At 38.7% G+C, this 70966-nt stretch overlaps 7 protein-coding genes across 9 annotated transcripts; 3 read left to right on the top strand and 4 right to left on the bottom strand.

Moving 5' to 3' along the window:
- Nucleotides 1–16976: 16976 nt before the first annotated feature.
- On the top strand, nucleotides 16977–18054 carry LOC113290407 (G-type lectin S-receptor-like serine/threonine-protein kinase LECRK1). Its single transcript, XM_026540014.1, has 2 exons — nucleotides 16977–17566; nucleotides 17691–18054. Exons 1-2 carry the CDS (start codon nucleotides 16977–16979, stop codon nucleotides 18052–18054), a joined length of 954 nt encoding a protein of 317 aa, XP_026395799.1.
- An 11922-nt stretch (nucleotides 18055–29976) lies between these two features.
- LOC113290406 lies at nucleotides 29977–30750 on the bottom strand. The gene has a single exon (XM_026540012.1). The coding sequence runs from the start codon at nucleotides 30748–30750 to the stop codon at nucleotides 29977–29979; it is 774 nt and encodes a 257-aa protein (XP_026395797.1).
- A 1328-nt stretch (nucleotides 30751–32078) lies between these two features.
- LOC113285380 (uncharacterized hydrolase YugF-like) lies at nucleotides 32079–34564 on the top strand. 2 transcript variants are annotated; one of them, XM_026534282.1, is made up of 5 exons: nucleotides 32079–33033; nucleotides 33163–33255; nucleotides 33388–33455; nucleotides 33543–34049; nucleotides 34348–34564. In XM_026534282.1, the coding sequence occupies exons 1-4, from the start codon at nucleotides 32407–32409 to the stop codon at nucleotides 33730–33732; spliced, it is 978 nt and encodes a 325-aa protein (XP_026390067.1). In that variant the 5' UTR covers nucleotides 32079–32406; the 3' UTR covers nucleotides 33733–34049; nucleotides 34348–34564. The 2 variants fall into 2 exon arrangements, with proteins under 2 accessions (XP_026390067.1, XP_026390068.1); XM_026534283.1 differs by lacking the exon at nucleotides 34348–34564 and having other exon boundaries at nucleotides 33551–33692.
- A 7926-nt stretch (nucleotides 34565–42490) lies between these two features.
- Nucleotides 42491–44560, top strand: LOC113286820. Its single transcript, XM_026535445.1, has 2 exons — nucleotides 42491–43592; nucleotides 43899–44560. The coding sequence occupies exons 1-2, from the start codon at nucleotides 42806–42808 to the stop codon at nucleotides 44279–44281; spliced, it is 1170 nt and encodes a 389-aa protein (XP_026391230.1). The 5' UTR covers nucleotides 42491–42805; the 3' UTR covers nucleotides 44282–44560.
- On the bottom strand, nucleotides 44465–47846 carry LOC113286821 (14-3-3 protein 7-like). Of its 2 annotated transcripts, XR_003329529.1 has the most exons (8): nucleotides 47687–47846; nucleotides 45951–46257; nucleotides 45705–45792; nucleotides 45489–45598; nucleotides 45206–45351; nucleotides 45059–45095; nucleotides 44755–44843; nucleotides 44465–44616 (listed from the first exon to the last, which is right to left on the bottom strand). XR_003329529.1 is itself a non-coding variant. In XM_026535447.1 (7 exons), the coding sequence occupies exons 1-6, from the start codon at nucleotides 47751–47753 to the stop codon at nucleotides 45067–45069; spliced, it is 747 nt and encodes a 248-aa protein (XP_026391232.1). In that variant the 5' UTR covers nucleotides 47754–47846; the 3' UTR covers nucleotides 44528–44843; nucleotides 45059–45066. The 2 variants fall into 2 exon arrangements, 1 of the variants encoding a protein (XP_026391232.1); XM_026535447.1 differs by having other exon boundaries at nucleotides 44528–44843.
- A 1976-nt stretch (nucleotides 47847–49822) lies between these two features.
- On the bottom strand, nucleotides 49823–51038 carry LOC113290405. Its single transcript, XM_026540011.1, has 2 exons — nucleotides 50520–51038; nucleotides 49823–50486 (listed from the first exon to the last, which is right to left on the bottom strand). Exons 1-2 carry the CDS (start codon nucleotides 50787–50789, stop codon nucleotides 49860–49862), a joined length of 897 nt encoding a protein of 298 aa, XP_026395796.1. The 5' UTR covers nucleotides 50790–51038; the 3' UTR covers nucleotides 49823–49859.
- Nucleotides 51039–51145: 107 nt separating this feature from the next.
- On the bottom strand, nucleotides 51146–54565 carry LOC113286819 (5'-adenylylsulfate reductase-like 4). Its single transcript, XM_026535444.1, has 4 exons — nucleotides 54130–54565; nucleotides 52252–52439; nucleotides 52028–52152; nucleotides 51146–51949 (listed from the first exon to the last, which is right to left on the bottom strand). Exons 1-4 carry the CDS (start codon nucleotides 54331–54333, stop codon nucleotides 51495–51497), a joined length of 972 nt encoding a protein of 323 aa, XP_026391229.1. The 5' UTR covers nucleotides 54334–54565; the 3' UTR covers nucleotides 51146–51494.
- Between the last annotated feature and the right edge of the window lie 16401 nt (nucleotides 54566–70966).

Raw genomic sequence — 70966 nt, 5'->3', positions numbered from 1 at the left:
TCTATGTTGTGAACACAAGGGTCAAGACTCACGGCCACATATTTTTCTGATTGTATATTTTTTTTATTATTGTTGTTGTTTTGCCTTCTCATATCTAGCTTTCTAGCTTTGCTCCTACTCGAGCATAAGAGTTAGAGTTAGGTACAACCAAGAAACGTCTTTGCGCAGTTCAGTTCATTCTCCACTTCCCTTCTATTTAATACCAAACTATACATTAACATAACCCCACTTTAATCAAGTGGCAATAAGTTAAAGCGGAAGAGGAAGCTCCGTATAGCAATGTAATGATCGTGAACTCTTTCATCGACGGTAATGTGATTATACATTCACTGTATCTCGAAGAACGAAGATCTCAGTTTACATAAACCGGAACCCAATGAATCATTATATTTTTCCATTGTACAAATAATAACCAGGATTGTTGGTGCACCAAGTGGTCCATTAACCTTAAACTTGGACACTACTGGTAACCTATATCTTGATGACGGACGTTATTATTATTATCTTTACGAAAACAAGAATCAAGGACGAAAGCAAGGAAGTATTGCGAAGGAGGTGGCTTATATATACAGAGCTACACTGAATTGAGGAGGTGGCTTTAATCTGTTCAAGGAAAGAGTTGATGGCAATATTAGTGCTGATAATGATAAGAAATCTTCTTCTAGTGGTGTAGTACGACTATGGCCAAATTACGGGTTGAATAAGTACCAGAAAATCGGATTTATAGTTTTTGGTGTCATTGTGCTTTTGTTTGTTGACGATGCTGAAAAGGAGAGAACCAGAGGTGGTGACTAGTGATTTAAATTTTGGAAACTTAACCGTTTGGTACTAAGCCTAAAAAGTTAGTTATAGTAGGGTCCAACCGTTTTCTTTTTTTATTTAAAGGTCCAAAATGAATTAAAACATGGAAATGACCATAATACGCATTGTTACCAAACGTGTGTGTTTACATGTTCATTATATCGATTACATATCTGCTACACTGATTATAAATTCGAGTACATATCTGCTACACTGCTTATAAATTCGAGTACATATCTGCTACACTACTTACAAATCTGAGCACATATCTGTCGCGCTGCTTACAAATAGAACATATATCCGCTAAACTGCTTACAAATTCAAGTATATATCTGCTGCTTACGAATTCGAGTATGTATCTGGTGCACTGCTTACAGGAAAAATACATGTTTGTTAGAATCAATGATAAATGAATTAGAAAATGTTTTACATCACATATATTGTAGGATCAAACCAATTAATCTCTAATATTTCTTTAATACAGTATTAAATCATAGGAAAAATAAAGGAAAACCTTTATATGCACTGTAAACACAGAAAAAGATATACAAAATTAGCACATATTTCAGTATTTCACATATGTACTCATGGATCAAACAAATAAAAATATGGCAAAACTCTGAATAAAACAGAATCAAAAGAAGTTTCTATCAGTACACTATATACGTACTGCGTATTCACGAACTAAAAATCAACTGCATGTAAATAAGAATTGAAAAATTCATGAATATAACATAATCAAAGAACATATTTCAGTATTACACATACGTACTCATAGATCGAACCCAAAAACAATGGTAAAACTATGAATAAAACAAAATCAGAGGAGGTTTTTGTCAGTACACCATATACGTACTGCGTATTCATGAACTAAAAAAATGAACCGCATGTAAAGAAGAAATGATGAATCCATGAATATAACCGAATTAAAGCACATCTTTCAGTATTACACATACGTACTCATGAATCGAACCCAAAAACAGTGGCAAAACTTTGAATAAAATAAAATCAAAAGAATTTTCTATCAGTACGCCATATACGTACTGCGTATTCATGAACTAAAAAATCAACTGCATGTATAGAAAAAGTGAAGAATCCATGAATATAGCCGAATTAAAGCTCATATTCAGTATTACACATACGTACTAATGGATCAACCCAAAAAAAAAAACATTTTGTAACATTATGCCACATTTGTACTGCTGATTCATGAACTAAAAAACAACTACATGTAAAGAATCTATCAAAATAATATAATTGAGAGAGTCTTATTTCAGTATCGAAGATATGTACTTATGAATCAAACAACAACAACTGATAAAACTAAGAACAAAACAGAATCAAAAGCAATTTGTATCAGTATGCAACATATGTACTATTGGATAACACCCCTGAAACAATAAACAAGCACGATATTGATAAAATGAAGAAATCGAAAGTTCAAATATGATAAAAACATCATAATCTAACCAAAAAATTGAATAATACGATCAAGATTCATAAAAAACAAATTAAAACAAAAATAAACACAAAAAACAAACAAAAAATGAAACAAGAAAGTGAAAACGTAATCAAAACGATCCGATCTTCACAGATTCGGTTGAAAAAAAACAAACAACGGAAGCAGAAAGAGATATTACATAACATACTTGTAAATCTTCAAAGATATCTTCAGAAAAACTCTAGCTTGTAATCCAAAAGCAGACGCAAAATTTGAGCAGAAGCATAAACAGAGAAGGAGAGCGGAACTCAGATCTGTAAAAAATGCTGATTTTTTTAAAGAGATATATATGTATTATCAGGGAATGGGTAGTTTGGGTATTTTTAAAAGTGGATTATGACATCCCGCAAGTGTACCTGATAAGGGGTTGAATTTTGGTCAAATTTTCTCTTTTTCTTTTTATTATGGACCTCTGGTTACTGGGCTTTCTTTTTATTATGGACCTGCCACTAACTAACACTACCATAATAGTATCTATCGGTAGGGGTGTGTAACGGACGGACGGTTGCGGATTAGGGGTCACCCGTAACCGAACCGTCAAAGTTGCGGATTTGCAAAATTGAACCTTGACCGGCCCAATCACCCGCGGATTTAACCTTTGCGGATCCGCGGATTGTACGGGCCGGTTGCGGATTAACCGCGGATTTGACCTAGTTTTGAGTGTACTTGTTGGGCCTAAATTCAGTTAGTGTCTTAACTTAGTTTTGATTGTATTCAGTTAGTTAACTTAGTTTTGATTCTTTTTGTTGGGCCTAAATTCAGTTAGTGTTTTAAGGACTTTACTTCTTTCTCTTTGGGCCTAAATTCATTTAGTTAACTAAGTGATCAAAGAACTTCACTTCTTTCTCTTTTGGCCTAGGTTCATACTCAGGTAAGAAAACTTTGCTTCTTTCTACGGTTGCGGTAATCCGCGGTTTTCAAATGACAACCGCAACCGCATCCGCACCGCTTGCGGATTTGAGAATCCCACCCGTGTCCGGCCCATACGTCTTGTGGTTTGGGTGAAATCCGCAATTTTGCGGACGGATACGGGTTAAATCCGCGGTTCCGATTTTTATGCTCACCCCTATCTATCGGTAATTCCTACAATTTTTTGAAAAAAAATTAGGAAAATTTATGGTTCAATTTTCTCTTTCTCATAGTTTTTAAGCAATTTTTTAATTACTTTACTACGATTTTTTAAGCATAGAGAATCGGTTTCTTGTAAGCTTTTTTAATAAATTTTACCTTTGCGGATGAAAAAAAAAATACACAAACCAAATGTGTCAGTGGAAAGGTATAACTGTAAGACAACTTAAACAACTTAAATAGTGCCAGTCATCATCAAACTTATTAGAGGAAATGTCATCGTTTTCAAACAAGTGTTACCAAGTTTGGCTAAAGACAGCGAAAAGAAACAAACAATGAAAAGAAAAACAAACAACTACAAGGTGACAGGCAGGGCATTAAGAACTCTTACTATCAAAAGAAAAGGATGGAAAATTGTGTGAAAAGTATAGCTGCTCTGAATAGGTATATGCAGGTTGGCAGGTAGACTTTCTCTCCTTCCTAGTAGTTTCCAACTTCTACTACTACTTTCTAGCTTTTGAGCATGTATAATGAAGTGATCACTTCCCCATAGAACCAAAACAATCTACTCCTCTAGATTGTACTTGCCGTCCCAAAATTCCAAGCCTCTCAACACCCATACTAATATGTCCTTGCATGCAACAACAAAATTACACAGTAGCTCATAGAAGTTAGTCAGCTTTACATTTGTTAAACCCCGCTTTCCTTTTGCTAGTAATAAATACTGCTGCTTTTTGCTCGTTGCTGGTAAATACTACGTTCCTTCCATTAACATGTTTCCATAAGGTCAAATCTCTCATTTTTACATAGACCAAATGCGTAAGTGGAAGGGTATACATGTAATTCAACTAGATAGTGGTAGTCACAGACATTAAATGTATCAAAAGAAAAGTCACCGTTTTCAAACAAATTTTACCATGTTTGGCTACAAACAGTGACAAGGAACAACCATTCTTCAATGAGAAGCAAACAGCAAGGCTAATTAAGAACTCTTACTATGAAAAAGAAAAAAAAAATTAAGTTGCCCGGAATAGGCAGATGCAGCTGGTGGCAGGTATACGTATAGCTCCTTCGTCGTAGTTTCCTATTTCTTTTACTTTTTAACTTTTGAGCCTGTACAAAGAACTGAAAGAAGTGATACTGCCCTTATAAAACCACAACAATCTATACTCCTACATTGTACTTACCACAAAATTCTAAGCCTCTTGTTTTTGTTTCATCCAAACATGAAATTTCTACATGTAATTCTCTCAATGTCCTTCTTACTTGTTCTTCCATTACTAGTTGTTTCGTCATCTTTGAATTATACCTCCATCAGCAACATATCAACAGATTCATTTATTTCTCCTGCTTTCAACGGTATTCCACTCAGCAACATAACAAGAGATTCATCCTTTTCTTCTGTTCTGAATGGTACTCTCTTCAACAATATCACACAAGGTTCATCAATTTCTACTTCATTGAATACTTTTTCTCCCTATTGGATTTCTCCATCAGGTAACATTGCTTTTGGGTTCTACAAATTAGCATGTACACGTCCTTCATCACACTGTCCAGATCGATATGTCGTTGGTATATGGTTTGTCAAATCTCCATTCAAAACTCTAGTTTGGACAGCTAATGGTGACGATCTTCGTAATCCATCTTCAATTCACTTTACAAACGAAGGAAATTTGGTCCTCCGGGTAATGCCAGACAACAAAGAGAAACGTTTAATTCCCGACATAAAAGAACCATTATCATATGGAGTAATGCAAGATGATGGTAACCTCGTGTTTTATAATTCAACATCCGAAATCATTTGGCAAAGTTTTGATCACCCTACCGATACCGTGCTCGGGGGCCAAAATTTGAGATCCGGAGTTGATCTTATCTCTGTTGGAAAAAGGTTACATTTTTTCAAAGGAGGAAACAGATTATATGTTCAAGATTGCAATGGTTTAGTGACAACTACTGCAAAGAGGAGTTTGGAATTTGGACAATTAGGCAAGATAAGTTCAAAGAGTGTATTTATATTATCAGATGAGCTTCAGGGTCCACTGAGTAATCCGGTAATCCTAAGTTTAGACACGACCGGTAATATATATCTGGTTGATTCTGATGGTGTAAGAGTTAAATATGTTTACCTAAACAAGAATATGCAACAAGAAGAAGGAGGTAATTTGGAGGAGTATGCTTATATATACAGAGGAACATTGGATTCAAGAGGCTATTTTAATCTGTTCAAGGAAAGAATTGACGGAAATGCAAGTGATCATGAATCTTCTATCCTGTTACAATCATGGACAATTAATGATAAGATGGATATTTTTGTTATATGCCTACTCACATTATTCGTGTTTGCTTGTCTTGTTCTACTTTGCTTATTATTGCTGATAATATGCTTCGAGGTTGTCAAGGTTGCACGGAGACGCCTCAACAAGTCTACTGTCGCGCCATTTCCGTCCCGTAACCATGCCTGACACTTGGATGTTCAGATAACTACTAAGTTGTGTCTTCTTAAGTTAATTTGGGTGGTTTGATCATATAATTTTAATTAAGATTTAGATCGTGTTGTACGATTTCAATTCATCCATTTATGTGGTTTTAGGAACTTGAGAGGTTTTCACTATTTTGGAGTGTTCTTCTTCCTCAAATCGCTGATATGTAGAACTTATAATTGCTGTATAAGCATTTGTTTAAAGTTCAGAAAATGCACTATAGTTATTTGTATTTATATTTAGTATTAAATGTTCTGGTTTTCTTTTTCTTTAAGCAAACAAGAATGTATCAACTGAAATTTCATACAAAAGTTGATGACTAGAGAATCCATCAACCATACTAATATTTTGGAAATTAATATTTTGTTCTTCTCTTTAATTTAGTTCTTTAATGTCACTTTGATTAATAAATATAAGAACCGTCCCAAAATTATTAACCTCAATGGAGATAATTAGAATTACCATAGTATATCCAAAAGTGCACATTGATGAGTTAGAATGTTGAGGTAGAAATTGTTTTTGGTTATGCGGGGCTGTGCTTTTTGTTCTTATTATATTTATATTTGTAATACATGCCAATAAGGAACTACAAATTCTAAACCAACTAGGATTATGAAAACGATATCAAATTTGAATTAGGATACATATCAATATTGTTCGGATATATGGGTTCAGAATAAATCGACTCTGACATTTTGTTTTGGCATCAGTTGGTAAATATCCATTGTACTGTGATTAGATGATAAGATATTTACATCCTGATGATCATCCATACTTGCGTTTCAATTATCATCTTGTTAGTTGTTAGCTTTTGAGCATGTATAAGGAAGTGATTACTGTTAGTCTATATTCTGTTGATGACCTGTATCTGTTAATGAGCTGTCTTTTACAGCTGTACTTCACACGTGTCCTCCATTGTATGGCTATTGATTATGTGGTTCTCAGGTTCTGTAATAGGTCAGATAAATATCTCTGATTCGTATCCTGTGTCTGTAAGGTCTTTGTTTTGAGAAACAATAACAATCAATCATGGTATCAGACATGAGAAAAAAATTTTCTCAAGGGAATTCGATCCAAATTTCTTCGCCATTAATGGCTACCTTGTGAGCTCAATTTTTTTTTTTAACGAGTGAAATCTTTCTTTGTGTTCTTTGATCTTTCTATCAATCACTCGTTCTGTGAATTTCTCAATTTCTTCAAACTTTATTTCAGATCTATTTCTTTCTTTTCTTGATTATCAATGGATACTACCAAATCGATCTCAAAAGTTCCTCTTCATCAACTTGCAAACATCGTTAGTCTTAAACTCAAAGAAGACATTTTTGTCACATGAAAATCTCTTTTTCTTGCTCTCCTCAAAAAATATAGAGCAACTGGTTATGTTACTGGTGCTGCTATCTGTCCAACAATGCGAAATGATAATCCTTCTTACATACTCTGGAAGGATGAAGATTCTACCATTATGCTTCTACTATACTCAACAATGGCTGAATCAGTCATTCCTTACTTTGCTGGAGAGAATTATGCAATTGAGTTATGGAATACTATTCAAAGTCGGTTCTCTCAAGTTTCTGCAACTCACACAATCCAACTCCGCACCAAATTACAATCAATTAAGCTTGACAATGGTTCAATTACGACTTATCTTGCAGAAATCAAAAAGAAAATTGATGCTTTAGCTGCTGCTGGTTCGATTGTTAGTTATAGTGAAATTGTTGTCACTACTCTCTCAGGTTTGAGCTCCCCCTTTGACGCTTTCGCTACATCTATTAGACTTCGTTATCCACCAGTAACCAGTGTTGAGCTGCACAATCTTCTTCTCAGTGAAGAAGTTGTTTTATCATCCAGATCTAAGTCTATTCAAGCAGATTCTGAGAATAAGGCTTTTCTGGCACATAATCATTATCGAAATTACAACAATAATTCCTCATCGTCTTCATACAATTTTCGTCCTCCTCATCCTAATATGAGAGGTGGTCACAGTCCTAACTATAGAGGAAAACGACCTATTCATCCATCTTTCAGAGGATTTCCTTCATCACCACATTTCAGAACTGCATCACCTACTTTTGGTTCATCTCCACCAACATTTGCTTCAGTTCCTCCTCCTTCATCAATTACTTCAGCAACCAAAATTCCTTGTCAAATATGTGGCGATCGTGACCATTTAACTCCAGAATGCTCTAACAGGTTAAATTTTGCTTATCAAGGTAAAGCACCACCTCAGAAGAATATTACTGCAATGTTAGCAGCTGCTAACATATTTGGAGAAAATCCTTGGTATGTTGATAGTGGAGCAAACAATCATATTGTCAATGATACTTCTCTCTTGGATGATTATACTGCATATGATGGCTATGAATACATACAAACTGCTAATGGTGAAGGTATGTCCATTGATTCAGTAGGTTCGGTTATTTTTTCTACTCCTAGTAAACATTTTAGTCTTCAAAATGTATTACATGTTCCTATTGCCTCTAGTAATCTTCTCTCGGTTCATAAATTCACCACTGATAATGCATTCTCCATCACCTTTTCTCCATTTGATTACACTTTACAGGATCTTCAAACTGGGAAGATTCGGTTGCAGGGTCCTCATGTCAGTGGCCTTTATCCAATCAATTTTCATCTACCACCTCAGGCCCTGCACATCAGTAAAGCTACTCCTGCTATCTGGCATCACATATTAGCACATCCATCCTTTCAAACACTTCAAAAAGTGTGTCAAAACTTTGATTGCAATGTAATAAAAACACCACTCTTCTGTGAGTGTTGTCAGCTAGGGAAATCTCATAAAATTCCTTTTAGCATTTCTACATCTAGCACTTCCAAACCTTTGGAACTATTACATATGGATCTCTGGGGTCCTTCTCCTGTAATCTCCAACAATGGTTATCTTTATTATGTCAATGTCGTAGATGATTTTTCCAAGTTTTGTTTGTTATTTTCTTTACAAGCTAAATCAGACTTTAAAACCATCTTTTTCAATTTCAAAAAACAAATATAAAAACAACTATCTACAAAAGTAATCACCATTAGAACTGATGGTGGTGGTGAATTCATAAACAAAGAAGTCTCTGCATTTACTCAATTACATGGCATCATACATGAATTTACTTGTCCACACACTTCTGAGAAAAATGGAGTGGCAGAAGCTAAACATAGACACATTCTTGATGTTGGTAGAACATTCCTTATTCAAGCTAAACTTCCTGACTCCTTTTGGGTAGATTCTTTTCTCACTGCAAATTACACAGTAAATCGACTCCCAACTAAGAGTATTCAGTTTCTATCTCCTTTTAAAAAATTGTTTGGCAAATCCCCTGACTATTCCTTCTTAAGAAGCTTTGGGTGTATTTGCTATCCCTGGTTGAGACCTTATGCTTCACATAAATTGGCTCCCAGAAGTGTACCTTGTATTTTCATTGGCTATGGTTCTCACCAGAAAGGTTACATATGTTTAGATCCCATTTCTGGTGGAGTTTACATCTCCAGACATGTGGTTTTCAATGAGACAATTTTTCCTTATGCTTCTATCATGTCTACTTCTCCAACATCTTCAAACTTGTGCTATGCAAATTTTACAAGGGACATTCCAGCTCCTACATTGCCAGTCTCCACTACTTCAGCTATTTCATCACAAATTGACTTTGCTACTTCAGCTGTTTCATCACCAACTATGATTGATACTTCTCCAATAGCTCATGACTCAGCTTCATCATCTATTGTGTCTGTTATTTCTTCTCCAGTCCAAAATACTCATCCTATGCAAACAAGGGGCAAATCTGGTATTACAAGACCAAAAATTTACTATGCTACTAAACATACTCTACCAACTGCTTTACTAAGTTCTGCAGTTCCAATAACTCCTACTTGTTTCACTCAAGCAAACAAGATTCCAAAGTGGAGATTCTCAATGGTAGATGAACATACTGCTCTCCAAAATGCTGGTACCTGGTCTCTTGTTCAACCTGAAATTGGTCAAAATGTTGTTGGGTGCAAGTGGGTTTACAGAATCAAATACAATTCTGATGGTTCAATCAATAAATTCAAGTCCAGGCTTGTATCTAAGGGATTTCGTCAACATGCTGGCTTGGATTACAATGAAACCTTTAGTCCTGTTGCTAAACCTACTACAATCAGGTTAGTCCTCTCCTTAGCTGTGAAGTATGACTGGCCCATTCAACAACTTGATGTAAGCAATGCATTTCTGCATGGTGATCTGCAAGAAGAGGTTTTTATGGAGCAACCTCCAGGCTTTGTGGACCCTGAGAAGCCACATTTTGTTTGCAAGTTGCATAAATCAATCTATGGTCTTAAACAAGACCTAAAGGCATGGTATGATAAACTTTATCATGTTCTTCTTTCCATGGATTTTAAGCCTTCTGCAGCTGACCCATCACTTTTTGTTCAGAGAGTTGGTTCAAGAATTACCATTCTTCTTGTCTATGTAGATGATATTCTCTTGACAGGTAATTCATCTTCTTATTGCACTGAACTCATAGCTGCTCTGGGTGCTCATTTTCCTGTTAAAAATTTGGGTGTTCTTCATTATTTTCTGGGCTTAGAAGTTCAAAGGAATAAGTCTGGTCTCTTTCTTATTCAAGCCAAGTATGCCCTTGATCTCTTGGAAAAAACTCAAATGGTTGGGGCTAAACCTAGTTCTACTCCAGCATCTTCTTCGGGCAAACTTAGTGTCCATGAAGGAGACAAACTTGACAATCCTACAGAATTCAGATCTTTAGTGGGTGCTTTATAGTATTTGACTTGGACAAGACCTGAAATCAGTTTTGCAGTCAATCAGGTTTGCCAATTCATGCATCAAACTACTACAGTGCATCTCAGTGATGCAAAAAGGATATTAAGATATGTCAAAGGCACTATAAATCATGGTCTCTTTTTCTATAAGGGACTTCACACTTTACAGGGATATAGTGATGCTGATTGGGCAGGCTCACCTAATGACAGAAGATCTACCACTGGTTTCTGGATCTTTTTTGTTCATAATCCAGTTTCTTGGAGTGCAAAGAAACAATCCACTGTGGAAAGATCCGACACAGAGGCAGAGTATAGAGCTCTTGCACACACTGCAGCTGAGGTTGTTTGGCTATGCCAGCTGCTTCAGGACTTATATATTTTTCTCCCTGTTCCACCTATGTTGCACTGTGACAACAAAAGCAGTCTCTCACTTGCTCCAAATCCTGTTTTTCATAGCAATATGGCTTTGGATTTTCATTTTGTCAGAGAATTGGTGCAGGCAAAGTTTTTACAGGTCTCCTATATTTCTAAAATTGATCAGTTAGCTGACATCTTCACTAAGGGTCTTCTTGGTCCCATGTTTCTGATGTTAAAAGACAAACTTCATGTCTACAACTTTTCACAACTGCATCACAGTTCAGTTTGAAGGGGGGTGTTAGTCTATATTCTTTTGATGACCTGTATCTATTAATGAGCTGTCTTTTACAGCTGTACTTCACACGTGTCCTCCATTGTATGGCTAGTGATTATGTGGTTCTCAGATTCTGTAATAGATCAGATAAATATCTCTGATTCGTGTCTGTAAGGTCTTTGTTTTGAGAAACAATAACAATCAATCATGGTATCAGACCTGAGAAAGAAATATTCTCAGGGGGGAATTCGATTCAAATTTCTTCGCCATTAATGTCTACCTTGCAAGAAACAATAACAATCATTCAATTACATCCCTGGATTGTACTTGCCCCCAAAATTCTAAGCTTCTCAACACCCATAGTAATATGTCCCTGTATGCAACAACAGAATTACACATTAGTTCGTCGAAGTTAGTCTGCTTTACATTTGTTAAATCCCCTTTCCTTTTGCTAGTAATAAATACTTGCTGCTTTTTTCTCTTCGCTGGTAAATACTTGTTTTTTTTTTCTTCTTAATTTGTCATCACACCATACCATATTACTTCAACCATCGTCAATAGAGTCAACAAACCTTTATCTATATCATTATAAGCAATATCCTTCACTTAAGTCAGCTTATCTCCCAAATTTTCTATGGTTTACGTAACAAAAATGCTTCTTTAGATTGTGAATATGAAAATTCTTGTGTTAATTAAATGTTTGTAATTGAACTAATTTCGACTCACGTAATCGTAGTTATCATTTGATTCACTTCAGACTGACTCAGTTTGATCAGGGGCTGACTTTTAAGGATTTGAGCGTTTGGAGAATGAAGCATGAAACGCTTTCGCACATCCATGCCAAATCGTTGAACATAAAATTGGTCAATTAACCCAATAATGATAATTTCCGGGTGAAAAGGATATGTAAAATTTGATACTGTTTAAATTGACGAAAATGTAAAAATAGCCAGGATATAAACAGTTTCAGTCTGCCCATTTTCAAATACTTTTTCTTATTTTTAATTTACATCAGGATGCATCCAGTTTCATCCTCGCTCTTTTTTAAGTTTAAGCCGGGATGAATCCAGTTTCATTCTTGCTATTTTTTTCGTGTCCATTTCACCCATGTTAATTTTTACTCGTCCATTAGAACCATATTTTAAAAATATTTGGACAAATGACCCATTTTCCGTTCATTAAACACAATACAACTTGGGCCTTTCTCCTTCCTCGAGGGACCTTTATAAAATTTGAAACCTTCTCATTCTCAAACTCGCTTGCACTAAACATTTAGCTGAAAGCCAGCATTTTTCCATTTCTTCAGCACGAAGCAAATGGAAACATCCAACAAGTTTGCATATGTGAATCCTATTTACCATCTTCACAAAAGAATCAATTTCTCATAGACCATTTCTTCACAAACCTAAATGTAGTAACACTAATTCAGTATCATTCAATTATGAGCACTAGTGCACTACAGCTGTCCATTTTACCCATCTTTACATAAATGTAATTCAACTAGACAGTGGTGGTCACCAACATCAAATGTATCAAAAGAAAAGTCACCGTTTTCAAACAAATTTTACCATGTTTGGCTACAAACAAACATTCTTCAATGAAAAGCAAACAACCACACGATAAAAGGCTGGGCATTATGAACTCTTACTATGAAAAAAGAAAGAAGAAAAAAAGTATAGTTGCCCGGAATAGGCAGATGCAGCTGGTGGCAGGTAGACTTAGCTCTCCTTCCTCGTAGTTTCCGACTTCTATTACTTTCTAACTTTTGAGCCTGGATAAACAAGTGATTACTTCTCTAGAACCACAACAATCTACTTCTACATTCTACTTACCACAAAATTCTAAGCCTCTTGTTTTTCTTTCATCACAACATGAAATTTCTACAGGTAACTCTCTCCAGATCCTTCTTACTTTTTCTTCCATTAGTAGTTCAATCTTCATACTCTTTAAATGATACTTCCGTTCGCAACAAAACAATACATTCATCTATTGTTCCTGCTTTCAACGATACTCCAGTCATCACCATAGCAAAAGGTTCATGGATTTCTACCTCATTGACTCCCTATTGGCTTTCTCAGTCCGGTAATGTTGCTTTTGGCTTCTACCAGTTACCATGTACTCGTTCTTCACCCAATTGTTCTGATGGATTTTTAGTTGGTATATGGTTTGTCAGTTCTCCATTCAAAACTCTAGTTTGGAAAGCAAATGGTGATCATCTTCGTAAGCCATCTTCAATTCACTTTACAAACGATGGAAACTTGATGCTGCGGGTAACGCCAGACAACAAAGTGAAACCCTTAATCCCCGACATAGAAGAAACAGTGTCATATGCAATTTTGCATGATGGTGGTAACTTGGTGTTTTATGGTTCTAGATCTGAAATCGTTTGGCAAAGTTTTGATCACCCTACCGATACCATTCTCGGCGGCCAAAATTTGAGATCTGGAGTTGGTCTTATGTCTGTTGGAAAAAGATTACATATTTTCAAAGGAGAAAACAGATTATCAGTTCAGGATAGCAATGGTTTAGTGACAATCAGTGCAAAGAGGAGTTTGGAATTTGGAAAATTAGGCGTGATAAGTTCAGAGAGTGCATTTGTATTATCAGATCCGCTTCAAGGTCCACTGAGTAAGCCAGTAAACCTAATTTTAGACACGACCGGAGATCTGTATCTTGTCGACTCCGACGGTCTGAGACTTAAATACCTAAACAAGAATACGCAACAAGAAGGAGGTATTTCGGATGAGTATGTTCATATATACAGAGGAACATTGGATTCAAGAGGCTATTTTCGTCTGTTCAAGGAAAGAATTAACGGAAATGCAAGTGATGATGAATCTTCCATTCTGCTAGTATCATGGAAAATTAACGATCAGATGAGTATTTTAGTTATATGCCTACTCACATTAATCATATTTGCTTGTCTTGTTCTGCTTTGCGTATTCTTGCTGAAAATATGGTTTGAGGTTTTCAAGGTTGCACGGAGACGACTGCACAAGTCTAATGTCGTGCCATTTCCGGTCCATAACCATGCCTGACACTTGGATGCTCAGATAACTACTAAATTGTGTCTTCTTAAGCTATAATTTTAATTAAGATTTGGATCGTATATGGTAGGATTTCTTTTCATATTTTTATGTTGTTTGAGAAACTTGGGAGGTTTTCCTCAAGTCTATGATATTTACATTTGCTGTTTAACATTTGTTTTATGCTAAGAAAATGCACTATAGTAATTTGCATTCTTATATTAAATGTCCTGTTTTTTTCTTATTAGATCGTGTGTGGTTTCTGTTCTTATTAAGCAAAAAAGAATCAATCTACTAAATTTTTTTATACAAAATCAGCACCATCAAAGCCGCTATGCATGCCCAAGGATAAAAATCATATATATGCGGCTATGGGATTTTGTGAATTGTAGACCTTGGTTGCTTCACATTTGGTAGACCCCTTTGCTTGCTACATGTTGTTCTTGCTAGCTTCTAGTAAATACTTGCTGCTTCTTGCTCGACTAGTACTCCTATGTTGCTTGATGATGAACTCTGTAGCTAGCTTTTTTACAGTTGTTTTGGTAGGTTTGGCTTGATGAGAAGGAAACTTAGTTTGTAACTAGTCGACTACTTGAGAATGCGATTCATTCTGTTGTCTTGGTTTTTGTTGGAAATTAACATTTGTTTTTCTCTGTAATTTAGTTATTTAATGTTACTTTGATAATACTACCCCAAAGTTATGAACCTCGATGGAGATAATTAGAGCTACCACAGAATAGCAGCATCAATACACATCCAAAAGTGCAAATTGATGCGCAACAATCTCAATTTAAACCAATAAAGGCCTAAATATGCCAACACCACCCAGAAAGCAAACAGGGATTGAAACCGCACCAACTTTTCGGCCAGCAGATCTAGACAAGTGGGGTTTAAATATGGGAATATTCCAACACCACCGAGAAAGCAAACAAGGATTGAAATCGCACCAAGTTTTCGAAAGGGCACCTGATCTGGGCAGGTGGGGTTTATTACGATTACTTGATCAGGGCCAGCCTTATCTGAGATGGTGCTAATTTTGTACATTAGCTTCTGGTGAATCTGGTGGGGAAGCTTAGCAAACTGTAACAGAAAATGAATCAATTTGACCAGTCAACCTAGACTAACGGTCAAGATCAAAATCTTATCTCTAAGCTAGACAAATCACAGTTCGAGGGGAACTCTTTTTTCTTACTTGGTCACCAAGTCTTGGTGTGGTAGTGCAATAGAAGGTAGTGTGCTACTGGCTAAAAGCTCTTGAAAGGAATCTAAACCGCACCAAGTGCTAACAACTCCCCTGAATGCATGGAGAAGGTACCAAATTTTATTCTTTGGAAAGAAATTCACTGGGTGCTGAACAACAACTAAGTTATAGGCTGCTTTAATCGAGAAATGACCAGACTTGTCACCTTTCCACAATAACTCGTGTTCCTCATGCGGCTCGAAGTTAATGGAGTCCAATTAGCAAGCTATTAGAGTAGCGAATTCAGCGACTTGAACCTCGTGCAAACGTCTTAATCCAATTTAATATCAGATGGGCTTGAGGGTTCCCTAAGTATCCCTGTCAAGGTTGCACGGACACGCCTGAACATGTCTAGTGTCATGCCGTTTCCGGCCCGTAACCATATCTGACACTTGGATGCTCAAGTACCACGAAATCATGTCTTCCTAAGCTAATTAGGATTAGCACGTATAATTTAATGAAGATTTCTATCGTATGAAAGGATTTCAATTCAGCAATTTATGTTGTTCACCCAATGGCCACAGAACCAGCACCATCAATCATACTAGCCGCCATGTCTAAGGATAAAATTCGTATGCCGGAATTATGTAAACTATAGAGCTTGGTGGCTTCACATTTGGCGTAGACCTCTTTGCTTATTGTTATTGCTCGTTGCTAGTAAATACTTGTTTCTTGATGAACTCCGTAACTAGCTCTTTTTGTTATGTTTGAACTTTGAAGCATCCATAGTGGTTTGTATTTTGAAATCTTCCACACCATTGTTGGTGCCGCTCATTTAAATCTGACGCTTCATACTTTGAAGCATCTGTAGTGGCTAAGCCGACATAAACCGAAAAAGACCTTAAGGTCTGCTTAATATGCCTATTAATATTACCATTTTGAAAAGCTAACAAGCTTTTAGAAAGGCTTGTACCTTTGGAGGGTGTTGTCTTAGCACTTTCTTCTTTAAAAAGAAATCTTTAGAAAGGCCACCGGATCAAGGTGCGGGTTTACCTGCAAGACCAGGCGGCATCTAAAAAGCAGTCTTATATGAGATGGTGGCAATTTGGTATATTAGTTTGCTCAGCTGGAACAAATCAAATTGTTTGGCCAAACTAATGGTCAAGAATCCTGTCTCAAAGGTTACAGTTCGCACGAGAGCAACTCTTATTTCTCACTTGGTGTGGTAATGCAGTAGAAGGCAGTGCTTCTGTCTTAAAACCTCTTAACTGTTAGGTATTTTCTCATAGACGAAAATCCGATTTGATTTGTTTTCATAATCCTAGTTAGTATAGATTTTATCAGTTCCTTGTTAGTTGCAAACTTGTATTACTCACTCCGTTTCTGAAAAATAGGCAGGTTTCCTTTTTTGGGTATGTCAAAAAAAAAAATAGGCTTCTTTTCATACGTGGAAAGTCAAAGAAGTGCCCACATAACTATAACTACAAACAATCTAACTCTCTTCTTATTACTTTTTCTGTCATAAAAAATCATGAAGTTTCTACGACAGGTAATTCTCTCGTTGTCCTTATTATTACTTGTTGTTCCATTGCTAGCTGTTGAATCCTCTTCTTCGGATAACAATTTGATCAACAACATAACTAGGGGTTCATCTCTTTCTTCGAACGATACTAGCCCTTATTGGCTTTCTCCTTCGTGTAACCTTGCTTTTGGTTTCTATCTGTTACCGGATTTTAATGATCGATATGTAGTTGGTATATGGTTTGTTAAATCTCCATTACAAACCCTAGTATGGACAGCTAATCCTAACGGTCATCCATTACATAAATCATCTTCAATTCACTTCACCAACGAAGGAAAGTTTATGCTGCGGATGATGCCAGAAAACAACGACAAACTCTTGCTGCCCGATGTACCAGAAGCAGCGTCGTACGCAAAGATGCATGATGATGGTAACTTTGTTTTATATGGTTCAGAATCTCAAATTATTTGGGAAAGTTTCGATTATCCTACTGATACCCTTCTTGGAGGTCAAAAGTTGAAAGCTGGAATCGATCTGTTTTCCAGTAATCACAGGTTATCAGTTAGACAGGATGATGGTTTAGTTGCTATTCATCCGGGGTATCGAACTGAAAATATATTGAAAGTAGTGTCAGATGGTATTGGGGTTCACTAAATACTCCACTAACATTGAACTTGGACAGAACTACTGGTAACTTATACCTTGTTGGTGCTGATGATGTAGCACTAAAATATCTTTACCGAAACAAGAATCAACAACAAGAAAAAGGATGTGGATGTATTTTGAAGAAGGATGCTCAGAATCATATATATATAGAGCAACATTGGATTCAGAAGGGATCTTTAATCTGTACAAGGAAAGAATTGATGGATCTACTGATCATAATGGAGAATCTGCTTCCATTCTAGTACTACTATGGAAAAATAATCAGGTGGATCATGCTGCAGTGAGACGATTACGAGTAATTGTTATTATCGTAGGTATCATTGAGCTACTTATTTTCTTCCCATTAATAATAAAATGGAGAAACAAGGCTGAAAAGGAGAAAAGCAAAGGTGGTGATTTAGAATCAGGAAAAACATATTGAGGAGCAGTGTAATATTTTAATTTTTATTTATCTAAAAGTATTTTCAATTTTATCTATTAATTAATTCATTCATTATAACTTTTTATCATCATTATGCGTAAACAGTAAAAGTAAATTTTTCTATGTGATGGGAGTATAATTTTAGAGCTTGTTTTGAACGAAAGGCTAGAGATCCAGCACCCGCACTTCCATATGCAACTACGGAAGGCAATTACGTAGTTTATAGCGCTTGGTTCGCTTTCATCATATCCGATGATCTTCCAAGTTGACAGATATATGGAGCAACGTGGCCCATAATACTACGAACTTGTGTCGTCCCGTTAGTCCTTCTAACGTTCACTAACTTTGCCTAATTGAAGTCCCAAGAACAGCCTTTTACATCACAATGTTAATCTTAGGGTTGCAATGCTCATGAAGGTACTCAAGCTACAGAGCTGTCCCTGCAGCACTCGTTGTCTTAGGCCAGTCTAACCCTGGTTCCCCGGGTTTCACCTCTGCAGTAAAGTTGAAGAACAAACTTAGATCCAATTAACTAATCAGAGACACACAAGACTGAGCTTTAAGAGAGAACGAAAACTACTGCAATACAAAGCCCAATCAACTGTAAGAGATTTCTGTGACTTGTTATGCTTATCATCTAGACACAAGACCATCTTTTTTTACATTGCAGAGTTGCTTTTAGAGTTTGGTCACTGCTTTTACCCAGCTCGTGTTGCACATGGGTCACTCCTAGGAATGTAATGTCGCTGGCTATCCCTCCGCCATGGACGTTGGTCCCTGTTAAGCATTGTCACATCACAGTAACACATGGTACATGGTTTTGTTTGTTTGTAAGCGGTTCGGATGAATGTTATAGCCCTCTGATTAGTAGGTTAGCTAAGTTGAATACTGGTAATACATGTTTTTTTGTTGTTATGCGAGTATTTGTGATGGCATCATTTTCCCTTGGTTGGTCGCACAGATCACTGGGTTTTTTGTTGGTGGCCATAGGATAGATCGCGTTTTGACCCAAATGTTAGAAAAATAAATATATCCAAGCACCCATACCAGAAAGAAGTAAGGATAAAATTCATATGCAACTACGGAAGCCAATTACGGAAGTTGCAGAATTGGCAAATCCAGTCCTTTAATTATGTAGTAATATAGATACGTACTGGTTCCTGTGCGTTGCTATCAAGTATATGTCACCTTTAGTTGCAGGAAATCCCATAACTAACACCCCTTTAACAATTTCTGGATCTAAACTTATTTAACATGAAAATGAAGATAAAAATGATGGAAATGTAAAATAAGACACAAGATTTACGTGGTTCGATCAATGTGATCTATATCCACGGGGTTAGGGTTCACTATGATTGTTGAAATTACATTTGGATTACATTGGGACTCCATTAATGAGTAATTGGAGTTCTAAGTAGTTGAAGGAAGAAGAAAGAGATAATAATAATACAAATTATATTTTCTCTCTCTACAAATGTGTCCTCTAACCTCTATCCCTTGATCATACTTTCTCTCTCCTGTCTTTCTCTTTATATAGGTGTTTACATAGTGGATGACAGCTATCATGTAGTGGGGTACAACTAATATTTCCTCTATTTTCGAATTTGGTATGCGATGTTCTCGCAAACTAAGGAAATGGATGAATCTCGCGCACGGACAAAATGTGTTATGCGATATTTTGTCCCTACATTTTGCCTCTTTTTTCTTGAATATTACTTGAAGAGCGATCTTCAAGAAAAAATCCACCTTGTTGTAGTTGTTGGAGCGGGATGCATGATGTTGGAGTAGTCTTTGATCTTTATTGATAAAGGAACTACGCGAAAAAATATTTTTCTTGAAAAATACGTTCTTGCCTCTATTCTTTTGTGAAGTTCTGAAGCATGTGAAGTATCATTTCTTGAAGTATGTGAAGTATAAAGTATCCTTGAAGAAGTATAAGAAGTACTAATCCTCGAAATATAAGAAGTATCATTCTTTGCATGCGAATAAGAAGTATTGCGAACTAATCATGCGAAATTACTATTCCTTGAAGAAGTATAAGAAGTATGTGAACAAATCAAATGAAATTATTGTTGTTGTTGATCATAATTTCTTCATGGAACGATTCATTGCTTTCGATTTTTCCTCTGCATACTCGGTGTTGGAGTAGTTGAGATGATGCTGAACTTGAGTGTGTTTGTTTCTATAACATGTCTTACTCCATTGTTGGTGAGGATTCTTGTTATTCATGAATGAGCGTCTTCTTTGGAAATGATTCTAATCCGAGAAGATAAAGAACAAAAAATATTTTCTTGGTAATCCGTAGTTGCCTCTGTTCTTTATCTATGAGCAGAGAATCCTTGAGAAAATGTTGGATGAGATGTGTATGCGATGCTTATGCCATGATATGTGTATGCGATGCACATGCCATGTAATGCTTATGCGATGCTTAGATGATCAGGATGTGATGCTTATATGATGAGAATGCTTATCTATTGTTGATTAAATGTAATGTATAGATAATGTTTATATTACTTAGCTTATTTTGCCGCTCTAATGTTGATGTTGCTTCAAGTTACTTCCATTCTTCATTTCTTTGGCTCTGTCTTTAGTATAAGCGTTCATCTTCGCGCACTTATTGTTTCTTCTCTTCCTTATTTCTTTGTCTTTGCCTCAATCACATTTATTATGCGATCTTCTTCGTAGTCTATCAACTCTTTATCAATTCCTCTTATTATATGTCTTGTAAGAAACAAATTCGCAGTCTATCAACTCTTTATCAATTCCTCTTATTATATGTCTTGTAAGAAACAAATGCATGAATGTAGTTTCTCTATTTATTTTCTGAATATCCTGCAAAATAAATGTTTAGTTAAACAAGCATATTTTTCTTTTCTCTGGAGGTCTTATTGCGCCTTCCTGAGTAACGGTCTTATTTTGCCTGTCTGTGATTTTCTGTGCGACGAAATCGTAGGACGTCTTTACACCGTAGTGCATCGACCCATTGATCTCGCCTTATCTTATTTTTGTATTATTGTCTCTTCAGGATATCTAGATGTGACAATGCAACAAGCCTAAGTAATCCCATGAGTAGAAGCCCCATGACATTGTCGTTTTTTGACACAATTCAACTCCCTAATGGAGGGTGTCGTCCTTATCTTCCCCTGGTTTCCCCTTCAAAGAGACTTACCTCTACCGGGTTAAGGTTGGCTCCTCCCATCCGGTAATACAACAACCATCCATAGAAAATTATAGGTCAAAACATCCTGGAACTTGCGCAAATAAAAGAATTGACAAGACATTATAATCTATAGATCATCCAAACTGCCAAAAGGGAAGGACCTATAAAGACAAAAAAACCCACCAAACTATCAATTTGCATTATCAATAAAAGGAGCTAAGTATTACCGTTATACCACCCAAGCTAATTATTTGTCAACAACCTGCAACAAACAACTTTAGTACTTTACAAGTAAAAATGATTCACCGGAGACCTTAAAGTTCACCAAAAGAGACCTGCAATTCACAAGAAAAAATATGACTTCAAAACTGGTATTTTGATGTAGCTATTTATATAGAAACTTTAAGGAATCTTTTTGTAGAAAAATAACTTACAGAACAACCCTGCAGACCCACGAGTTATGTGCTCCGTTGTGAGATCGAGCTTCAGCCGCACCACCTCTAGACAGAACAACCCTGCAGTCCCACAAGTTTGAGACAGTAAGTTATAAAACCATCTAGTGTAACAGTTAAAAGTGGGATAAAACGAAACCAAGGACAACCGAGAGACTTATTAATGTGGTATTTTATAAGATCACAAACCCAGTGAAAATAGAAGTATGTGTAGACATCATTGAAATCGAATATTTATTGGAGGGTATTGACTTCTACCTCCACCTTCCGGATCTGGGGACATTTTAGAAGAAAATGATGGAGGTTGATTGAGAGCACATAATGAAAGGTAAGAGGGAGAGGAATTCAATGAGAAGACTCGATCTACAATCTCCATTAAACTTTGCAGAGAAAAAACCAAGAGAGATAGACGTGAGGAATTCGACCGTGAAAGAGGTGAGAGAGCGAAGAAAAATAATCGAATGACATAGAGGCACCATCAGCGGTGTCCGATATAGTGAAGACGGTGGTGGATACAGCTTGTGCCTTTTCGGTGGAGATTTTGGGTGTTTGGTTGAGAGGAAAGAGCTGTAATATAGGAGACTCGGATGGATATTGGTAGCATTTTCCGAGGTAGGGGAGCGGCCAAGTATATATTTGGAAGTGGTGATGGGTCCGATATTGGTATTGAAGTGTATTTTTCGATACAGGGTAGGAGATGATACTGGTATTTTTCGTTATATGATAGGAGCCTATTGGTATTGAAGATCAGTCCCAGTGAAGTCGCCAAATGTAAACAGCCTTAAATTATTATAGGATAATGTGGAGACTAATCCCAACACACAATACAATTGTTCAGAGAATTCTTTCTCTTTCTTCTCAAATATTCTATGAGCTCTACCCTCTCTCCTCTTGGGCAACCTCCTTTTACAGGAAAAATTGGCTTACATGTACACCTCGAGTGGACAACCTCCTTACAATGAGTTTTACTATACAACAACATCTCCTTGCTAGGGGCACACCCATGCTGTCAAATTCATGTGTTTACGGATACTAATTCCTTCGGAAATATAACAAGAGATTCATCTGTTTCTCCTACTTCGAATACTACTTTCATCGGCAACATAACAAGAGGTTCATCTATTTCTATTTCTTTCAATGAGTCTTCTAGTTATTGCTTTCTCCGTCGGGTAACATCGCTTTTGGTTTCTACCGATTACCATGTCCACGTTATTCACCCTATTGTCCTGATCGATATGTAGTTGGTATATGGATTGTCAAATCTCCAATTAAAACCCTAATATGGACAGCTAATGGTGACGATCTTCATAAACCATCTTCAATTCTTTTCACAAACGATGGAAAGTTGGTGCTGCGCACAATGCCAGATAATGAAGAGATACCTTTAATACCCGACATACAACAAGAGCCAGTGTCATATGCAATGATGCATGATAATGGCAACTTTGTATCATACGGTTCAAAATCTCAAATTGTTTTTGAAAGCTTCAATTACCATACCGATAAGTAAGGTGGAGGACAACGGACTCGTTGGTGTCTTTCAAGTAGTACAGGAGTGGGCTCCGGCATCGCAGACGAAGGAGGTGGCAAACGAGCAGCATCAGGTGTAGTAACGTCAGCAGTGGCATCCACGGTAACGTCTACAGCAACGTCGTCTGCAGTAACATCTACAGCAGCATCCACAGCAGCGTCTACAGCCGCATCAGGAGCGTCGTGGACAAAAACATCAGCAGTAGTGTCGACAGCGTCATTGGCAGAAGCATTAGCAGCATCATCAACAGGAGCGTGTAGATTGCTGCCCAGTGAAATCTTGGAGTCGAAAACAGCAGGAGGTGTTTTGATGGTGGGTTGGTTTATTATTACAACTGGATCGTGTTGGATCATGTCATCTTTAGGATCGGAACTTGAATCGACCAAAGTAGAGAATGGAAAAATAGATTCATGAAAGACAACGTCCCTAGAAACATAAATTGTTTTGGCGTCGATATCGTATATGCGGTATCCTTTTTGACCGTAGGGATAACCAATAAAAATTCCAGGGCGTGCTCTAGCATCAAATTTATGCTTGATTTTAGTGTTTTTGGCGTAACATAAACAACCAAAAACACGAAGTGAGGTATAGTTTGGAGGACATCCAAATAAAACTTCATGAGGTGATTTGTAACCAAGAATTGGAGTTGGGAGTTTATTTATTAAAAAGGTGGCAGTAAGCACACATGCACCCCAAAATTTCAGAGGTAGATGGGAATGAAATCTTAGAGAGCGAGCAACCTCAAGAAGATGACGATGCTTGCGTTCGACCACTCCATTTTGTTGGGGTGTGGCAACGCAACTTCGTTGGTGCACTATGCCAAGTTGGAAGAACAACTCTTGCATGGATTTTGAGAGAAATTCAGTTCTATTATCAGAACGTATCTTTTGAATTTGAGGTAAGAAAACATCTCCCGATCCATAGGAGACGGTATGAATAGAATGATTATATTGAGTACGAACATAAGAGATGAAATATTGTAAGTATTTAAAAGTTTCAGATTTAACCTTCATTAAAAATATCCAAGTGCAACGGGAAAAATCGTCAACAATAGACAAAAAATAACGATCCCCAGTGATGCTTGGTTCGCTAAAGGGTCCCCAAATATCACAGTGGATTAATTCAAAAATCCTAGAACTAGAACTACAACGAGAAGGAAACTTTAAACGAGATTGTTTTGCCTGTGGACAAATCCCACAGATGCCTTTGTCCGAACTAATAAAGGGAAATTTCTTCGATAAGTAATCTAATCTAGGGGAGGACGGATGTCCCAATCTCCAATGCCAAAGATGAAAATTTTGCGGAAGCGAAACAGAAAAGGCAGTAACAGCACGAAGATAATATAGACCATTGTAGTAATCACCCTGACCAATTAGCTTCTTCGTTTGTAGGTCCTGAAAGTAGCAGTGATTAGATTCAAACTTTACAGAGTAGCGTTTAGAGCGAACCAATTGTCCTACGGATAATAAATTGAATTTGCAAGTAGGTACATGAAGCACGTTAGTAAATTTTAAGGTGGGAGAAAAGTGAACCGTTCCCACATGAAGTGCGGATAGAGAACTTCCATTGGGAAGTTGAACAGAGATGGGTGAAGGTGTTTTAATGTAAGATGAGAAAAGCTTCAAGGAACAACAAATATGATTAGATGCTCCTGTATCTATAATCCAAAGAGAATGTTTTGTAAAAAAGACATACCTGCAAGATTTGCAATTGTTGTCGTAGTACCAGTTTGGAGCAATGTTAAAAGTTGATTGTATTGATCATGGGTCAACTGTGGAGCAGCAGCCATGTAGCTACTTGGAGCGACAGAGTTTCCCGTGTATCCTGTGCTGGAATTTCCCGTGTAGCCCGTGCTGGTGTCATCTCTTGGCTTCTTCGGGTAACCAACCAGTTGATAACAACGGTCCTTTGTGTGACCAATCTTTCGGCAATGATCACAAGATGGTCGCGGCTTCTTGCTGCTCGATCCATTGGTGTTGCTCCAAGGGGAAGGTCGAGGTGCAAATCTGGTAGACAAGGCTGCGCTGTCAATCTGGGGTGTAGCAGCAATGTTGATAAATTGTTGTTGTTCTTCCTGACGAACAAGGGAGTAAATCTTCGCAAGCGTCGGAAAAGGAGACATAAGAAGGATGTTGCTTCTTACGGCCGAAAATCTGTCATGAAGTCCCTGTAAGAACTCCATTGCTTTGTCTCTGTTGAGCTGTTCAAGCACTTTCTTTCCATTACCGCAGGTGCAAGGTTCAACCGGTGTAAGAGCGCCCACTTCATCCCATAGACTTTTAAGCTTGGTGTAATAAGAAGATATACTAGAATCTTCTTGTTTGAGAGTTGATATATGACGTTTTAAATCAAAGATTCGAGGCATATTCGTTTCAGAAAATCGATCCTCAAGATCAATCCAAATATCCCTAACGTTTTCTATCCAACTGATGCTTCGTTTTATCTCAGCTTCACAGAAATTGGCAATCCAAATACAAACCAGATTGTTTGCACGAATCCAAGCTGGAAGTTTGTCATCAGAAGCTAACGGTTTGGCTATTGTACCATCAACAAAGCCGTATTTGTTCTTGGCTCTTAAAGCCCGAGCAATACCCCTTGACCATGTGGGATAATTATCACCTGTTAACACATGGGAATAAAGCACAGTCGACGGATTGTCCGACGCTGGTACATCATAAGGGTCTAAGCTTGAGCTAGAGTCATCAAACTTAGGTCCACGTACATTAGATGGAGATGGTGGTGGTGATGCAACCATAGTGAGAGGGAAAGAGAATCAAGAAGGAAGGAGAAGAGAAAAAAAAGGAAAAAACGTGTGAGAAAAAAAAATTGTTTTTGAAGAAACGTACCTGCTCAAGATACCATGTCAGATTTCATGAAAACAGATATATTTTCTCTTTCCCGTTATGTTGAGAAGAGCAAGAATCATCTTATATTTATAGTGTTTTGGTTACAATCTTTTACAAGGAATAAAAGCTAATTACAGAAACCATTCCAAATACAGAGATTGTCCTAAACATAGAAGTTACTTGGTGTATGCACCAAGTAATGATCATGCATGTGAACTTCATGCATACTTTGGCTTCTAACACTCCCCCTCAAGTTGGAGCCGTATGAGATATATCGTATACGCCCAACTTGCTGACAATGCGTTGATGATGTTCTCCTCCTAATGCCTTTGTGAAGATGTCTGCTAATTGATCTTTGGATTTGACATAGGTTGGTAATATTAATCCTGACACAATTCTTTCACGAACAAAGTGACAATCTATTTCAATGTGTTTTGTTCGTTCATGAAAAATTGGATTATTTGCAATATGAATTGCAGCTTGGTTATCACAGTGTATTTTCACTGGTCTAGGAATTTTAATTTTAAATTCTTGCATGAGATAAGTGAGCCATTGAACTTCACTTGAAAGATTAGCTAAAGCTCGATATTCAGCTTCTGCAGATGATCGAGCCACAGTAAGTTGTTTTTTACTTTTCCAAGATATAGGATTATTACCCATCATGGTAACATATCCTGTGGTAGATCGACGAGTTGTTGGACATCCTGCCGAATCTGAATCTGTATATCCTGATAAGATTAAATCACTATTTGATGACAAGAGAATTCCTTTACCAATGGAACCTTTTAAATATCGCAGTATACGATTGGCAGCATCCATGTGCGTATTTGTAGGCTTTTGCAAAAATTGACTGAGATAATTTACTGCATATACTATGTCAGGCCTAATGACTGTTAAATAAAGAAGTCGTCCAATCAAACGACGATAAGATGAAGGATCATCTAGGAGTTTTCCATCTGTAGGTGTTAGTTTGATATTTTGCTCCATAGGAAATGATGATGGGCGTGATCCTGTTAGCCCTGCATCTTGGAGAATATCCAGAGTATATTTTCTTTGACATAAGAAAATGCCTTTCGGCGATCGAGAAACTTCAATTCCTAAGAAGTACTGTAACTTGCCTAAGTCTTTGATTGAGAATTTCTTTTCAAGAACCTTTTTGAAGTGTTGAATCAGTATAGGATCATTTCCTGTTATAATAATATCATCTACATATACTAAAATATATATAGAGCTAGCATTTTTATGATAATAAAATAGAGAATAATCTGCTACAGATTGTTTAAAACCTTCTGCAATGAGAGTGGTTGAAAATTTTGCAAACCACTGACGAGAAGCTTGTTTAAGGCCATAAATAGATTTTTTTAAACGACAAACTAGATTCTCCCCCTGTCGTTGAAAATCGGGAGGTAATTCCATAAAAATTTCTTCATTTAAATCACCTTGAAGGAAGGCATTATTGACGTCAAGTTGGTGAAGAGACCATCCTTTGATGGAGGCTATGGATAATAACATACGAACAGTGACAAGTTTTGCAACTGGTGCAAAAGTGTCATGGTAATCGACTCCTTCAAGTTGAGTATAACCTTTGGCAACCAGACGAGCTTTATAACGCTCAATTGTTCCATCGGATTTATATTTGATACGATACACCCATTTACATCCAATAACAGATCTATTATGGGGACGAGGAACTTCAGACCATGTGTCGTTCTCTTTCAAGGCAGTAACTTCTGTAACCATGGACTTTTGCCATATTGGGGATTTAATGGCTTCTTGAAAGGTGCGAGGTTCATTTTGAGTGATAATTGTTGAGAGGAAATGCTTATGAGCATTAGAAAATTGCTCAAATTTCAAATAATGAGACAAAGGGTATAAAGGCTCGGTAGATGATGGAGTAAAAGCCGTATTACAGGCATAGTCTTTTAAGTAAGGTGGAGGACAACGGACCCGTTGGTGTCTTTCAAATAGTACAGGAGTGGGCTCCGGCATCGCAGACGAAGGAGGTGGCAAACGAGCAGCATCAGGTGTAGTAACGTCAGCAGTGGCATCCACGGCAACGTCTACAGCAACGTCGTCTGCAGTAACATCTACAGCAGCATCCACAGCAGCGTCTACAGCCGCATCAGGAGCGTCGTGGACAAAAACATCAGCAGTAGTGTCGACAGCGTCATTGGCAGAAGCATTAGCAGCATCATCAACAGGAGCGTGTAGATTGCTGCCCAGTGAAATCTTGGAGTCGAAAACAGCAGGAGGTGTTTTGATGGTGGGTTGGTTTATTATTACAACTGGATCGTGTTGGATCATGTCATCTTTAGGATCGGAACTTGAATCGACCAAAGTAGAGAATGGAAAAATAGATTCATGAAAGACAACGTCCCTAGAAACATAAATTGTTTTGGCGTCGATATCGTATATGCGATATCCTTTTTGACCGTAGGGATAACCAATAAAAATTCCAGGGCGTGCTCTAGCATCAAATTTATGTTTGATTTTAGTGTTTTTGGCGTAACATAAACAACCAAAAACACGAAGTGAGGTATAGTTTGGAGGACATCCAAATAAAACTTCATGAGGTGATTTGTAACCAAGAATTGGAGTTGGGAGTTTATTTATTAAAAAGGTGGCAGTAAGCACACATGCACCCCAAAATTTCAGAGGTAGATGGGAATGAAATCTTAGAGAGCGAGCAACCTCAAGAAGATGACGATGCTTGCGTTCGACCACTCCATTTTGTTGGGGTGTGGCAACGCAACTTCGTTGGTGCACTATGCCAAGTTGGAAGAACAACTCTTGCATGGATTTTGAGAGAAATTCAGTTCTATTATCAGAACGTATCTTTTTAATTTGAGGTAAAAAAACATCTCCCGATCCATAGGAGACGGTATGAATAGAATGATTATATTGAGTACGAACATAAGAGATGAAATATTGTAAGTATTTAAAAGTTTCAGATTTAACCTTCATTAAAAATATCCAAGTGCAACGGGAAAAATCGTCAACAATAGACAAAAAATAACGATCCCCAGTGATGCTTGGTTCGCTAAAGGGTCCCCAAATATCACAGTGGATTAATTCAAAAATCCTAGAACTAGAACTACAACGAGAAGGAAACTTTAAACGAGATTGTTTTGCCTGTGGACAAATCCCACAGATGCCTTTGTCCGAACTAATAAAGGGAAATTTCTTCGATAAGTAATCTAATCTAGGGGAGGACGGATGTCCCAATCTCCAATGCCAAAGATGAAAATTTTGCGGAAGCGAAACAGAAAAGGCAGTAACAGCACGAAGATAATATAGACCATTGTAGTAATCACCCTGACCAATTAGCTTCTTCGTTTGTAGGTCCTGAAAGTAGCAGTGATTAGATTCAAACTTTACAAAGTAGCGTTTAGAGCGAACCAATTGTCCTACGGATAATAAATTGAATTTGCAAGTAGGTACATGAAGCACGTTAGTAAATTTTAAGGTGGGAGAAAAGTGAACCGTTCCCACATGAAGTGCGGATAGAGAACTTCCATTGGGAAGTTGAACAGAGATGGGTGAAGGTGTTTTAATGTAAGATGAGAAAAGCTTCAAGGAACAACAAATATGATTAGATGCTCCTGTATCTATAATCCAAAGAGAATGTTTTGTAAAAAAAGACATACCTGCAAGATTTGCAATTGTTGTCGTAGTACCAGTTTGGAGCAATGTTAAAAGTTGATTGTATTGATCATGGGTCAACTGTGGAGCAGCAGCCATGTAGCTACTTGGAGCGACAGAGTTTCCCGTGTAGCCTGTGCTGGAATTTCCCGTGTAGCCCGTGCTGGTGTCATCTCTTGGCTTCTTCGGGTAACCAACCAGTTGATAACAACGGTCCTTTGTGTGACCAATCTTTCGGCAATGATCACAAGATGGTCGCGGCTTCTTGCTGCTCGATCCATTGGTGTTGCTCTATGGGGAAGGTCGAGGTGCAAATCTGGTAGACAAGGCTGCGCTGTCAATCTGGGGTGTAGCAGCAATGTTGATAAATTGTTGTTGTTCTTCCTGACGAACAAGGGAGTAAATCTTCGCAAGCGTCGGAAAAGGAGACATAAGAAGGATGTTGCTTCTTACGGCCGAAAATCTGTCATGAAGTCCCTGTAAGAACTCCATTGCTTTGTCTCTGTTGAGCTGTTCAAGCACTTGCTTTCCATTACCGCAGGTGCAAGGTTCAACCGGTGTAAGAGCGCCCACTTCATCCCATAGACTTTTAAGCTTGGTGTAATAAGAAGATATACTAGAATCTTCTTGTTTGAGAGTTGATATATGACGTTTTAAATCAAAGATTCGAGGCATATTCGTTTCAGAAAATCGATCCTCAAGATCAATCCAAATATCCCTAGCGTTTTCTATCCAACTGATGCTTCGTTTTATCTCAGCTTCACAGGAATTGGCAATCCAAATACAAACCAGATTGTTTGCACGAATCCAAGCTGGAAGTTTGTCATCAGAAGCTAACGGTTTGGCTATTGTACCATCAACAAAGCCGTATTTGTTCTTGGCTCTTAAAGCACGAGCAATACCCCTTGACCATGTGGGATAATTATCACCTGTTAACACAGGGGAATAAAGCACAGTCGACGGATTGTCCGACGCTGGTACATCATAAGGGTCTAAGCTTGAGCTAGAGTCATCAAACTTAGGTCCACGTACATTAGATGGAGATGGTGGTGGTGATGCAACCATAGTGAGAGGGAAAGAGAATCAAGAAGGAAGGAGAAGAGAAAAAAAAGGAAAAAACGTGTGAGAAAAAAAAATTTGTTTTTGAAGAAACGTACCTGCTCAAGATACCATGTCAGATTTCATGAAAACAGATATATTTTCTCTTTCCCGTTATGTTGAGAAGAGCAAGAATCATCTTATATTTATAGTGTTTTGGTTACAATCTTTTATAAGGAATAAAAGCTAATTACAGAAACCATTCCAAATACAGAAATTGTCCTAAACATAGAAGTTAAGATCATGCATGTGAACTTCATGCATACGTTGGCTTCTAACAGAAACACTGGATTCGGGAGGACATTTTAATTTGTCCAAGGAAAGAATTGATGGCTATATTAATGATCCCCAAAAGTCTTCTATCCTACTACTACGATCATGGCCAACGGCTAGGGAACCACCCAACACCCTTACTACAAAGTACTTTTTAAATATAAGTTTTCATATACAACTACCGTAAGTTTTAGAACTTATTTGGTAAATATATATATATCTTTTTTTATTCTTGCTGCTTCTTGCTCGGAGTCGCTAGTAAATATTTGCTGCTGCTGCTTCTTCTTCTTTTTTGTTGCTTGATAAACCCTTTTGCTAGCTGCTTTTTGCTCCCATCACGATGTTTTTGTTGCCCCCAACAGAACTTCACAAAACGATGCGCATTGAATTTAGAATTTGAAATTATAACGGTGTTAATGTTAACAGTTTGCCTAGTTATTTAACGGTGGTGCCTGTGACACAACTCTCGAGGACCTTACTACAAGTGTCCCGTGATAACTAGCTAGGAGAGGAGGACTGAGCAGGTGCTTTTGCTGTCTCCTGAAGCCACGTGCACATTTTAGGAATTTTGGTACCACTGAAAACTTTAATGGAGTGAAGACAAAAATCATTAAAGTGAAACTCAGAAAATTCGGTCAATCACGGTTGAAGGAGATTATTATTTATTTGTTTTTTTATCGGTAAAAGTCAAGATATATAAACCCGAAATGATATTCAGCTCTTTCCCTCATAGCTCTATTCACCACTCAATGCTAGGTGTTATAAGAGTCATGGATATTCAGTCAAGACCCACCATTAAATAAAAGGGTTCATCATTTGAAAGATGTAGGGTTTAGATGTTGTTGAACTGTAAGTAGAATGGTGTTTTAGAGCTGTGAATAGCACCACCGATACATAAAATTGTAACCGGAGCTATTCTAGTTTTGGCCAGAAAACAAACTCTGAAGCAGGCCTGCAAAAGCACAAAATAAACGTCACGTGTGATCGAAGTCGACAAGAATGAGCCAAACACAACACAGGAATCCAGTTTTCAAGTGTTTCCTGCTGGCACATAACAGAACTAGTTACTACCAAATCAAATCTAGTTATTACCATTTTTAGTGGTCTCCAATTTCCAACATCTTTGCTTTAGTTTTTATCTCTTTTACCTTTATTCCATTCTAATCTCCATTAAACTTCATCGTTTCTGATTTTTTTTCACTTGCACCCAAAAATCAATTCAATCCCAAATTCCTTTTTAAATCATAAGATCCATTCCATAAGAAACAAAACCCATGATTTGATTTGTTGAATAAACCCTTCAAAACATTGTAATTGTCTCTGCGTTTTCCTCTGTTTGATTCCGGGAAGATGACAAAATGTTTCAGTTTCACAGCATCAAGAGATTGGTGGTACAGATACACATTCTCATACGCAGGTTTGAAATCGGTGACAACAAATCTAGGAGAGGGAACAACAATGCATTGTTGGATACCAAAAATCATTAAACCAGCAAAACCAAATATATTGATCCATGGATTCGGTGCTAATGCAATGTGGCAATGGGGTAATTATCTTAGACCCTTAATTCCCCGCTTCAACGTATACGTTCCCGACTTGTTATTCTTCGGTGAATCATATACGACTCATTCAGAAAGAACTGAGCATTTCCAAGCTCAATGTTTGAAGAAATTGATGGAGAGTTTTGAGGTTCAGAAAATGAGCTTAGTTGGTGTGAGTTATGGTGGTTTTGTTGGGTATAGTTTAGCGTCGCAGTATCCGGATACGATCGAGAAAGTCGTATTGTGTTGTTCTGGTGTTTGTTTAGAGGAGAAAGATATGAAAGATGGTTTGTTTAAGGTTTCAGATTTAGATGAAGCTGCTAGTATTTTGTTGCCTCAAACACCTGACAAGTTGAGAACTCTTGTTAAAATGTCATTTGTTAAGCCTGCTGCTGCTAAGTCCGTTCCGTCTTACTTTATTCGCGATTTCATTCAGGTCAGTGCGTTTTGATTCCTTGACATTCGTGACCTAGAACCATATTTCATTTGACGTTTTTGTTATTGATGTTGAATCCGGAGTTCAAATGGTTCATGGGAGTAATTTTGTTGGTGTGGGTGGTTCCAGGTGATGTGTACACACTACATAGAAGAGAAGAGAGATTTGATTCAAAATATACTTAAAGATCGACAATGTTCAAATCTTCCTAAGATGAATCAGGTGAAACTCTAATTGATTTCATTATTATTGCAGTGGTAATGCCTCAGTGAATCCATGAAGTCGATAGTAGCAATATGGTTTTGTATGTGTAGTTCGCTTTCTTATTGTGGCATTTCAAAAAATTTGATGTAGCCGACATTGATAGTATGGGGAGAGGAAGACCAGGTATTCCCTCTGGAATTGGGGTACAGATTACAAAGGTATGACAACTAGTGTCTGATTTTTGGTAGGTATATTTTGTGCTCACTCGAATCAAGAATCCTGTGATAATTCGGGAACATTTGTAGGCATTTAGGAGATAATGCAGAACCAGTAGTGATCAAGAATGCGGGGCATGCTGTAAATTTGGAGAAAACCAAAGAATTTTTGAAGCACTTGAAAGCTTTCCTCACAGACAAAGGTCCAGCAGTACATGATCAAAATTCTCACAATTCCGTAAAAGACCACATAAATGGCAAGAATGATGGAGATTGTTGAACTAGTTAAAGATCGTGGATATAGCATGAAGAACCTGGAAACAGTTTTCGGCAACTTACTCAAGTGTTGAATTTGAGCATGCTGCAACTTATCTCTAAAATTAGTTGAAAGACCAAAGTTACAACAGTTGGAATTTTCTAGGTTAAGAAACTGTTTCTCGTAATCCGGTGGACACATTTGCAGGATATTATATACTGAGGCAGTCTCCTGTTGGTTTTCAAACTGTAACCACAAACAATCTGCTATCAAATTTTACTAGCGGTCGCAGTATTCTAACTCTGTTGTTCATCTTTCATCAGAACATGAAGTTTCTACAGGTAATTTTCTCCTTGTCATTCTTAGTTCTCGTTCCATTACTAGTTGTTAAATCCTCATCTTTGAATGATCCTTCCCTCGGCAATATAACAAGAGGTTCATCTACGTTTCCTTCTTTCAATGGGTCTTCTAGTTACTGGCTTTCTCCCTCGGGTAACATCGCTTTTGATTTCTACAAGTTAGCATGTACAAGTTTTTCACCATATTGTCCTGATCGATATGTAGTAGGTATATGGTTTGTTAAATCTCCATTCAAAACCCTAGTTGGGACGACAGCTAATCATTACGATCTTGGTACAGAATCTGCAATTCTCTTCACAAACGAAGGAAAGTTGGTTCTAAGTAAAACGCCAGATACTAAAGAGCTACCCTTAATACCCGACATACAAGAGCCAGTATCATATGCAATGATGCATGATAATGGCAACTTTGTATTCTGTGGTTCAAAATCTCAAATTGTTTATGAAAGTTTCAATCATCCTACCGATACCATTCTCGGCGGTCAAATGCTAAGAGACAGAAGGGATAAATGGTGAATATCTTCCACACCAATCTAGTGCAGATTGAGCTGTTATTTATAGTAATATGTGAGTACATTGTGAAACAGAAAATTGTTATGATCCTAGTAAATAGCAAAGACTTGACTGGATTACTAGGACTTAGTAACAACTGCAGTAGCTGGCAAAGTATCTTGCGGAAGACCTGGGCTAACACCCTCCCTCAAGTTGAACCGGAGTTGACGAATGTTCAACTTGTCACTGATTAGTTGGAACCTTGGTGAAGCCAGTCCTTTGGTGAAGATATCTGCCAGCTGATCCTTGCTGCTGATAAAACGCACATGTAGCTCTTTGCGAGATACTCTTTCCCTCACAAAGTGGTAGTCTATTTTAATGTGCTTTGTGCGCGCATGGAATATAGGATTAGCTGCGAGATATGTTGTCCCTAGATTGTCACACCACAAAGTAGGTGGTGGACACCTAACCCCCAACTCTAGCAACAATGACTCAATCCATATAAGTTCGGAAGTAGCAATAGCTACACCACGATACTCTGCCTCTGTACTCGATTTTGAAACGGTTTTTTGTTTCCTCGCACTCCAAGAAATGAGATTGCCTCCAAAGAAGATACAATAACCACTTGTGGATCGCCGATCATCAAGACTGCCTTCCCAGTCTGCATCGGAATAAGCATGCAGTGTATAATCCTGACCAGGTTTAATGAACACACCATAGTCTATTGTATGCTTCAAATACCGTAGGATTCTCTTAACTAGCTCCCAGTGTTCCACATATGGCTCATGCATATACTGACAGGCTTTGTTTACAGCCACAGATATATCTAGCCGTGTGATATGAAAATACTGCAGCGCTCCAACAACACTTCTATACAGAGTGGAATCCTCAAACCTTGTAGAACCCACTTTGTGCAGCTTTGCATTAGCAGCCATAGGAGTGCAAACTGGCTTGATGCCATCCAACTTTGTGCGGTGTAGTAAGTCTGAGATATACTTTCTTTGGGAAAGCACCAGAGACCGTCCTTGCTGCAAAACTTCAACACCCAAGAAGTAAGACAATACCCCCATATCTTTGATAGCAAACTCATGACCTAAATCAGTAATTAAATTAGCAACCAGGTGTAAGTCAGAACCAGTTACAATGATGTCGTCCACATAAACCAGTACATACATTACTGAGTTATCTTTGATTTGAACAAATAACGAAGAGTCTGCAATGGAGGCTGTGAATCCTAGCTTTAAGAGATGATTACTGAGACGAGAGAACCAAGCACGTGGAGCCTGTTTAAGGCTATAAAGCGATTTGTGTAACTTGCAAACATGTGTAGGATAGTTAGGGTCTATATATCCAGCAGGCTGCTTCATGTAGACCTCTTCCTCTAAGATACCATGTAGAAATGCGTTTTCTACATCGAGCTGTCGTAGAGTCCATCCACTCATTACTGCTAGGGAAAGGACTAGCCTGATTGTACACGGCTTAATGACAGGATAAAATGTTTCCTCGTAATCTATACCTTGTTGCTGGTTAAAACCCTTTCTACTAACCGCGCTTTGTAACACTGTATTGTGCCATCGGGATTTCTTTTAATTCGAAAAACCCACTTGGATCCAACGATATTCATCCCTTCTTTATATTCAACCAAGGTGTAAGTGCCATTTTGAATTAGATCATTTATCTGCACATCCATAACATCACGCCATTCTGGAATTTGACAAGCTTTAGAGTAACAAGTAGGTTCCATGAAGTCATGATCAAGAAGTGGATGCTTAGTGGCAGTCAGACAGAGTTTCTGTATTAGTTTTGAAATCCCAGCTTTGGCTCTAGTGATCATTGTATGTACTGGAGCATCTATACCATGAGCCGTCTCGTTGCCACCCTAGTCTAAATAAAGAGGCACTAAGAATCTAAATCATTTACTTAAAAAATCAAATAAGAAATCTACTACATAACTTAACCCAAACTAGCCCCGCTCAGAAATATTTACATACAGTAACTTCTCACAAATGATACATATACAATAGTCATTTGGTTTACAAATAAAATATACAACATAATAAACATATCAGAAGTGATGTTTCAGGTGATGGTAACACTGGTGATGAAGCCAGAGACTGCTGAGGGGTGACACCATGTAGTATCGTCGGTAAGTGTTGTTGTGCATCAGTAGGCAGTACATTTTGGCGAGGCTGCTCTAACACTGTTTGATCTTGTGTGAAAATGGAAGACCCAAAAATATGAGTACTAGTTTCTTGAATTTCAGAACTTACCTCGGGAGCACGCTGTTGGGAAGGAGAGAATGGGAATATGTGCTCTTCAAAACGAACATGCCGTGATATATATTGACGATTTTTTGGTAGATGAAGGCAAATGTAACCCTTATGAGCCGAACTATATCCTAGAAAAATGCAGGGAAGAGACCTAGGTTCTAGTTTGTTGGCATTATATGGTCTAAGACATGGATATGCCAAGCAACCAAAAACACGCAGAAATAAATAGTCTGGTTATTTGCCAAAGAGTAACTCAAGTGGTGTTTTGTGACTAGATGACAGATTTGGTGTCCTGTTAATGAGATAACAGGCCGTGGTAAAAGCTTCTGACCAAAAAACTTCTGGAAGATGTGCTTGAAATAATAAAGCTAGACCACTTTCTGTGATGTGTTTGATCCTTCTTTCTGCTAGACCATTTTGAGCTGATGTATGAGGACAGGAGAAACGATGCACTATGCCTGAGTTGTTTAGATAAGAAGACAGTTTCTTGTATTCTAATGCATTATCAGACTGGAATACTTTTATTTTATGACCCGTGAGATTTTCTACTTGTTTATGAAACTGACAGAAGATATTAAAAACAGCAGATCGTTGCACTAAAGGATAAATCCATGTATAATGAGAGTAAGCATCCATGAATATCATAAAATAACGAAATCCATTACGAGAAGTTTTTGGGGATACCCAAATATCAGAAACAATAAGACTCAAAGGAGTATCATAAATGGTAGTACTAGGAGTAAATGGAAGACGCCTACTCTTGCTTATATGACAAGAGTGACAGAAGCCAAAACTCTTATTTTGAACTGGAAGGGAAAACTTTTTGAAAATTCTAGAAACCGTGCTCAACATTGGATGTCCAAGCCGCTGGTGCCAAACTGGAATACTTGCAGAGAGAAAAGTTGAGGGAGATAGGGATGGGTGCATGCCACCTGAACTATCCAGCACATATAGTCCATTCTCATTCCTTCCTGATAGCAGCGTTGCTCCTGTGATTTTGTCCTTCACAACAAACAGATTAGTGTGAAACTCAAAATATACATTATTATCCCTGCAAAACTGATGAACAGATAGCATATTCTTTTTGATTTGTGGCACATGATAGACATTATTCAATGCAAACTTTCGATTACTAGAATTGAACTCAGTGTTACCAATGTGTGTTATTTGTATAGCATTACCATTACCGACCTTCACTTGGTCAGGTCCATCATATTCATGTGGAATACACAAATTCTGAGCATCAGCAGTCATATGATTTGTCGCACCCGTATCTGTGACCCACTGAGCATTAATGGCATCAGGAAAAGCAACATAAGCTTCTGCAGGCCTTTGCCGATTGTCAGTGCTTCTATCATAGCGGAACCAGCAACGATCCGCTGTGTGATTCCTCTTCTTGCAAATTTGACAGTAAACATCTCCTTGAGAAGGACCACCTTGCTGGTAAGGAGAACGACGATTGTTATTGTTTGGTGGTGGTTGTCGTCTAGGTTGATTGTTGTGCATCCTAGGTGGATCTTTGATGGATGATGCCGAATTAGCAGTTACAAGATTTGCAATGGGTTGTGATTCCTGTGATAGTTGATTTTCTTGACGCATCTCATAAGTAATAAGATGAGACTTAAAGGTCTGGATATCCATATTATCAGCAGTACCCAACACAGTAACTATTGGATCATAAGACTGGTTTAACCCATTACAAATGGATTGTTTCATCTCATTAGTAGGAACTGTGTAACCAGTTGCTGCAAGTTCATCAAACAATCGTTTAGCTTCATTTGAATAAGCTTTCAAAGACTTATTACCTTTGGATAAGTTATGCAGTTTCTTTTTGAGATTCATCTGGTGAGCAAACGTCTTAGGTGCAAACTCAGTTTCCAGTGCATCCCATATTGCTTTCGAAGTATCTAGCTTTGCAACAACGCTGAGAACTTCTGGTGTAAGGGTTGAGTTAAGCCAACCAATGATTAATGCATCTTGTGCTTCATAGGCAGTGAAGGCAGGATTGATCTCATCACTGTCTGGTAGAGTGCGATCTGGCACTTCTCTGGATCCATCAATAAATCCAGTTAGCCCATGCCCCTTTAAGATAGGTTTGAATTGAGATTTCCATAATATGTGATTAGTTTCAGTGTGTTTCAGAGTTACTAAATGATGTATTTGAACTTGTCGAAGATTGTTTGTTGTATCTGCCATATCTGATTCTGTGAGTAGGGTGTTGGTTCTTCACTTTTTTTTTTTTGTATTTGATATTTGCGGAAGGTGAACTTGGATCGAGAGCCTGATACCAAGACAGAAGGGATAAATGGTGAATATCTTCCACACCAATCTAGTGCAGATTGAGCTGTTATTTATAGTAATATGTGAGTACATTATGAAACGGAAAATTGTTATGATCCTAGTAAATAGCAAAGACTTGACTGGATTACTAGGACTTAGTAACAACTGCAGTAGCTGGCAAAGTATCTTGCGGAAGACCTGGGCTAACACTAACACCCGGAGTTGATCTTATCTCTGTTGGTAACAGATTATCAGTTCAACAGACTAATGGTTTACTGGCAATATATAACCAATCAGGGAGTGTATCTGTAATATCACATGCACCTAAAGGTTCACCAAGTATGGCAGTAACCTTAAATTTACACTAGTGGTAAGTTATACCTTGTTCGTTCTGATGGTATAGTGCTTAACTATCTTTATAAAAACAAGAATCGACAAGCAAGAAAAAAAGGAGAAAGGAAGGATGTTCGTATGTACAGAGCAACACTGGATTCAGGAGGGAAATTTAATCTGTACAAAGAAAGGATTGATGGAAATATTAGCGATCATGAAAGATCTTCTATTCTACTATGATCATGGCCAATTTATCATATGATGAGTACCGGAGACATATGGTTATTAGCATGTCTTTTCTTCTTTCTTCTGGTTTTGTGGCACCCATTTTTTGTGCATCCAATGCACCCACTCTTAGATGGCATCCACCTAAGCAGCTAAACTGGTTTATCACCATCTTTTCCTCCGTCTTTTTAGTTTTATTCTCAAGCAGATCTAAAATTTCAGAGAGAAAAATCGATTAACGGGCGAAGATTGGGATGAACGAAATTTAACGAAACAAATAAAAAAATAAATTTCAATTTTTCTCCCCAGAAGATTCTCCATTTCGTTTACTGTCTTTAGTGGCAGAACATCTAAACAAAATAAAATAATATATTCCTTATGTTTGAAGCCTACCTTATCACTATCAAATAATCATTCTCTTAGTTATTTTAAGTTATGATCAAAATAGAACACATTTTCTCGCTCTGGTTGTAATCGAAATCACTCATAATTACAAAGCCCACCATGACAAAACCCAAATTTTTGCATTTTAGTTTTAATTTGATCCAAAAATTGAAGGTCTTGATCATATTATTCTTATCTCAATTTTGAATACTTCATCCTTACCCTTATATAAGCTAAACCTATCTCTTGGGTTTGTTTTCATTGAAAATGATAGTTTTCAAAATCATATTGTGATTGAATTGTGTGATGATTTTCCATAAACTTCCATTAGAGAACTTTACAGAAGTGATGGAGAAGAAAACATGAAGGAAAAAAAAATGGGTGCCATGAATCATTGTCGTAATTAATGTAATTTTCGTTTTCTTTTGTTTTTAGAAAAAATAATATTTTCAGTTCTTTGTTAATTTTTCTATTCTTATTTCCGACTTCTATTTATGATATTCAAATATAATATTTCAGCCGAAATCACCAGAATTTTATTAAAAGGTGATATAAAATCTCTGAAGAAGATACCAATCAAAAAAGCAGTCCGTCGTTATATGGAATGGTATCCTCTTATAAATCATTTCCGTCCTTTGCACATAACTCCTTTTTGCTGTTCCGATTGATTCTGACTTTGAGTGACCAAAAGTCAAATCACACAGGCAGGCAAAAAAATATTCAATTACTTTAATGCAGTCGTAGGCTCTTAGCTTGCATTTTGCATATGGTTTTTTTTCTTTTTGTTTTTTTTGAACATTCATTTTGCATTTGGTGGTGAATAAATAAATGGATGCATGACCAATTCACACTGAAATATGATGAAAATAACTCTTTCTTTAGGACGTTTCCTTCCATACAATAGACATTTACAAATCCTATACTTTTAATTTTTATATGGGAAGAGAAATTTTATCAAAAGTCAAGAATGTACATAGAAAACTAGTCAGATTGGGGTATAGAAATTGAGTGGTTCTCTATGATCCGAGAAAAAAAACATAACAAAACGCCACTCAAAGTTTTTCTTTTAATTTGTGGTTCTCAGTAGACCCAATCTCTCGAAAGACGTGCAGGGAAAGACATTGTATGTGGCGGCTTTTTAGTATGGTTTTTCTCTCGGTCTATACAGATTTTTTGATGGAAATTTTATTTTCCAAAAAAAAAAGAAGAAATTTTTAGTTTATAATTTTTGGAAAGAAATTAGTGCATATTTTAACAAGAAATAATAATATCTTAAGTTTCTTATCTACACAATATTAAGATTTTATAAAAATAAGAAAATCTAATTTGCTGTTACAATATACCCAAATTAACAAACAACTAATTAGAGTCACAAATTAATTTATAATTATATAAATTGATCTAATTATGTGATAACTTGTATACCACATTTGATTAAATCATAATCTTCCATCATGCCTTACCTACATCAGATTACACAGACTGATATTAATCAGAGAAAAATCAAGTTGAATGATTTTAATTCAGTCGTAAGTGTCATCTTGCGCAACTTGCGTGTGGTTGCCAAGATTAAAATGGAAATCTAGTTTAGTATGGAGACGACAAGCCGTACCGAATGGTTTTGGTACGTCCCAAGGACTCGGATGTTTTTTATCTAGAAGGAACGGATTTAATCAGTCTGTTAAGGCTACGGGTTGGTGATTGGATTCAGATCGGTTACCCTTGCACTGGAAACACGTTTAACCTCACAGTCAACAGAAACTAATAATGAACCGATATCAAAATCATATAAAGCTCAGGGAGGAACGTATGCGCCCTGGATTTTAAGTTGAAGTTTTAGTACTTAGTAGTAATGTCTTTTCTTAATATATTTTGTTAGACTCATAAGTGATCTATTGAAATCACATCTAGTTATCGTTTAGTTGATTTGCTGTACATTCTAATGTCACACCTTGTTTGTTTGGGTTTGAGTCCGACTCCACGACATCTGATTCGGTTCCAGATAGATGTCAGATTGTTTGTTTTTTGATTTTTTGGATGTTTGGTATACCTGACTCCAGTAAATCAAATCAGGTCCAGATCTTGATTTATTGGAGTTCGGTATGATTTTATACCTGACTCTTTGGACATATATATATATACTCCCTCCGTTCCATTTTAGATGATGTTTTTGAAGTTTTCCCACAGATTAAGAAATGGAGAGAGATGTGAACATTTTCTATTTATACTCTTGAGAAAAGTCTTCAAACATTAATTGTTATTAGTGGATTTAAAAATAAACTTATAGTTTCAAGACAAAATGTAAGGGTGTTATTAGTAATTTTGTGGAAAAATATGAAAATTTTCAAGTATTGTAAAACAAAAAAATAACCCTAAAACATCGTCTAAAATGGAATGGAAGAGTAGATTCTATCAGTATGATTTTTTTTTAAGTACTACTATCTAGTGAGCCACAGCCAGTTGAGTCGCCCGCCGGAATCACATAAGTGCTCAAATGGATGCTAGCTATCTCGACTAAAAGTAGAGATCCACATTGCTGGCAAACCTTATTCTATTTCCCTTCCCTTATCATTGAAAAGCACGGCACTCTTTGTTTTCAGCCTCATCTTCACAACCTGTTGTGATCATGTGTTGTCAATGACTCTTTCTAACAATAACCAGACACTAACTTCACATAAAAGTAATCCCTAAATAACTTCCATATTAAGAACAAACCACAGACTGCAATTAATAAAAAAAAAAAATCAAACTTCAATGAAAACCCAAACACAAACCACCATGACTTCTTCTTTCCTTGTCTCTAAAATCATCTCTTCATCTTCAAAACTTTTTTCAACTCATACCAACAAATACAAACTTCTTCAAATCCTCCATCAAATTCTTTGCATAGCTCTGTATTGGATTGTTTTCTTCCTTAGGCTTCTTCCTTCGCTGTACCCGAACCCAAAAACACCATCCAAACCGTTTGATGCTTTCTCTGGTAAAAGAGATAAAAATATCATTCAAGAAACAACTGTTAATGGAGATTCTACTAGTGTTTGTAGAGCACTTACACAAATTCTTTCAATTATTAACGAAATTCCAGTTAGTTCTCGGAAATACGAACTTGTTCGTTCACTAGCAGAGAAATTGATCGAGGATAATCTCAAAGTAGGGTCGGATGTTCTTAGAGATATCAATTGTACAGTCCTTTCTTCTGCTTTTGCAAAGACTCTCCAGCAGCTTGAATCTGCAGTCATGGAGGAGGTCAAGGAGACTACTTTGATAGGATCGTCTGAACATCGATTGGACCGGATTCTGCACAAAATTTGGTCATATAGCGAACGAGCATGGGCATGGCTTGGTGAAAATGCTGGTGTTCCTAAACCGGATGCTTGGGCCGCTGAGAAGCTCGCAGCTGAGCTTCTCTGGTTTGCCATGAAGATGTCAACTTGTGGAGCTGTAGATGTTGCGATATCAAGCTGGGGGTCAGCTTCTAGATTGGCTTGGCTCTCGATTTCAGCTGAGCCACGAGTTCAAGGTTCTCTCGTCAAAATTTCAGGTAAGACTAGCAACACACTCAATTATATGTTTTCCATGCCTTCTCTAGCAGACTGGGGCTGAAGCCACCAAAGTTGATTCTTTGATGCTCCACCAGAGATGCCCCAACTGGTGAAATATGAGCTACTATGATAAGGGAATCATTCTACACTAACTTTGAATATGCCAACAGAACCTACTACATAAAGAATGTATTAGATTGCAACACAGGACAGGGAGATGGTTTTTTTCGCAGCACTATAAGATTCTACCTGGTGGGGTTAGTAATGTGATTGCATAATAGTATCTTATGACACTTTATCTGCAGTGTTCTTGTTGAAGGAGGCGAGAAAAATGGGACAAACAGATGAAATGGAAAAAGATCAAAACTATGATGATGAAAACGTAATGAAGATGATAGGGAAACATGATGAGCAAAGCGAGAAGAAGATGAAGTTGTTGATGTCATGGTTGCCATTCCTGTGCAGGGCAAGCAAAGGAACGGATGCACCAGTCTTAAGCACCGGCGATAGAGTGGAAGTAGAGAGAGCAATTGAAGACTTGATAAGTACTTTTAAGAAAGACCAACAAGAGAGAGTTTTAGCACTTTGGCTTCATCACTTTACTTCTTGTCCACTCTCAGACTGGCCAAATCTTCAGTCCTGCTATAATAGTTGGCTGGATGCATCACGAAAGCAATTGGCTATTTGATGAACTACTGGCTGGTCATATCCCACAACAAGTATCTTGCAGAATACATGTATTTATGAAGTACGATGCATATGTGTCAGTGATTCATGTACACATTTCGGCGAAATGCTTGTCATGCGCTTAAGAAACCTAGGCCTTACTCTAAATTGCCACTACCATCATCACAATTTGAATTTCAAATAGTGAACTGCCAGTAATACCAAATATGTATATAAGAGAGCACTGTGTATATAAGAGAGCATTAAGTCCAGCTAAATAAATGAAAATCTATTCTAGATACGAGGAAGGATCTTACGATTCTTTCTACAATTATGAAATTAAAAGCAAGCAGTCACCATCTCTGCGTTTACACAGCAAATTCTGTGTATATAAGAGAGCATTAAGTCCAGCTAAATAAATGAAAATCTATTCTAGATACGAGGAAGGATCTTACGATTCTTTCTACAATTATGAAATTAAAAGCAAGCAGTCACCATCTCTGCGTTTACACAGCAAATTCTGCCATTCAGCCTTCAGTGAGAACCCTCATCCCATGGATTTATAATTTCATGCCAGGCCATTCCTGCAAAACCCATTTATACAAAAGCATTAAGAAACATCAAACTGATCCAAAGACCTTGCACAAGATAAATGAACAATACGAATGCCGACTATTGGAAGTTTTTTAGTTCCTTAACAGCGTAAATTGGTCTAGAAGCAACCACAACTCAATTGACAAGAAAGGATAAAGAACTGAGGTTTAAATCAAACTCAGAGGCTAAATGGTAACTTGCTTACCCTATGCTTCAGGAGTCATTAACTTTGGAATGCTCCCCTGTGCAATAACACAAGAAAGAAGTTCGTCAGAAGTCAAGAATAAGAAAAAAGAATTGAAAAAGACCGGCAACGAGAAAGATGTAGGCAGTATTCAAAGTTAACTATCACCTTCTTCTGCAATATCTGAGGTCCATAAAGTGAGATTGTCTCTGAGAAGCTGCATGATAAGTGTACTGTCCTTGTAAGAGTCTTCACTAAGCGTATCAAGTTCTGATATAGCTTCATCAAATGCTTGTTTGGCGAGGTGGCATGCCCTGCATGCCAACAAGTACATAACTTATAAAGGTGACAATAAACGGACAACATAATCATAAACAAAGCCAAACGAGAAAGATAAAATGAGAAAGAGAAGTGGTAAAATAAAACCAAAAATCAAAGAGGGGTTGCATACCTCTCAGGTGAGTTCAATATCTCATAGTAAAAAACGGAGAAGTTCAGGGCCAAGCCAAGTCTGATTGGATGAGTAGGTGGGAGATCTGTTGAGGCAACACTACTGGCAGCCTGTTTCATTACAAGTAGCTCCATTATGACTCAACTTATGATATTGGCCAATTGGGAAAGTACAACAAATGCAAAGAAACAGAGAAGCAATCTAAATGTAACAGACCTCATAGGCTTTGAGAGACAGATCTGCTACTTCTTTACGTTCATTCCCCAACTTAATTTCAGCCAGATACCGATAATAATCCCCCTTCCTACACAAGAAGAGAGGTCACATTCAGATGTAGAATACCAATATATTTAAGGTAGTAAGAAAAAAGCACCAAAATACTGAGCATACTGTAAAACCGGAACAACACAGGCAAAGAAAAATAAACCAAACAGATCGTTATCAAATAATAGTAGAACTCACATCTTATGGTAAAAAACTGTTGATTCTCCTGTGGAAGAGGTCAATAGGAGGTTTTCATCAATGACAACCAAGATGTCACTGCAAATCTTGGAAAGCTCGTCCTCAACCTTCTGTCTGTATTCTTTTATCTTCTGCGTATTCTGCCCATTTCCCTTTCCTTCTTCCTTCTGTTCAATGGAAGACAAAATCCTCCATGATGCCCTTCTTGCACCAATTACATTCTTGTACCCAACCGACACCAGATTTCTCTCTTCTACAGTCAGTTCCACATCCAATCTAGCAAGTTTCTTCATAGCCTCAACCATTTCTGCAATAACCATCGTATCCATTTTAGAACGCAACAAAATTACCAGATGGAATATAATGAATCCTTCCATGAAAACCAAAGTAAAGAGTGGTAGTGTGATACGGTGATACTGTAACACTGTTCATCTTGAATTGTCTTTCCACGCAAAAAATAAGAAATCAATAACACCAATGACTTATAAACATACAAGGTCATCAACAGATATATGGATTTGCGTCAGACAACCATAGGAATGTAAAACTATCCAATATCATACAGTTTATGAATCACAAACTAGTAGACAAAATCCATAAATTGGCAACCATAGTGTTCGATTGACAGGATTCCAACTAACCAAACAACAGTCAAGAGATCTGCAAACTGGCCCGCAGGAATTTCTGATATCTTGCAGTAACTAGCATCTAGGATGCCAAAAGGTACATGTAGCTGTCATATCAGCAAACTGGACACGAGGGAATACAAAGACGATCCCCGAAAAAATAGAAGACACGGAATATCTGATGGCCCTAAAATTCTAAAGAATATCCTGGTCAGATAAAGATGTACAGTAGTAATGACAGATCCTTTCATGTTAATCTCCGTCATGACTTCAAGCATTCAAATCAACATCTTATTTTTTTCAAAATAAGATTCATGCATCAAAAACATGTGATTCCACCAAGTTAACTCACATAAATCAATCCACTACTTTCCACAGGATACGTAAAATTGGCATGCATACTTAACTGCTTAAGTTGGAAAAGGCACTAACATTTACTGATCCCAGTGAAATAAGTTGCTCTATCGACTCATAGTTAGTAATCTTCAATCCAAAAAGCATTAGACATGTACATGATATAATAATTTAAGGCCATTACTATGTTCAAACACCTTACATCCAACAAGGGCACAACACACGCACAATAATTAACAGTAACACCCAGTGAAGTATCCTCAAGTGACAGACCCAGGTATTCCGAATTCGACAAGGCAAAATCCACATATTGAGTGATCTGATAGCACAACCAAAAACCCACAATTCTACACTGATTGATAACAACTTAATAAATTTAACACCGATCTGACTTCCCAACCACCCTTCAAAAACACTAAGCAATTTATGTTATATACTAAGACCAGATCAACAACCAATTTAATAAGTATGGTGAACCCACAATACTTAATGATAATAATTAACAAAATCCCCAGAAATCCTACCATAAATACCCACAAAATTGACTACTCAATGTACACAGATCAAGAAAAAAAACCATTAATTAAACCACAAAAGAAAAATCTCAATTAATGTAAGTAAAAAATTAAATCATACCCACATACCAAGAAACAAACCCATAAAAAAAAAATTAAACCCATACATAAACAAGTGTCAATCTTTGATTCTATCAAAACCCTAATTAAAATCAAAGTATAAAATGAATCAAAGACTTACCATCATATCTCTCTGCCTGTTCTGCAAGTCTAGCCAAGTAAACCAGCTTTTCTCTCTCAGTATTCATCTTTCCTTCTTCTTCTGCTTCTTTCTCACTCACTCTGTTGATGAATCCTATGAATATCCTTCCTCTCCTCTGTTTTTTTTTTCTTCAAAAAGATTGCTTTTTCATTTTTATTTATTCTTCTTCTGATTCCTTTTTTTATTGTAAAACTGGGCTTTTCGTAGATACAGTGTAATTGATTAGTGACCGTCGAATTTGTGGTTTTTGATTTGTGTTAGTATAATCAACGGATGAGAAGTGATTTAAGATATGGGTGGTCTGAGCCGTTGGATTAAGTGATTAGGATGGTTGGATTGGTGGATAGGTAACTATGGAATTAAGTCCAATCATTGTTGCGGTGGGTCACAGCTGACGAGGATCTGAAAAGGAGATTGGATAAATTTCAATTTAATAATCACCGGATTTTTGAATCGGAAACATTACACGACAATAGGACTAGAAGCCACACGATTAGGGCTGCACGTACTCAGGTACGACCCGATTTTTTTATGGAACCGGTGTCTGTACCTGGTGTTGACCGGTACCTCCTTTTGAGGATAGGTACCTGTACCAGGTGTTGTACCGGTCCGGTACCGGGTTTTTACCTGCAAAATCATCATCACTGTAGGATGAGCAAAGCTCAACTGTACCACAATTACATCATGTACCCAACCTAGCATGCATCTAGCTCTGTTTATTCAATATTCATTGTAAATATCATCTCAACTCATACAATACAACACCTAGCAATGCACTACCATTGTTAATCTGTAACAATTCATACAATAGAATAAGAATTTACATCATAATCCATCTACACCACCAGCATCAGAACTTCAAGCAGAACCCATTCACCATCAATCGATTTCAATCTAAGCATCAGATATATTCATTCTCAGATCATAAAACCCCACAAATCGCCCAAAACCAAATTGAGTTGTAGCCAAACCTATTCTCATACTCTAATTACAAAACCCATCTATTATTTCATTACAAAGATTTAATTACAAAATCTTGTTGTTTGATTTCAACAGAAAACCCAATTCGTAAAATCTTAAATCACACGTGCAATTAGTTTCTTAAAAAAACAAAAGAAGAAGAAAAAGAAGTGAAAAAGAAGGTTTATCCACTTTAATCTCCAACCACCACCAGATCTCCTTTCTTAATTACATACCCCCTTATCTTGAAATCCGACTCCAACCCAAGGTTCCAAATCTTGTAAAACACCAAATCAAATCTTCATACTCAATTTCTCCACCAAATCGAAAAAACCCTAAATCAATCTACAATCAAACCCTAACTCAAACTAACAAACCCTAAATCGAAATGATGGTGAAGAAGAAGAACAAACCAGAGATGGTGAAGAAAAAGAAGAACAAATCGAACTGATTCTTATCGTCTACTTTAGAATTACCTGATAGAGATGATGAATCGATGATACACTGGATAACACAGAAGAGAAGAGGGTTGTCGCTGCTTTTTCAGAGAGAAAAAAAAGAAGAAGAAAAATGAGAGTAAACTGATTCTTCTCTCGATAGTCGGTAGTCTATACCTAGTATGGACGACTACGATTAAAAACCTAGCTTGATCTTAACGGCTAATAATCACCGGTACATATGGTCTGGTTAAGTCCGGTCCTCCCCAAGAACCGGTGTCTGTACCGGTCTAGACCGGTTCTCAACTTCCAGTACCGGTGTCTGTACCGGCTAGACCGGTTCCGGTCCGGTTCCACTCCGGTCCAAGTCCTCTCAACCGGTTCTTGTGCAGCCCTACACACGATGGCACCGAACCACTGCCGGCTGGCATAGTGATGGTGAATACATGTCATTCTTGAAATCGCAGATGGTAGTGGTGGTGGTCTAATTATTTTACCACGGTTTACCGCGATTTAAAATTTACTTAAATAGAGCAAAAGTAATACCTCCTAGCCCAAAATAATTATGCAAAACTAATATTACCTCTGTTGTTTCGGTAAAAATGTTACCTATCACCTTTTCATAATAACACTTTTACAGAAAGGGATATCTTCTAAGATGATAATCAAATATATTGTGGAGATCAATAATTGAAAGATTAAGATAAGAAGAAAAACATGCCAAATCTTTATTATATTCCAACTTTATAAGAATATTAAAGTTTTAATAATTCACTTAAAAACAGGAAAAGCAAAAGAAAAGCAGACAAACGATAAGAAGATCCGCCGGAGGTCCAGTAAAAGCTACTCACCTGATTATTCACATTATAACAATCCGAGCTACTATTCCCATTCTTACAAACACAAACGAAGTTATTCTTCGGTGGAGAATACCCACAAACACCATCACTTTTCTCACAAGCATTACAAATCATCTCAATATGATCCAATCCAACTTGATCATATTTCAAAGCCAACCCGTATTCGCACCGATTCGGATCCGTCGGAATATCGCCGAGCGAAACAACCGAAACATAACTTGCACATCTCAGTGCATTAATATCCAAATCGCCTTTCGCGTTCAGGTTCGCCGGGGAGTAACCGCAACAAGTATCGGTCGAAGAGTAGATGGGTAGGCCTAGTGAGAGTATAGAAGGACAGGAGTGCAGAGATGCACATAGATGGTTGTATGAAGCATCACAAATGGGGTTTCCTTTGGAGTAGAGTGCAGATGTAGGAGGGTGACAACCTATGAGGATGAATAGAGATGGACCAAGCTGGAATGTCGAAGTTGGGAGAAGAGTGCATGGATAAGCATGTAAACATCTGTGTTGGGTTGATGGTTAAGGTGGAAGTTGCATATGATATTGAAGTTATTGGGTATGTGCCGGCATGGGTTGTGAGGATGAGTTGCTCATCTTCTTGTTCATGGTCTTGAGGGATGGTGATGATGTTGCTGTCTGATGACTTAGATGATGAGCAAGTGATAGATGGGTAGAAACGCGGCAACCAAAACCGGAGCCCAAGGGATATTTGATTGGAATTGATCCACACTTGTTTTGACAAGAAGTTGGTGGTGATTCTATGGTTGCCAGGATAGTGACTGAATTCAGAGAAAAAACTAAAAAGAAGAAGATGGAGTTCATTATTGCTTTCTGGATGAAGGAGGAGAAATAATTCACGCTGAAATTTAATCAGACTCTGGTTGCTGAAATTAGAGTAGTGGTTAGCAAATAAAGAAGAAGAAGAAGAATATGAATAAATGGAGATTGATTGAGGAGCTGATGAGAGAACTGAATATATGCTGAATGTCACTAAGGTATATATGCTGCACTTTGCATTTCGTCAGTGCCATCCTCCTAAAAAGCTAGTATGGTTCCTATATCTTTACAAAGAGTATAGTCCACAGCTTTGCAAAGCAAACTTTCAAGCTTTGGGCTTTGGAAATTGACTTGACTAACTGCCCCAAAAAGCACAGTAAAGAACAATTTAACACAATTACTTGAACTGTAAGAATATCTTTGGACTCTACATTCATAACTCATTTTTGTAAAAATTTAAACAGCAAAAATTCATGTCTGACAATATATGAGATACACTTGAGTTAACAATATCAGCAAAATATGAGTTCACTATTTCTTTTAATATATGAACAACACTATCAGAAGAAAGGACACGGTATTGTGAACACTGCTTACAGTTAGGGCAACTTTATTCGCTCTTCGTTTTTTGTTTTCATGAAAGCAGCTTTTGTATGGGGAAGGCTTTCTATCCTCGTCGCCAGTTCTTTCTTTCACGGGGTAACACAGATCAGTCTTGTTGCTGCGGATGTGGAAGAGACCAGGAACGTACTATCGGATTTCACTCACACGACTCGAGCTTGCAGCAGCATCACTGATGGAAACAGAAGCAAAGGATTTACGTGCCCAAGTTCTGGCATGTATTGCCCTCTCCTGCAAATTGCTTCTCCTCTTGCAAGGCTCTTTCAAAGTTCTGAAAATCTGCATTGCTTGACTGAACAACGTAGAAGGATATTCCCACAAGCTAACTATTCTCGTGTTCAGGATAAGCCTTCTCCAGGCGGTAGACACACATGCGAGTAGTGATGGTAGAAAAAAGTAAACCAATCTAAGAATGACAAAAGCAGTAGCCAGTGCCAGATATTTCTCCTCATTAAGTAATTTCTCTGGGGACTTTATCAATGAGAATCTGTAACTTTCTTCTTTGGTGTCCTCCAATTTCACAAGAACTGAAGGGTCATCAAGTTTCTCCCAAGACGTTTCATCTAGCAACACAGACTTCATTCCTACAACATGAAGCACATCAACGGTTAGCAGGGAGATCAACAAGAATTACCAGAATAATGCCAAAGAACCATGCTTACCAGTGACATGAGAATAGAGATCAACAAGAAAACTGAGAGTTCGTGGACCATGATACCGCATCCGCATGGTCGAATTAAACAGAAAAAGAGTAGGGAATCCATGAACTCCATAAATGGAGAGTACGCTGTTACAAGTCCATTAACTTTGGTTAGGATATGAGAAGAAATTAAGTTGGGGAAATGGAAACCAGAAAGACAACAATACCAACGAACAATTCTCAAACCTTGGCATGACATCAGATTCTTCAATTGCAAGATGCTGGATGGAGGGATACAAGGAAGACAAGGCAGAAAATGTTGTCCTAATATTTCTAGAGAAAGGACACCAAGATGCGTAAAAGAGTACAGCTACATAGCCATCACCATTCTTCTGAACAACATTAAGTGCCCTCTTCAGTGAAACATCATTCCCCTGCACATAATCATAACGTCCATCAGCATCAAAATTCTACACAAACATATGCATCTAACTATCTAAGAACGTTTCCAGAATGATGGCCCTTGCAAAGCTCACTTGGTCGTACTAATGAATATACAATTGGTTCATCTATGCAGCTATTCAAGTAAATAATTATATTTAAACACTTAAGCACCAACAAAAGTAACAATTGGTTAACGGCCTTCAAACCAATAAAAATAAAAACAACGACGAGCGAACGTTTTTTAACCTTGCTATGCAAGATGCTACACTTTCCTGTCTGAGCCAATATTCATCCTCAAAACGCTACGTAACCTGGTTTTCTAAGGGACTACTTTTTAAAGCAATCAGCTACAAGGACACAAAAAATTTACATTTGTCCTCTATCAAGTCAAGGAATGAGCCTTACAATCGCCAATAAACTTTTTATAATCCGCTCAATGTTGTGGGGAGCAAGGTCACCTACAGTAACCCATTAGAGTTGATCTGTACTATTCTACATAAAAAATTTGTTGCTATTACCCAGACACTTGCTGGCCCAACCACGACTAGATAACTTACAGATCCATTGAGTGAAAAAGGTTAGAAATTCAGACAGATATATTTAGGATGATGATGGGGAAGTAAAAAATAAGACACGCCTTGCACCTGAAGTCAAACCCAATTCTTCCTAAACACTATTTCTGGTGCAAAGCTTATGCTCCTGCATCAATTTCTCTGTCAACAATATAAACTCTTTTTAGAGAACTTAACCATCCTCTAAAAATACAGCAGTTCCAGAGGAAGCAGTACCATATGACCATCAACATCTTGGACTTCATCACCACAGCCAAACAACAACATAACCTATTTGTTGGCCTAGCATCATCCTCTACCTAGGCGAGCATCACTTTTTTCACAAAACCAAGAGAGGAACATAGCAAGTAGGGGATTCATATTGGGACCACCTGAACCTAGACCCAAATTATGCATATAAAAAACAACAGAACGTGGAAATAGAGTATCAAAGCAGTACGATGCTATGTCTTGCACTAAAATCTTATAGTGAAATTGATAAGTGAAGAGGTGCCAATTTCCCCAACAGATGGTAGAATCATAGTGTATGAGCAAGAACAAGTGCAAACCTAGTTAATGAAGAAACCATGGCTAACAGGATTACAACTACAAAGTAAATGTCAAAATATCTAGCATCCCAACAACCAAACAAAAAAAAAAAAAAAAGGGTCAATTTAAGGTTGAGGTTCTAGTGAAAAGCCTTGTCTCCTCAGGTTTATGCATACAGTCACTTAGAGGCTTGACATTTCTTCTTTAATTTCTCAATCCACTGTATACAAAGCTAAACACCAATTGCTTCTTGTTACAGTACTTGCTGTTAAATAGAAACCCATCTAACGAACTTTAATCTAAACAAGATAAAATGGGCAGCATATAAAGCCAAAGGTAAATCTTTAATTCACTTGTTTTAATTCAAAAACTACAGCAAGTATGTAAATATGAGGCTCCCCTAAATTTGACTCTAACCCAAACAAAAATTAACAAAATTCCACTTTTTGTCCAATTTCCTCATAACCTAACATAATAATCCTACATCTAAGAGAAGCAATTTTTAACACAACCCCACATCAAGATATAACAAATCAACCAAAAAAAAAAAGGAAAAAAGCATCAAATTAAAATAAAATACCTCAATAACGAGATCAATTTCTGTAGCAAAATCGAAATCAAAGTCAACACATATATCTGCAGCCTTCAAGATTGAATCTTTGATTGATATTACAGGACAAACATCATTATCCAAAGAACCCACCGACGATTCACAACACAAAACCAACACCCCATAACAGAAAAACCAGAAAAACCCTAGATTTCTCGATACCCTATTCGCCATCTAAGAAACAATTAATAAATATGGATAGAAAATTAGGTATCTGGAAGAGGAGATTTAGAGAAGATTAGGATAAAGGGAGGAGTAGGTTAAGGATAAGAAGTGAAGACTCGAGGAGCATGCGCATTTTAGAGAAGTTGTTCTTGTAATGGATTGATTCAAAAATGATTATTATTTTAGAGAATTCTAGAAAGAGAAAGAGAGAGGGTTCAGCGGAGAAGATGGAGAAAAAGGAAAAAAATAAAGAGAAAAAAAGGATTTATTTTATTTTCTTTAGATAAATAAATAATTGAATTTTGTGGTGAGAAAGATGACTCACGTTAATTGTGCGTGTTAAGTGTACGTGTGATATGATATGCTTGTCTGTTGTTACTCGTACGTGGGTATATGATACTTACTTTTTCTTTTTTGTTGGTAAGCTGTCTATGTTAGTCAGCTTTTGACCATTTGATTAAGATTTAAGAATGTGGTTTTCGAATTTATTTATTTTCACTCCAACAAGTGGTGGTGTTTGCTGCATTGACTTTTTTCTATGAGACTGAAGTCCTAAAGTTGGTCGGCCAAAGAGAAAAATGAAAATGCATACTCTATCAATCTTTTGGAAATCATGTGACATCAATTTTACAATTTGGTATGTCTTTTTAGGCTGAAATAAAAAGGTGATGATGTATTTTTATTTATTTCTTTTTTCGAATACGTATAATGAAAAAGCCCATTTAGGAAATCGATAATCTTATAAAAGATTTGCAAGATCATAAAACAGTTATGCAAATTGTGGTATCTCCATCAATTCTTGCCTATCAAATCTATCCTGTTAGATCTTAACACAGTTTCAGAAAATCTTTTCTCCCCTAGAATAGATGACCAAACATTTAGGATTAAACTGATTTTCAAAAAAGAGCCAGTATGGATCAAATCCATCCCAATGTTTATAAGAACATATTGATAACATGAACCGGAGTTTTTAAATTTGGATTGCCTAATGCAATCAAGGTAATGATGACCCATTTAGTAGTACCAATATCCAAGAAGTAACCAAAGTATCTTAAACAGTAGCTGAAGTGTTTCAAGTAACAGTTGTAATCTGAATCGGTCTTTAAGTGTCTGTAACGGATTGAATCAGCGGGCTGACTCGGCGTTGGAGATGTTGCAGCAGTTTGTGTAGTATATGAACTTGAAGATGATCTTGAACGAGTTGCGGCTGTCTTTGTTTTCATTACTAAGCCCATAACAAGTAATTCTAAAACTAGAACACGACTCAAACTAAACAAACTAACACTAAAACATAAAAAAATAAGGGTTACAGGAAATAGAAAGTGCAACATTAGAACATGAACTACAAACCCAATACAGGTTTTGTAAGTTTTCTGAAGACTATATCCTTCCCAGATAGGATTACTGGAATCATTCTCGGCCATAACAGAAGTTACAAACAACAGGTTTCCATGGTTAAAAGAGAAGGGTCTTAAGTTTTTTCAACGTCTTGAACCGGAAAACAAACCCGATCTACATTTGGTTGCCGGAGAAGAAAACTAGTGTTATGAGAGTGCGGAGATCATATCTAAAAGGGTGTATGTATAAATCTCTTGCATTGATCAGGTCGAGAAAGCATACCAAATCAAATTGGTATACCTTCTACCAACAAACCTTGAAAATCAGACGAAAAATTCACCGGAAAACCAAAATAAAGACAATTAATATGTAACTGAAAATCACGGAGATAGTGGAGAATAGATGAAGCTATTCGTGGTGATTGATCTACTCAGATCTACTTTAATGGAGCCGAACCGAGAAGAGCCGACTCTCACTGTAGTAGAGTTTTCGCGGGACCTATTTAGAAAAGGGATTTTGTTTATGGTTTTAGGGGTTTGATTTATGGTTGGGAGTTGGTCCAAAGCTTTATAAAATGCTTTTATTTACAAAATATGCTTCATAGTCCAAAGCTTCTAGCGTGGCTAAACTGTTTTACTGAAAGGGTGTTTAAGGAAATTGTTCACTTTATTTTCCACTGATCAAATCAACAAATTTGATGGTTTGTTTACTGCGGACCAAGATAAGACGCATGTCTCATTTAGAACCTCGCGGCCGAAGAAAACTCACTAGTGGGTGAATAAAAATCGCGCGGACTGGATTTTGGATAGCGGTACCACGACACATATGTGTGCACACCGGTCATATTTCGATAGGTATGTGGGGTGTAGTGGAAAAGTGTTTACTGGCGATGGCTCGGAACTATCGATCAAGGAAGTTGGTGATATTTGCATAGGATTTTTGATGGTGAATATCGAACAATACGGGGAGTAAAACTAGTGTCGGAGTTAAGGTGGAATCTAATAAGTCTTTCCCAATTAGATTCTGCGGGTTTTGGTTATTCCTGTTATGGTGGAGTAATAAATATTTATCAAAGGTCTACTATGATCATGAAAGGAAGTCGTAGCAGCGGCTTGTATACTCTGAAGCAATCAGGGAGAGGTGGAGCTAAGGATGTACCTGAGTCAACTTTTGGGAATGTAAAGTCCCATGGAAATTTGACATTAGGTGGAGTTCCAAAGGCTCGTATGGTCAAGAAGTGAGCTCCAAAGATTGGCAAGTCCAAGGATAACTTGGACTTTGTTGGCCATAAACATTGATGATTAACGACCCGTAAGGGCAGGTAGACAAGAACACGGTGGAGGTCAGTTGTTTGAAGAAGCAAAAAGATTTTTTCGTTTAAGTTACAAATCTCGTCAAGGTGGAGATTGTTGGAGTTTGTCTCGTTTTAAAACACACGAGTTTAGTGTTTAGGTTCCCTATTTGGATAGGTTACTTTGAGGCAGCAAGTTAACTTTCGGAAAAAGTTAATTAACTTGGAATCCAAGTTTACTTAGACGGTGGGTTTACTTGGAGATTAAGATTATGTGTAATATAAATAGGGGTCCTTGGTAGTGTTTATAGACAATCTGATAGAGTACTTATAAAGAGTGGGAAAACTAGGATTTTCGATCTCTTTATGAGCTTCTTGTTTTCGGGAAAGGGTGAGAGCTGTTTGAGAAGGTAAGAGTTCTCTTTTGTAATCACCTTTACGGTTAATTGAATATATCGTTTTCTTGTCCGTGGTTTTTACCCAGTTTGGTATTTTCCACGTAAATCCTTGTCTTGTGTGATTGTTTATCGTTATTCTCTTGGTACATTGTTTTCTTCTTCGTTTAATCCCAAAGATCAAAGTGTTGTGGTGAGAATCCCAACAGGAACCTCATTAGCCAATCCAGATTAGCAATCCTGAAAATAGTAGTTGTAGTTTTTTTGGGTGATGTCGTAAAAATATAAATAATACTCTAGTAGGGTTTGATAGTTCATTTCCGCAGGAGAAAAAGAGAACTATACATAGTTCATTCAGAAGGAGATAGATTTAGCTGCTGCATCAACAGAAACAAGGCTTTTCTTATATATTGTAGCCCTAAAAGTACTTAAATTTATTTCCTTTCCAAAATCAAGATCCTCAAACTCATCAGTAATAGAGTTGTAACACAGCGAACTTTTGTAATCCAATAAACCGAACTTTCCGTTCCTAGAAATTGCAAGGATACCACCATAATAACATCCATCCCTTGTTTGAATTTCTGGAGACATGAAATCAATCATGTAAAGCTCAGTCCACAACTCCTTCGTTGTATTGTAATCATTCAACATCCATACCTTGTATATTCGACTAGAAAAATCCGTCTGGTTGAATGTAATGCAAGCTAGTTTATCATCTAATGATTCTAACTGAGTTACAATACGGCTATCCATATTCTGCTGTCAGGGCCGGTCCTGCACTTTTTGTGGCTTAATGCAAAAAAAAAATTTGTGGCCTCTTGTTAGCATTGAGAGGGATTTGGTGCTCCAACCATGAAAAAGAATATAAACCAACTTCCCGAACACTATCAGGTGTTTAGTACAGGTTCTTGACCCTTACTAAGGATATATTTAAAGTTTGTTCTGCTAATAATGAAAGCTATAGGAAACTAATGCAGGTGGAAATGAAAAACTTAATGAAATCTTAACAAGAGGGCGAGAATATTAATGTATCAGGTTAAGTGACAATATCTTAGCACTAGCATTGAATTCATACTAACAACTAAGCAAAACCTTTCTTAAGAACTTACACGGATGCATGAATTGTATGTGAATATGAAGCTTTCTGTTATCGTGTTAGCAATTTTACATTGTTCCTTGGATCCGATAAAGCATGGTGAATATATATCGCATATGATGAATCTATATATAATGGATGGATAAGATGTTTTAGATGACCAATCAAAACCGTTAAAGTGTGCCATACTGCCATACAACCAACTCAATTCATACTATACGGATTACGAACTGATTTGTTTGTGGCAATACATGTTGTAGGTCATGCTGTGTTGTTATAATCAAACAGTTGTGAGATAATTTATGTGATAAAAGGTAAATGATTGATAGTCCATAAATAGATGTAAGACTATATACTAATCTTATTCCCCATATTGTGCAGATTTAAGCAAAGGAATTACGAAACCACTGATCAAATTATTCAAATTATATCAGTAAATCTTGTGTAATCGCTGAAATTAATCAAATCAATCTAGCTTGGGACTAGGGTTTACCCAAAAAGCTAAAAACGTATACAAATTGAATACTCAAAATTCTAAAGAAGAAACAACAATAACAACTGAATCAATAGTTTTAAAGAAAATAATATCAAATACTTACATGAGTTTCCGTTTCACTTTTCCTTTGCGTTTTAATAACTTGCTTTGCATTCACAACTGGAGCCGGTCTTTTAATGTAGAAAATTCGCATCTTGTATTAAAATTTTGTGGCCTCCTCAAACTTGTGGCCTCAAGCACGGCTTTGCTTGCTGTAGGGTGAGGGCCCGCCCTGTCTGCTCTGGATACTGTAATACTCTGTATTTTTCTTTCCTCAAGTCAAATGACAAAATCACAGGCTTTACGATAGGAACTACAGTGTAGTCCTCGCCTTGATGGAAATAAATACCATTCAAACTCTGTCCTACTCCTGCTTCTGGTATACAACAATAAATATGGAAATCTGAGTCTACCAACCTCCAAGAATCGGTACTTAGGCAGTATATCTGGACTTTGCGCAAGTTGTTAACGCCTGTAAGTGGTCGGGGCTCGAAAGAAGAAACTTGTATCATCTTATATTCTTTGGTTGAAAATCAAAACAGAGACCAATAAAATCACGATACTGAAACCAATCCTTGGGCTTTACGTCCAACGACTTTGGAATAAGTCTGCATCGTCTCTTAGCAGGATTCCAAAGACCAATTTCCCTGGTCATATCGTTGTACATGCAAATTATTCCATGAACAGAACCCACCATACGCACGGAACGGGGACGACGATATCCCAACTCATCCTTAAAACACAGTCGTTCGAATAGATCCTCCACCTCCTTGAGGCCTTTATCAGAAAGCAAATAAAACTCGGGTTTTCGTCTGTGATGACAGATGAAGGTGCCTCCTAGCTTGGAGTTGTTGTTGTGTACACATATATCTCACTATCAGACACGTGTATATAAAAAGATACGTGGAAAGCATGCAGGCCAAAACATCAAAACATGATGCGTCACGAAACACCAAATAAACCCCGAGGAGTTACTTTATCTCATCCCCAAAAGAGAAGCTAAGATCAACGGTGGAGAGAAAGTTAGCTGACACGGACTGACAGGGGCAGAAGACACTTGTCTGACACGAGCAGACCCCTCAACTGCCCGCACTAAACACTCTGAGCAGTGTACGTGTCGACCAACCTGTGGAACGAGCGAGGATGCCTCTGCGGGATCAAGGGGAAAACGCAGACCTCCACGTGATGGACGCAAGGACACAAGAAGATAAGGTTCCAACGGTCTTCAGAGATGGGTCCCACGTTCTAACCTTATAAATACCCAATCTCCACCAAGAGGAAGGGGGATCGGAAATATCAGGAAGGGAAGGAGAGAGAGAGAGAGAAATAGTAAGGGTAAGTTAATCCCTTAGAGGAGAGAAACATGTAAACCCCAAAAGTCATTCAACTATTCGTGTAACCGTGAAGAACATAGTAAAACAACAAACCCCGTGGATGTAGGCCTTAGTGCTGAACCACGTAAACCTTGGTCTTATTTACATTTCAGCACTTTACATTCATTTAGCTCCATGCATGTTTACTTATATGTTTTGTTTTCCTTAATACTTATATCCCATGCGCAAACGCCTCGCATTGAGTTGTTGGATGAGGCCATGATAAACCCGAAGGTTTTGAGCCAATGAATCAACACCAGGGTACCATCATCACAATCTCTTTAGATGATAATGATTGATTGTGAGCGTTCGGACCCCCTCGTGGTTTGTGTGCTCACAATTTGGCGCTAGAAACAGGGACTTCGTCCCGGTAAAAGATTTATCTTGTCCTGTGATTTCATTTTAAATTGGCATATGATTCTCTGATTTATCAGCTCGGACCGTATAGATCATTCGTTAACTGTATTATGTTCAAAAACCCACCTATTATCTTCGATAAGAGTTATTTTTCTAAGCGGGTTATTGTTCTAATCCGTCGGATTTACAATTTTCGTAGTTTTTATACTAAGGATCTCCTTTAATAAAACTTTAACCCGTATATTATAGCCTGCGTGTATTAATTCCCTCTTGAAAAATTGTATTTCGCCAACTAACCCGCTTCACGCGGATATTCCCGTTTCTGTTGTTTGAAATAACTTATGCAGAGAGAACGCGTTGTGAGTAAAGAAGGCAAGTTTAGGCGAGATTTCATTATCAACAAAAGGGCACGTGATGGAAAAGACGCAGGAAGCAGGAAAATCCAAAGCTTTGTCAAAAGAAACACCCAGGACAACCCCGATCATCACCCGAAGCAAGCAGAAAGGAGATAAAGCTAAAATGACCAATCGAAGGCAAGATACTGCGGAAATCACTTCACCTATGAACGCTAATTCAGTTGCAGCGGCGGCTCTCAGAGCAGCAACGATAAAGTAAGGGGAGGCTGTGGTAGTCCCGAAGGCTGCGGAGGCTAGCAATACCTTCGCCATGAGTCAACTTAATCAACCAAGAGAAAGGGTGGATGAATCCAGAACATTCCAACCCGCGCACCTTCTAACTTTTGGAATGCCGCTAACAAATAATCAGAATCAAACCATACCGGCGGCTCTAGCACCACAGAGGGACGCTCACTCCAATTTGGAAACACCAGCAACCGAAGCTGAACCCCTGCCACCTTTAGTACAGACCATGGAGGAGGGCGGCACCACGGCTGTAGCGGCACGCGCTGGGACTCCCAATCAGGGGTCCAACCAATCACACCGACTAATGGCTGAGCTTGAGGAACTGAGGAAGAGCCAGCAGGTTTACGCAGAAGCTGTAGCTCTGTTGGCCAGAGAAAATAAAGATTTAAAGGAGCGGATTTCTCTAAGCACGAAGACCAGCCAACAACTTGATGAAGCAAGCTCCAAAGCACCAGAGCCAAACCAAGACTGTAGAGTCGTCATAGCGGCTAATGAAGACGCGACAAGGATACGTAGCGTATCCGACCCGGATTATGAAGATGGAGAGTCAGACGGTAATGAGCTGAAGAATTTAGAGCACCAACGCGCAATGTAGGAACTACGAGATGAGATGATGGCCGAGATCAGGCAATTAAAAAATAAACAAGGTGGGGGAAGGTTAGAAGAGGTCATGAGAGAAGCTAACTCCACGCCCTTAACGCATCGCTTGGCCAACACCCCTATTCCACTGAAATGCCCTGTCCCAACGTTCGAATGCTATGATGGATCCAGCGACCCTGCTGCACATGTTCGGTACTACAACCGTGTCTTAGCTAGATGGGGTCAGAACGACGCCGTACTCTGTAGATACTTCCCGTCAAGCCTGAAGGGATCGGCGTTATCATGGTTTGATAATCTTCCACCAAACTCCATCCACTCATACGACCAACTCGCAGAGAAATTCTTAAGAACATACATGTACAACAAGACTGTAAACACCGGGATGGATAAGCTATTTTCACTAGCAATTGGCTACAAGGAAACCACGAGGGAGTACACAAACAGATGGCATAAGATCTGCCAAGCCATAGGGAGCGTGGACCCAGTGGTAAGCATCAACTGCTACAAATGGGGCTTAGACCGAATGAGTCCCCTATTTGTTGAAATTCATGGGAGCGTTCCCAAGACAGAAGGAGATCTCCGAATAATTATCGAAAAGCACGCTCGACTTGAAGAAATTCAACGGGAAAACCCGAGGGCATATCCGCAGAGGTCTCACCGCACCAATTCAGCGGAACAAACCAATGGGGCCAAAAGGGGTTGCTCAGATGAGAGACCTCACGAAGATAGGAAGGAACAGAGGGATGAACGAAGAACAGGCGACCGAAAATTCGAAGATCAAGTTTACACGAAACTCAACGCTAGCTATGCTCGTATCCTACGAGAGATCAAAGGGAGGGAAAACTTAGAGTGGCCATGGTCTAAGGGAAAGCAGCCCCCGAGATCCGAGAAGTCTAAAGATTACTGTGAGTATCACTGTTTCAACGGACACCAGACCGAAAAGTGCAAGAACCTTAACATAATGATCCAAAAATTAATTGATGCGGGAGAGCTCAAACATTACATACGAAAGGATGTTACCGAGGACAGATCCAAACGAACCAAACCAGTCCAACTTCCGGAAGAAAACCGAACAATCAACACCATCTCGTGTTCCGAAGCCACATGACCCTCACTCACAGCGCAGATTGGAAAAAGGTTACGGAAGCAATTCGAAGACCGCTGCGAGTTATATAAGGTCGATGGGATAGCGGTGGACGAACACGAAGAATGGATGGAATGTACTATCATCTTCGATGCCGAGGATATCGAAGAAGATATGGAAGACCATAACGATCCCTTGGTCCTAACATTACCAGTAGCTGGATGTAACCTCAAAAAGATCCTCATAGACGGGGGAAGCTCTGTAAACGTCCTATTCTATGATGCATTCAAACGGATGAAGCTCCATGATGAACAGTTAATGACCTCTTATCACACCATCTACGGATTCAATGGAGCAGCCACGAAGCCCTTGGGAGACATCGTGTTACAGGTTAACGCAGGGCCCATGAAACTGGATACCCGATTCAGTGTGGTGGACACCCCTTCCCCCTACAACGCTATTATTGGACGAAAATGGGTACATAAGCTCAAAGGAGTTGCGGCAACATACCACCAATACCTCAGATTTCCAACACCTGAGGGAATAATGGAGATCAAGGGAGATCGAATCACTACGCGAGAGTGCCAGGCCACTCAGGATCATATCAACAATGAGCAAGAAGAGCAGCGAAAAATCCGAAGAGTAAGAAATCAAGAAACCGCGAAAGAGAAGGCCGTAGACCTGTTCCTTAAGGAAACTACAGGAAAAGGCTTGACGAAAGATGGTAATGTCCAAGGCTCGGAAACAAGTACCTCAAAAACCAGCGAAGAACAGAAACACGCTAAATAGCAATTAAAGAGCGCCCCAGTCCTCGGAAACCCGAAGCCTGTGTTCACACCAGTAGAACCCGTAAAGGAAATCAACATAGGAACTGAAGAAGACCCGAAGATGATCAAAATCGGGACCATCATGGACGAAGGAAGAGAACATTCCTTAACCAAATTACTTAAGGAATATGCGGATGTGTTCGCCTGGAAATTAGGAGATATGCCGGGGATTGACCCAAAAGTAATCCAACATGAACTACGCATCAAACCGGGCACGCCCCCGTTCAGGCAGAAAATACGAAAAGTGGCTCCAGAATATCATGAGGCAGTAGAAACAGAACTTCGGAAGCTACTAGACGCAGGATTTATCAAGGAAGTCAAGTACCCTACCTGGATCTCCAACATGGTCATTGTTCCTAAGAAAAATGGAGGGGTTAGAATATGCATCGACTTTACTAATCTCAACAAGGCATGTCCAAAGGACAGCTATCCCCTACCGAGCATAGACCAGCTGGTAGAAGCAGTAGAAGGATACGAAGAACTATCATTCATGGATGGACATTCTGGTTACAACCAAGTAGCCCTGGCAGAAGAAGATCAGCCACACACAGCGTTCTATACCCCACATGGCCTTTATTGCTATACCAGAATGCCTTTCGGACTTCGAAACGCAGGGGCAACATACCAAAGGATGGTCGATGCTATCTTCAAGCCATGGATTGGAGGAACCCTAGAAGTCTACGTGGACGACATGCTCTTCAAAAGTAAGCTGCGTAAAAATCACCACCAGGACCTGAGGAATATCTTCGAAGCAATGAGACACCATCACATGAAATTGAATCCGGAGAAATGTACTTTCGGTGTCACCTCGGGGAAGTTCCTCAGGTATCTGGTGACGAAAAGGGGCATCGAGGTAGACCCAGCGAAGATTCAAGCCATAGTAGAGATGCCGTCCCCAAAGAATCTAAAGGAAGTGCAGAAGCTCAATGGGTCTATAGTAGCGTTGGGCAGATTTATTGCACGGTCTTCGGACAAATGCAAACATTTCTTCAATATTCTTAAAAAAGGGAGCAGGTTCGAATGGACCGCCGAATGCGAGGAAGCATTCCAAAAAATCAAAGAACATCTAGCTTCAATCCCGATCCTGCAGAAGCCAGACCCTGATGAAGTTTTGGCACTGTACATAGCAGCAACGGAGGACGCAGTCAGCGCGGTATTAGTCAAAACCAATACAAAGGTAGAACAGCCTATCTATTACGTCAGCAAGACACTCAATTCCGCGGAAAGAAATTATACTAAGATTGAACAACTCATCCTCGCACTGGTATGGGCTACCCAAAAACTGAGAACCTACTTCCTAACTCACCTCGTCAGGGTACCATGCAAAGCACCATTGGAAGCAGTCCTCAAAAGCACGGGAAAAGTGGGCCGAATAGCCAAATGGAACACCCATCTGGACCAATTCAACATCATTCATGAAATTCAACATTCTCAGAAGTCCCAAGTGCTGGCAGATTTCTTAGCAGACCTCCCCCTTGACAACGACGAAGAGATTAAGGGAATACCAGAAGCCGAGGAAGAAATCAAGGATCCAATGGATATCCTCGAACCTGCGAGTCAAAGACAATGGGAAGTCTTTGTCGACGGATCTAAAAATAAGGAAGGAGCAGGAATAGGCATTGTCATTATCACCCCAACTGGAGAAAGGATTATACAGGCACTTAGATTGGAATTCAAAGAGCATACCAACAACATTGTTGAATACGAAGCTGTCGTACATGCCCTATGTATAATAATAGAGATGGGGGTAACCGATGTAAGGCTGACAAGTGATTCGCAGCTTGTCATACGGCAAATAGGGCTCGAGTATAATGTGTACGATGACACCCTTTCAGCTTACATGGCCTTGGTCCAAACATTGGCATCACAAATCCCGAACATTAAGTTCCGGCACTTATGCAGAAGGGACCTCAGGCACGCGGATGCCCTAGCATATATATCATCCATGCTGAGGGATAAAAATGCCGAAGGTATTAAAATAGCAAGGGTATACGAGCCTTCGATTTCATCTCAATTCTCCTTCGCTACCAATCAAGATGTGATGGAAGAAAATATCGAAGACCAGGTAGGAGAAGACATCCATAATGACTTTGATGAAGAGGACATCCTGTCAAGAGAAAATCAAGACGAAGACTTCAGCAACGAAGATGACTGGAGGGTGACAATACATGCCTTTCTCGAAAAAGGAAGCTTACCTGCGGATCGGAAACAAGCTAGGAAGATACTCTCCAAAGTGGGAAGATATGATCTTCGGGAGGGGGTCCTGTATAGGAAATCCTTCCTTGGACCATTACTACGCTGCTTGTCCCGGAAAGAGGGGCATCGAATTCTAAATGATATCCATTATGGTGACGCGGGGAATCATAGCGGCATGAGATCACTAGCTGACAAAGCAAAAACGCAAGGATATTACTGGCCGACAATGATACAAGATGCCGCGAGGATGTCCCGACGATGTGAAGAATGTCAGCGCTTCGCGAAAAAGATCCACGCGCCGGCAACAATGTTAAACTCCGTCGATAGCCCGTGGCCATTTGCAAAATGGGGCGTAGACATCGTCGGGCCTTTCATCGAAGGATTAGGGAAGAGACGATTTTTGATAGTAGCCACGGACTACTTCAGTAAATGGGTGGAGGCTAAGGCCTTGGCCAGGATCAGAGACGCGGATGTGTTCACTTTCATATTCCAGAACATCATTTGCAGATTTGGTATACCTGCTGAAATTGTATCTGATAACGGCAAGCAATTACAGGGGAAAAATATAGACATGCTCTTCGAAACTTTCAAAATAAGAAAGAACAAGTCCACCCCCATATACCCTCAAAGCAACGGACAAGCGGAAGCTACCAACAAGACCCTCGCCCTTATACTCAAAAAACAATTAGACGAGCATAAGGGAAGATGGTGCGAACAACTGCACAATGTCTTATGGGCATACAGGACAACACGAAGATCCGCCACCGGGGAATCCCCGTTTCTTCTAACTTATGGAGCTGAAGCAGTCATACCTACGGAAATCCTCATGCCAACCACGAAGACCGAAGCTTGGGAAAAAAACCTCACAACAGATATGATGTTAGAAAGGTTGGACGACTTGGAAGGAAGAAGGGAAGTAGCATTGCAAAAGATGGAAAATTATCAACGAAGACTAGCAAGGGAGTACAACAAAAAGGTAAAGCTACGGAATTTTGTATAGGGACAGTATGTGTTGAGAACAATCCCACGGTATCAGCAAGAAAAGAAATGGGGAAAGTTAGCACCTACATGGGGAGGACCTTTTATAATCCACGACATTGCGGGTAATGGTTCCTACTACCTTCGTAATCTAAAAGGCGAGGTCCTCCGGCATCCTTGGAATGCTAAGTGGCTCAAACCATACTTCCCATAGAAGCAACGCAGATTTGAATCTGCTTGGAGTGTACCAGAAGAAGAAGGGAGCCTGACCGCTCCACATGTTTCTATCTCTGGAAGAGGAATTGCAGGCCTCAACTTATCAATCAAACAAGCTTTCAAATTATCAAGTCAGTGGAATCTACCGACAATATTGGGGAAAGTAGTTAATATACAATCTCTCAGGGCTCCCCCATCAGTGTCCATAAGTGTAGGACCAGGGGGAAGGCACCCAGCAGAAAGAGATACCCAACCAATCTTAAGGCAACGGGTCGATGGAATGGGTGTGTAAATATTTTAATCCCATATCCTAGAACGTTGCCCCGTCCCCCACCGTCTGGGAATCCTCTGGCCCAGAATTCGCCAGCGGGGTGACAGGTCTCAAGACGATCACGAAGGTACCTTCCTTCAGTATCGCACTCAAAAACACTTAAAAACTTTTGTTTTGTTTTTTCACAAATACTTAAAATAAAAACAAACCAACATTGCAGGTATATCAAGAAGAGGATTCATTTCATAAAGGGTGATTACAAGAAGTGAAAGGCCAAAGTCAAGGATACACAATCAAAAAATATTCCTTTTACAGGATCATCAGCAAAAAATATCCTTGTTACATGATTACAAAGAGTATAATGATGCCGCGGACCCTACAGAATGCTGCGGTCTCTACCTAGGTGGCGGCCCCATCGGCAGGATTATTCCGAAGACTTGATGGGCGCTCCCACCAGAAGAGGGGCCCGAGGAGCTGGGCAAGGCAGAAGGAACGGGACGATGAGGATAGTTCTTCACGAGACCATGTTCGTTCCTTAGGCCAAGTTCTATCCTCTCCAGCATCTTATTCGTCTCCTCAGCCAATTGACAACGAGCCTTGTGCTTAATAACTGTTGTCCGCTGTTGGGCTTGGGATAATAACAAAGATAGCCGATTCACTTCTCTAGAAGCAGAACCAACGGCCTCCTCGCGGGTTGCTGCTAAATTCTTGAAGTGATTGGTCTGTTCTTCCTGCTGCGCTAAGGAAGATTGAGCCTTTTCAAGTTTTTCATTTGTGACGTGAAGGCGCCCCTCGAGCTCTGAAAAAGACAACACCACGGAGTTAGCGTAGAAAAAAACAAGGTCACACTCGATGAAATGGGATTATACCTTCGACACAAGCCGAAGCCTCTTCATACTCATTAACAACCGCATCTCGCGCTTCATCAAGATGATCATATTCCGCGGATAATTTCTTATAGTCTAGTTGAAGGTTGGTGAGAGTAAATTGACAGGCATCTAATTCTACCTGCTTCATCGAGTCCATATGACGAAGGTAGTCGACCTCTTTATTTATCTCTGAGACCCCTTTGCTGAGTCTGTACATGCACACTTCAAGATTCCTCTCAGACTCAGCATGACGAGCTACGTCGGCACGAGACGCGGAAAGAGCATTGCTGAGAGCGTAGACTTCAGCATGAGCATCATCTATTTCTCTGGCAAGACAGAGCATATTATCCTGGACCCCTGAAAGAGGAATGGATCGAGCCGTCTGTAATTCTTCTTCCAACAGCTGAATCCTAGATTCCAACAAGGAAGTACGCTCACGGGCTTCCCGCAGATTATCACGGGTCCACAGCAGTGTGCCATTAAATAAAGCACGATCATGGTTGTACAGATTTTGCATGTCGACCATCTGAACATGCCGCGCGCGCCATACCTCAGCCCGAGCATCCCATTTCTTAGCTTCACTCTTAATTTTCTCAACCAAATCTCTAATACGAGATTTTTGCCGAGCTCTTTCGTTTCGAAGCCATATCAGCTCGGGGACGCCACCCACTGGAGATAGGATGGGGAGACTCAGACAGAACAACTAAGAGATAAAAGAATGACAACATACGGCGAGGGAAAAGAACCAAACCTGTGAAAGTGGAAACTTGGCTACGAGTTTGCTCTAACTCAGCGCGCACTGCAACAAGTTCTGAACGAAGATCGGCCTATGCTTCACCCAGATTTTCTTTCTCCTTAAGGCTTTTCTTCAGCTATTCTATTTCCACCTCAGCCGCAGATAATTCCTTTTCTCGGTGACGAAGCTTAGCCTCGAGCTTCAGAGATTTCGCTTTGAAGAACTGATACAGCACGTGGTTACAATGCTCGCTCCTCATCATCTACACATCAAGATGACAAAACATTATTTCACCGAAGCGTCTGATCGTCATGTAGAAGTATGTACGAAAATTTACCTCCAGCACACGCTGCTGCGGAAAGCCATATTGATACCCGTCGGCGATGGCCATCATATCGGCAACGGAAGTAGGAGGCTCCGACACAAGGGTATCTTCGGGAACAGTCAACCTTTTTCCCCAGGCTTCAGACACCTGCGCCTTAGAAGACATCTCCATCATGCGACGGGTATACGCGGTTGATTCCTTTTCCCCAGCAACAACAGGAGCGGGATGAGAGACAAATAGAAGATTCTTTTCCTTAAACCAATCCATGATGGCGTCCTCACCCTCAGACGTCGGCGACTGGGGAAGATTATCGGCAGGCGCATCAACGACAGATTTTCCTTTCTCTGACACGACCCCCTCAGCACGAATGTTGGCATGATCCTCCGCGCCTACATGCACAGCAGGCTCCTCCGCACCAACATCTTCTACAGTAGCGTCCCCATTACCATCACCACCAAGAACATCCCAATCATCATTGGGGGAAAGTAAAGAGAAGTCCTCGGGAAAATCGAGGGCTTCGTCAAAGAACTCCCCCGTGGAATACATCCGATCAAAAGAAAATTCTTGAGAAGTGGGAAGGGTATCCGCGACATCACCAGCAGGGACGGAAACATCCCCGATAACAACTTCATCAGCCACCACGGCTTTGTTCCTTCCTTCATCACCAGCATGACCAGCGAAGACCTCTTCTTCGACATTGATAGGGGAGGTACCAGTACGTTCCTCCCCATCTGTAATCTCGTCCTCAGCAAACTCTTCGTTCACTGGACTAGTAACTTCTTCTTGGGCTTCAACCTCGCCCATCACCGTAGTAGAAGACTGCTTCGGCCTAATCTTTTTCTTCTTCAACACCTGAAACCAACACCACAAAAAGAATTATTTTTCCCGACTGATGGAGTTCTAAAAAAGAAGCGCAGCTAGAATCTGCGTACCTGAGCAGCTGAGATATTCTTCGGTGGGAGTATAGCACCGGAACCATCCTCCTCGTCTCCCTCTACGACGTCCAGGGCATAAGGAAAATTCATGCCCGCAAAGTTCAGACGCCAGGGACAGAAATCTCCATAGCGAACAGGAGGAGACTCGCGCGGCTTACTATTCTCGGTAGGCCGCCAACCGCGGGGCCCAGGAATCCAACCGTAAGCCCACGGACCAACTATCTCGATAACGGTGGCGTGCCACTCATAGTCATGATCGCGCTTGATCCTCTCTCGCGCGGGGAAGAGTTTCCGACGACTAGACGCCTCCGTGCCAGGAACATACTTCAGCTTGGCATCGCTGACCTCATTTAACAGACGAATATCGCCCCGAGGAGCAGGGAGATTCCGAAGGCTGACACTCTACGGCTTGCGATTCCTACTATTGACGTAATCACCGAAGGAGTTATTGAAATTCTCAGGAGTATACCATTCCTTCTCCATGGGATTGGGGACGTAACAAGTCATCGACGTTTCCCCCTTACTCCGCAGATAGCATTCCTTCAGGGCGCGGAGATAATTCCCCGATAGTTGGGATAC

Source organism: Papaver somniferum, chromosome 6, assembly GCF_003573695.1.
Source record: "Papaver somniferum cultivar HN1 chromosome 6, ASM357369v1, whole genome shotgun sequence".
NCBI classification, from domain to species: domain Eukaryota; kingdom Viridiplantae; phylum Streptophyta; class Magnoliopsida; order Ranunculales; family Papaveraceae; genus Papaver; species Papaver somniferum.
The sequence above is the reverse complement of the archived record's forward strand: the minus strand, read 5'-3'. Positions and strand labels throughout refer to the sequence as shown.

What these genes read in the sequence shown, in the direction of transcription:
- LOC113285380 (XM_026534282.1), top strand. Translation starts at nt 32,407, where the DNA reads ATGACAAAATGTTTCAGTTTCACAGCATCAAGAGATTGGTGGTACAGA. An exon ending in ATCTTCCTAAGATGAATCAG is followed by an intron (nt 33,256 to 33,387) that starts GTGAAACTCTAA and finishes AATTTGATGTAG; the next exon opens with CCGACATTGATAGTATGGGG. An exon ending in TTGGGGTACAGATTACAAAG is followed by an intron (nt 33,456 to 33,542) that starts GTATGACAACTA and finishes GAACATTTGTAG; the next exon opens with GCATTTAGGAGATAATGCAG.
- LOC113290407 (XM_026540014.1), top strand. Translation starts at nt 16,977, where the DNA reads ATGAAGTTTCTACGACAGGTAATTCTCTCGTTGTCCTTATTATTACTT. An exon ending in TTAGTTGCTATTCATCCGGG is followed by an intron (nt 17,567 to 17,690) that starts GTATCGAACTGA and finishes CTGATGATGTAG; the next exon opens with CACTAAAATATCTTTACCGA.
- LOC113286820 (XM_026535445.1), top strand. Translation starts at nt 42,806, where the DNA reads ATGAAAACCCAAACACAAACCACCATGACTTCTTCTTTCCTTGTCTCT. An exon ending in TTCTCTCGTCAAAATTTCAG is followed by an intron (nt 43,593 to 43,898) that starts GTAAGACTAGCA and finishes CTTTATCTGCAG; the next exon opens with TGTTCTTGTTGAAGGAGGCG.
- LOC113290405 (XM_026540011.1), bottom strand. Translation starts at nt 50,789, where the DNA reads ATGAACTCCATCTTCTTCTTTTTAGTTTTTTCTCTGAATTCAGTCACT. An exon ending in CCATGCCGGCACATACCCAA is followed by an intron (nt 50,487 to 50,519) that starts TAACTTCAATAT and finishes CTTCCACCTTAA; the next exon opens with CCATCAACCCAACACAGATG.
- LOC113290406 (XM_026540012.1), bottom strand. Translation starts at nt 30,750, where the DNA reads ATGGTTGCATCACCACCACCATCTCCATCTAATGTACGTGGACCTAAG.
- LOC113286819 (XM_026535444.1), bottom strand. Translation starts at nt 54,333, where the DNA reads ATGGCGAATAGGGTATCGAGAAATCTAGGGTTTTTCTGGTTTTTCTGT. An exon ending in AAATTGATCTCGTTATTGAG is followed by an intron (nt 52,440 to 54,129) that starts GTATTTTATTTT and finishes GATTATGTGCAG; the next exon opens with GGGAATGATGTTTCACTGAA. An exon ending in TCTCTATTCTCATGTCACTG is followed by an intron (nt 51,950 to 52,027) that starts GTAAGCATGGTT and finishes TTCATGTTGTAG; the next exon opens with GAATGAAGTCTGTGTTGCTA.
- LOC113286821 (XM_026535447.1), bottom strand. Translation starts at nt 47,753, where the DNA reads ATGAATACTGAGAGAGAAAAGCTGGTTTACTTGGCTAGACTTGCAGAA. An exon ending in ACAGTTTTTTACCATAAGAT is followed by an intron (nt 45,793 to 45,950) that starts GTGAGTTCTACT and finishes CTTCTTGTGTAG; the next exon opens with GAAGGGGGATTATTATCGGT. An exon ending in ATATTGAACTCACCTGAGAG is followed by an intron (nt 45,352 to 45,488) that starts GTATGCAACCCC and finishes GTTGGCATGCAG; the next exon opens with GGCATGCCACCTCGCCAAAC.